This window comes from Corvus hawaiiensis, chromosome 31, assembly GCF_020740725.1.
Source record: "Corvus hawaiiensis isolate bCorHaw1 chromosome 31, bCorHaw1.pri.cur, whole genome shotgun sequence".
Taxonomy (NCBI): Eukaryota; Metazoa; Chordata; class Aves; order Passeriformes; family Corvidae; genus Corvus; species Corvus hawaiiensis.
In genome coordinates, this window is record NC_063243.1 from 2,204,500 (window position 1) to 2,272,314 (window position 67,815).

General features: G+C 54.0%; 2 pseudogenes; both read right to left on the reverse strand.

The window, feature by feature from the left end:
- Positions 1 to 11,073: 11,073 nt before the first annotated feature.
- On the reverse strand, positions 11,074 to 12,927 carry LOC125318805 (annotated as a pseudogene).
- A 13,478-nt stretch (positions 12,928 to 26,405) lies between these two features.
- Positions 26,406 to 59,637, reverse strand: LOC125318741 (annotated as a pseudogene).
- Between the last annotated feature and the right edge of the window lie 8,178 nt (positions 59,638 to 67,815).

A 67,815-nucleotide genomic window follows, 5' to 3' on the forward strand; every position in this document is an offset into this window, starting at 1 on the left:
GGTGTCTGCCGGCATCCAGGCAGGGCCAGCTCAGCCCCCGAGGGTTATGAGGGGGTTGTGGGGGTCCCCCATTTTCGGGACACTCCCGCTGGAGGAGGGTGTCCCCCCTTGCTGCAGCCCCAGCCCTCAGGCAGCGCTCAGCCAAGCAGGGAACACCCTCAGCTGGGGCCTCATTTTTGGGCACAGCTGAGCCCCTGGACATCTCCATCCCCATTTTGGGGTGCAGCTGAGCTCCTGCATACCTGGGTTCCCAGTTTTGGGGCTCTATTTGGCTTGCACAGCCTGGTTTGGGTAGCAGGGTTGGTTCAGAGATGGCTTCTGAGAGAAGGATCTGGAAGCTTCCTGATGTCTGGCGGCTCCAAAGATGGAGGTGCCGGATGCAGAGATGCCCCCACAGCCCCTGGGAAGGAGGGAGGGGTGGGGGGAGGGTGTTTTTAAGGGTCTTTTTTTCCTTCTCATTCTCCTGCTCTTATTTTTTCGGTGTCATCAATTTAATTGATATCTCTAATTAGAGCCTGTTGTGCCTGTTCCGGTGTTTGCTGAGGGATCTCTCCCAGTCCTTATCCCCACCCGGGAAGCCTCGGTTCCATTTTCTCTCCCCTGTGCGGCTGCGGGGGGCAGGGACAGAGTGGCTTTGGTGGGTGCCTGGCACCGGGCCAGCGTCATCCCAGGCCATGGGCACCCCTGAGATCCCGCGTCCCTGGGGACACATTTCTGGGCACAGCTGAGCTCCCACCTGCCCAGCACCTCGAGGCTCCCCCTCCAAAAATCCCCACTGCAGGGCCCTCAGCCAATCAAAATCATGGCCAGCGCTGGCCACGGGGCGAGTGGTGGCAGCTGGGGCCGTACTGGTGGCACTGGTGGTGCTGGGAGCCCCCCAGCTGCGGGCACGAAGCTCTCAGGTGAGCGGGGGGGGCGTGACATGATGGGAAAGGGGGGGAGAAGGGGAAGAAGGGGTGATGGGACCCCTAAAATGAGTGAGAGATGGAGGGGACCCTCAGAGGAAGAGCAGGAGGGGGCTGAAGAGTGGGGGAGAAACGGCTGGGAGGGGGTGGGAAAGTGGGGAAAAGTGGAGGATGGGACCCTAAAAGTGAGCGGGAGTGGGCTGGGGATTGGGGGATTGTGGGGGAAAGGGTGGAAAGGGTGAAAAGGGGGGAATGGGACTCCAAAACTCCTCTGGGGAGCGGCTGGAAATGGCGGGAGAGGGGATGTGAAATAGGGAGAAGGGTGGAAAAGAGGAAGTGGGAGCACGGGCAGGAGGGTCCCATGGCGGCCGTGGGGCACAGGGGGTGCGGAGCGGGGATCCGGGGTGGCTCCCGGAGCTCTGGGCGTGCTGGGGGCTGCAGGGGGGCACCCCCTGAGCTGTGTCCCGCACACACAGGGGTGTTCCAGGGGATGATGAAGTCCGAGTGTCACTTCATGAAGGGCAGCGAGCGGGTGAGGTTGGTGCAGAGGAGCATCTGACACCGGGAGCAGCAACTGCACTCGCCAGCGATGTGGGGCTGTTGGTGGGGGACACCCCGTGTGGGGAGAAACAGGCGCAGTGCTGGAACAGCCATGCAGCAAGAGTGGGGTACAAAGGGGCTCTGGCGGACAGGCTCTGCCGGCACAACCGCGAGATCGTTGCCCCGTTGCTGGCGGAGCGCAGAGGTGCAGAACGTCGGGCAGAGCGAGTCCCCTCGGGCCCTGCCCTGGGGATGAGCCTGGAGCCCCTCAGCCCCCCTGGAGCCCATCCCCGGGGCCTCTTGTCCTTCCAGGTTCCCCTGAGCTCTCCCAGTCTCTCCCAGTCCCTCCCAGTCCATCCCAGTGTCTCCCAGTGCCCCCGCGCGTGTCCATCGCAGCCCTGCGTGGCGCTGGCGCCCCTCAGCCAATCAGAGCGCGTCTCTCTGATGACTCATCAGTTGCCAGGCAGACCCGCAGCGCCGACTGCCCCGTGCTGGACTCGGCCTCCCAGTGCCGCGCGCTCCGTTCCCAGTCGCTCCCAGTGCCCTCCCAGTGCCTCCCCAGTGCCCTCAATCCACTCCCCTCTCACGAGGGCAGCTCACTTCTCTCAGAACACTGCAACCCAAAGCTGTCTATGCTTCTAGGCCGATCTCTTGTCCTGTTTCTCGGTGTTGAGCATTCCATCAAGAGCCACCCTTCTTTTTAGCCTTGGCAAAGCTGCTGGGAGAGGGTTTGGGGGATCCTCGGAAGGCAGGGAGCAACTGGGATGGGGTTTTTGGAGTCCTGGAGGAGATGAGAGTAGGTTTGGCATGTGCTGGAAGGTTTAATGGCGTTCTGGACAGATTGGGGAAAAAAAAAAGAGGGGTTTGGCGGGTCCTGATGGCTCTCTGGGGGGTTTTATTAGGCGGTCCTGACCCCTGCAGAACCCCCAGAGATGCCAGCGGACACTGCCCACAGCAAGATTCTGACGGGGATCGGGGACGTCGTGTTGGGCTTCATCTTCCTGGCGCTGCGGCTCGGCTTTCACTTGCTCGAGGAGGTGACAGGGGGTCCCGGGGATCGCATCCCCCCTCCCCCAGAGCGTGTGTGCCCCCCCGGGCCCCCCAGCCCGGTGTCACCCCCTTTGCTCTGCCCACAGAGCTCCTGAGCCGCCGGCGGCCGCAGCCCCTCCCCGTGGCCTCGGGCCCGGCCGGGAGCCCCCGCTCCATCCCCGCGCTGATTTTGGGGGGGTCGTGTGTCCCCCCAGCCCCGCTGTCACTCTGCCCCTGCCCAGCTGCTCCTAGTGCTCCCAGTAAAGCTTCCCAGTTCACCCCAGTGCCGTTTATTGGAGGACACTGGGGAGGGACTGGGGAACCCCGCGGGGGGAGCCGAGATTGGGGGGCAAAACCAGCCCTGGGATGGATCAGGAATGGGGACCCCCGTGTGTCCCCCCCGTGTCACCCCGCTCTGGGTGCTGGGAGCCCCCGGCTGCGGGTGAGGAGCTCTTGGGTGAGTGGGGAGGGGCGCGGGGACGACGGGAAAGGTGTCTGAGAGGGGGATAAGGGCCGGGGGGACAGCGGGAAAGGATTTCTCATGGGAGTCCCTTCGTGTCCCCATCACTTGATCTCTTGAGCATTTCCCTGGGGCTCTCGGGGGGGCAGAACCTCACGGGGAGCTCCCCAAACCCCTGTCCCTCCCTGGGGGTCTCATGGGGGGTTCCTCCCCACCCAGCAGCTGGTGCTGAGGCGGCCGTGGGGCAGAGAGAGGTGGGAAAGGGGTGTCCAGGGGGGTCCCTTGAGCTCCCAACCTGCTGTGGGGTGCTGGGGGCTGCTGGAGGGGGGCACTCCCTGACCTGTCTCGCACACAGGTGTGTTCCATTCCTGGGGAAAAGCCCACTGGCACTTCCTTGATGACAACAACTGGGTGAAGTTCATGGACAGGAACATCTACAACTGGGAGCAATTTGGGCACAGAGGATACCCCAAAATTTGGAGGTGGGATGGAGTTGTCTTGAGGTGGAATTGAGCTGTTTGCAGTGGGATGGAGACAAGGCTTGTCTGCCTGGGAATGACTGGGTTCATACTGAAAGTGACTGGGGCCCTACCTTACTCTACTGGGAGGGACTGAGAGTGAAAGGAACCATACAGGGCATGACTGGGAACAACTGGGACCATGTTGGGGGCAACTAGGATCTTACTGGGAATGACTGGGAGCATAAAAGCTTGAGTGGAATTTTTATCCCGTGGCATTCCCGGGGAGCAGCGGCAGCTCCGCGCCCCCAGCCCGGGGGGTGGGAGCAGGGGAACCACTGGCAGCACCTTCGGGGCACAGCCGAGGGCTGGGGGGCTCCTCCCCCACTTCATTTTCTCTGCCCAGTTCAAATCATCCCCTCCCATTCAAATCCCCTCCGTTCACATTTTCGCCCCACCATTAAAGTTTCCTTGCCCCAATTCAACTTTTCTCCCCAATTAAGCCCTGAGGCCCCTCCCCGCCCCCGGCTCCTCCCGGCAGGACCCGGCCGGGACCTTCTGGAAACAGCAGCAGAAAGAGTTCAAAAATTCCTCATTACTTCCATCGATTTCCTTGGTTTCCGGGGCATTTTCCTGCGGCTGCTCCGGGCCATGGCTGAGGGGTCCCCTCGGGCTCCAGCCCCTTTCCAGCCCCTTTTTCCAGCTCTTTTCCTCAGCTGACCCAAAGCTGCGGATTTTGGGGGGTGGGAAGAGTCGCTCTGCTCGGGGGTCCCCGCGGTGCCCCAGGGAGGCCCCGAGGCCGCAGCGCGGTTCCCTCCGGCCCCTTGGAGCGTTTGGAATCTCCAACTCTCAGCAATCGCTGTCCGTGGCATTCAATCCCCCCTGCAGGGTTTTCGCCCAGACCGGCTTTCTTTCCAGAGGGTTTTGTGGTTTCGCTTCGAGCCGGGGCCTGAGGGCACCGGAGCGGCCGCGGGTGCCGGGGCAGGAAGGGCTGAGGGACAGCACTGCCCCACAAACCTCCGGGAGGGGGACAAGGGCTGGAGGGGGCAAAGAGAGAATAAACACGAGATTTTAGAAAAAGAAAAAAACCCAGTAAAATATAGATGATATGTAAAATATAATAAAAGAGAACTCTGAAAAAAGAAAGTAACAACAGAGCTGCTTCTCCTGGGACTTTGGGTTTCTTGTCCAAGCTCCGAGCTGGGTGTGAGCCAGAAACCAGTGGCTGGGAGAGACATTGCTGCTGAAGGGCTTCCTATGGCCAGGACTAAAATGTCGAGTATCAAGGAACAGCTTGAGGTTACAGAAGCGCCAGCGCTCCCGTTGGATTCCCTCGTTGGAAGCTGAAAGCGGAGCTCCGTCTGGGACTCTGCTTTGTAAGGATTGAATGTAAAACTCCAGCGCAATCCCCGTTTCCCTCCCTCCTGTGGCCAGCGGCGCACGGAGAAGGGATGGGAGTTTCGGTGAGTTCGTGCTTCCCCCTGAGGGACAGGAATCCTTGCCGTGTCCAGCGGGGGTCCCTCCCCAGCCGTGCGGTCACTCCCCGGCCCGGCCCTGAGGCGCGGGGCAGTCGCGGGGCAGCCGCGCTCTGGCCCCGTCAGCGGCACCGCCGCTTCGTGCCGGGCAGGAGCGGCAGAAGGAGCCGGGCGGCGGCGGGGGCTGAATCCCGGCAGGAGGAGGAGGAGGAAGAAGAAGAGGAGGAAGAGGAAGAAGGGGCCGGGTCGGCCTGCGGTGTCCGATGGCCGGGGAGCAGCGGGGAGGCCTCGGGGAGCGGCGGCGGGCGGGGCTCTGCTGGAGCCGCCCCGAGGGGTTTGTGCCGCCCGGGTCCCTGAAGGAGCCGCTCCGCGGGACGGGCGAGCTGGGAACGAAAGGAAATACAGAGAAGAGAATAAAATACAATCAAAGAGCCGCAGCGAGAGGCGTCTGCCCCGCCCGCGTCTGAAGGAGCTGCACCGAGGGACGGGCGGAGGGTGAGTAGAATAAAATCCAGAGAATGGAGTAAAATAGAATAAAAAACTGCACTGGGATGTCCGCGGCGCCCGGTGTCACTGAAGAGCCGCACGGCGGGACGGGCGCTGTCGGGTGTGGCCAGAAGGGCAGCGCCGAGGAGGGAGAGAGGTGTGAATAGAAAAACAAAAAACCAGAAAGAATAGAATAAAATGCAATAAAAGAGCCTCACCCGGGAATCTCCGCATCCCCGCGTCACTGAAGGAGCCGCAGCGAGGGACGGGCGGGGCGCGGCCCGGATCGAGCCCCTCCAGCTGCGCCTCGAGCGGCGACCCCGCGGGACCGCGCCGGGGCCGGGCGGCGGCGGCAGCCGGAGCCGGGAAAGCGGCTTGGAGCGGCGGAGACGAGCGGGGTGTTCCCGACCAGCTCCGCTCAGCCCTCGGGCACCGGGGCGTTCCGGGGGTTGTTCTCGACCTGCTCCGCTCAGCCCTCGGGCACCGCGCTGGGGTCGCCGCGCACTTTTCACCCCCGGCCGCCCCCACGGGCCGGGCCCCGCGGCTCCCGCTGCCGCCGCCTCGGCCTTATGAACTCCCCTCCCCTCAGACCCTCCCGGGCACCGCCGGGCATTAGCGCAGCTCCCGGGGCCGTGTCCCGGCCACACTTGGGTATTAAATCCGACAGATTTGAGGAGCGGGCACAGCCCTAGAAACCAGGGCTTTGCCCTCGGCAGCTTGGAGCTGCACGAGGGGGATAAAGGATCCCCTGCACTCACCGATGCTCCCAGAAGCAGCTCTGCCCCCTAAGAATGGGGCTGTATTTGGGAGAGGGAGGATGGCTGGGATGGGGTCTGGAAGGAAACAGACACATGTTGGGATGAAGAGGTTTGGATGATCTGGTTCCTGAGGAGGTTTTGGGGCACCCTCCAATCCTGAGGGATGTGTTACTGGGAGGGGGGACACACCTGGCTCTTGCACTTGGAGTGCGGCCCACAGGGAAGGACATGGGGAGCCCATTTTAGGGTAGGTCCTGCTGCTTTCCACCAGTTTTGGGGGAGTTATAAACGGATTTGGGAGAATCCCCAGTCATTTTCAGAGGCGGAGGTGACGCCTTTTCTGGGAGGATCCTGATGCTTTCCACCAGTTTGGGGGGTTCTAAATGGCTTGTGGTGGAACCACTTTCGTGGGTTCTGACGCTGCCCACCCGTGCTCTGCACTGGTCCGGACTGGTGCTCCCAGTGCCGCGTGGGGCAGGGCCCTGGGGACCCCTCCACGGCACAGCGCGGCTGCTTTGGGGCTGGTGACACTTGCCCGGCACTGGCCATGGGGCGTGTGCTGGCAGCTGGGCTGTACTGGTGGTACTGGTGGTGCTGGGAGCTCCCGTGTCTGGGGGCAGTGGGACTCAGGTGAATGTGGGCACCTCAGGGGTGTGGTGGGGATGACGGGAAAATATTGAGAGAGGTGGGAAAAAGGGAGGAAGAGAGCAGAAAATGGGAGCTGGAATGCCCAGACCAGGAGTCCAGACCAGGGGTCTCCGGCCTGACTCCCCCCCAGCAAGTGGCTCCCACAACGCCACACCCTGTCCCCAAAATCCCTTGGCATCCCACACCCATCTCTGTGTTCCCCCTCCAAAATCCCCAGGCTCTTGCAGTGAGACAAAAGGGGTCCAAGTCCCCAGCTAGTGTGACCACAAGCCCCAAACTTTTTTCTCCACACAACAATCTTCCCTCTTTTCCCATTCCTGGCTTCCCCCACAGCAGCTGGGAGCAGCCAAGAGCCCAGCGCTGCCCCAGCCCGACCGGCCCCAGTTCCATCCCTGCTCCGCCCATGGGATGCGGTGGGTTTGGGGGGAGGGGGCCAAGGGTGGGCGCTGGGCCTGGGGGGAGGAGGAGCAGGGGTGGAGGAGGAGGGATGAAGGAGAAGGGGGAGAACGGACAGGAGGAGGAGCAGAAGGAGGAAGTGCAGGAGGAGTGGGAGGAAGAGGAGGGATAGAGGAGGAGCGGGAGCAGAACAGGAGGAGGAAGAGGAGGCAGCACGTGTGTCCATCGCTCCCCGTATCTGCAGCCCCCCGCCCCGGGAGCATCACCCCCCCGCATTCTGCAGGGAACCGGGGAGGGGAAGCTCACCCCAAATACCTTGTGTGGACCCTGGGAGGGTTTTTTGGGTGGTTTCCACTGGCAGCTCACAGCAGAGCCCCGGCTGTGGGTGGGGGGATGCGGGGTCTCCCCCCATATGTGGGTTGGTCTCCCTGGGCCAGGCTCTGGTACCACGTGGCAATCGCCCGGTGCCGGTGCAGCGTGAGGGGGACACCAGTTTCAGGGACACTGGTTTTGGGGACACCGGTTTCGGGGACTGCCTGGGAGATCCAGGTTTAGGGGAAGCCTGAGAGCCACGGAGTGGGAAGAGCGGAGAGGGGCGATCCCGGAGCTGGGGGACCCCTGGCAGCCTGAAGGGAGGGGGAAGATGGAGAGCAGGGGAACCGGGGACCCCCTGGACACCGAAGTGGGGAGCCCGGAAAGGGGGGACCCCTGGGATTCCCCGGACCCCTGATAGCCCAGAGAAGGCAGGAACCCCGCATAGGGGGGAACCTCAAAATACACAGGACCCCAGAAGCCAGGAGAGGGAAAATGACCCAGAGCCCAAAGTGGCGAAAACAGAGAGGGAACTCTGGGGAGGGTATTTTTTGCTGAATCTCAGAGTTTTTGGTTTGAATCAGCATTATTTGGGCTGAACCTTGAGTTTTGGAGGGGAGGAGTGAACCTTGGTGTTTCTGAGGTTAGTTGAGCTAAATGTTGGTGGTTTGGTTATTGTGGGGTGTAGAATCTTCATATTTTGGAAGGGCTTTTTCCTGGATATTGAGATTTTTGGAGTTTTGTGGCCTTGTCTTTGTGTTTGGGGTTTTTTTCTGCTGGATTTTAGTATCTTGGAGATTTTCATTGACACAAGATGCCCAGAGACTTCTGGAGATGGATTTGGGCAGAAGGAACCCCCAAGCCACTGCACTCACCCCTTGTTTCTCCCCCCAAACCAGGTTTTGTCATTCCCAAGGCATGGCCGGATGGAGGAGGAGGAAAAGCTCCGGAGATGCTGCACAAGGAGGGGCTGCAAACGCAGCCCAGAGAGATCCAAGGAGGAAAGAGCCCCCCTGTGCCGGGAAGGCGGCCGGAGATCCAGGCAGAGCTCGGAGCTGGGGGAGAAGCCTCAGGGCGGGGAGAAGCCCCACAAGTGCTTGGAATGTGGGAAGGGCTTCAGGTGGAGCTCCAGCCTGAGGGAACACCAGGGGATCCACCCTGGGGAAAAGCCCTATGAGTGTGGGGAATGTGGGAAGAGCTTTGGGCAGAGCTCCCACCTGATCCGGCACCAGATGATCCACACCAGGGAACGGCCCTACGAGTGCTTGGAATGTGGGAAGAGCTTCAGCTGGAGCTCTGCCCTGAGAAAGCACCAGCGAACCCACACCGGGGAGAGGCCCTATGAGTGTGGGGAGTGTGGAAAGAGGTTCCAGACCACCTTCAATCTCCTCGTACATCAGTGGATTCACACAAAAGAGAGGCCCTTCTGCTGCCCCGACTGCGGGAAGGGCTTCAAGCAAAATTGCACCCTCATCACCCACCAGTGCATCCACACTGGGGAGAGGCCCTACGAGTGTCCCCAGTGTGGGAAGAGCTTCTCCAGGAGCTCTGCCTTGACCCAACACCAACGGAGGCACCGCTAAGGGAAGCCCTGCGAGTGCCCCGAGTGCGGGAAGAGCTTCGTGCGCTGCTCCAGCTCCATCCCCCATGGGAGGATCGGCGTTGGATGATCCCCAGTGACCCCCGTGGGGCAGAGCCCTGGTGACCCCCGTTCCGGGTGATCCCCGCTGGGGGGGGGGAAGGTGTTGGAGAGATTTCTTTGCCTTCTCCTTGTGCTGCTGGGATTTGGTTGGGAATAAATTCCTTCCTCGTGCCCAGGCTGAGTCTGTTGTGCCCGTGCTGGTGTTTGCTGAGGGATCTCTCCCAGTCTTATCCCATCCCAAGAACCCTTGGATAAATTTTCTCTCCTCTGTGCGGCTGCAGGGGGCAGGGACAGAGTGGCTTTGGTGGGTACCTGGCATTGTTCCAGCATCCCCCCAGGCCATGGACATCCCTGGGATCCCAGTGTGCTGGTGCATTCCCCTCTCCTCCTTTCCAGGCTGCACTGTGATCTGAGAAACGCTTGTTAGGCCTTGGCTTTGAAAACAGCACCTGGGCTCAGCTCTTTCCGAGCTTGTCACAAATACTGTCTGCTCCCAGGAACTGCTGAGGAGCTCCTGCTTTCCTTATGACCAGCCCTGGAAAAGGTTCCTCTTGCCTGAATGGCATAGCATTCCTGCTCTCCCACTTTCAGAGAAAGTGCCAACCCAAACTGTGGCTGGGATGAAACATCGTTATGGCTGAAGCCCACTCTCTTGGGACCCTCTCAACAGCGGCCCAAAAGGAGACCCTTTGAGCTCTCCTGGGCTGCCGTGGGCTCTGACCAGCAATCTCCCTCTGAGGGGGCCTCTCAGAGCCAGCAAACCTTCAGGTTTGCTATACCTGGAGATCGCCAAACCACGATGTGTCCTGGGCCAATATTCTCACTGCTCGAGGCCTGATTGTGTGCCCAGAAGGAGAGGAAAAAGCTTCCAAAGTGAGGATTTCACTGACCTCTGAGGGCAATTTTTCACAGGAACCTTGCTTGCACTGACTGTTTCTGTCTGCGTGTGTGCCCCTGCGCATATGCTATAGCAAACCTGAGAGAAATACTGCTTTCTTAGGTGTTTAAGTGAGTCAAGGTTCTGAAAAGTTAAAATTTTAGCTTAGAAGAAATTTGTATTGATTAAGACACAAAGTAGAAAAACAAAAGATAAGTTAATGCTTAGTAGATGCCTAAGCTAGAGCTAAGTGATGTATTATTTGCCATTATATTTTTAAGTTTTGTTTATAGAAGGAACCAAAATGAATGAACTGTCATCAAAAGATATTTAAACTAATAGAACCAAGAACAGCACCTGGGTTTCGTAATAATTAATCAAAAGTAGGAGATCTTGGGCTGCGCCAAGAGGTCACGAAGGCCTGTCAACAGCAAGGAGGTAAAAAGGTCACTGTGAGGAAGACATTCCTGACTTCCTCTTTCAGGACCACTGACCCAATTCGAGACCACCAACCCAATTCAAGAGAGAAACTGCGCATGCGTGAAAGACCAATGATCTCATTTTAATACAAAGCGGAGGATGGGAGGTGCTGGGGTCATACATATGCAGAAGATGTAAAACTTTGAGTAATAAATAGAGAACGAGAAACCTTGTACTTGGCTGGCATGTCTTTAGGAGGCTACTCCCATGCCCCCCCGCTGGTGCCTGAATAAACATACCACTTTCTAACTTTAATTAGTTAGAGGGTCTTTGTCCATGGATATCGAGATTTAATGAATCACCAGGAACCCTCAACTCCCTTGAAGCCAGCATCCCCCATATCCCCTGGAAGATCCCCCCAGGTCCCCATCCATGTCTTAGTTCAACATCTTTATTTTTACCCCGGGTTTGGGTGTTTTGAAAGGACAAATGAAAAGAAAATCAAGGCCACGGGGAGCCAGGAAGAGGCGGAGCCCCCCAGCCTGGTGTCCTCCCACACAGATCACCAGCACCACGGAGCTCTGGGGCTCTGCGCAACGGGGGTCACTGGGGATCATCCAACGCCAATCCTCCCACGGGGGATGGAGCTGGAGCAGCACACGAAGCTCTTCCCGCACTCGGGACACTCGCAGGGCTTCCCTTAGTGGTGCCTCCGTTGGTGTTGGGTCAAGTTAGAGCTCTGTGAGAAGCTCTTCCTACACTGGGGACACTCGTAGGGCCTCTCCCCGGTGTGGATGCGCCGGTGGATGATGAGGGTGGAGTTGCGCTGGAAGCCCTTCCCACAGTCGGGGCAGCGGAAGGGCCTCTCATCCGTGTGACTCTGCTCATGTTTGAGGAGACTGCAGCTCCTTGGAAACCTCTTCCCACACTCCCCACACTCGTAGGGCCTCTCCCCTGTGTGGCTTCTCTGGTGGACAATCAGGTTAAAGCTCTGGCTGAAGCTCTGCCCACACTCTCCACACTCGTAGGGCCTCTCCCCTGTGTGGATTTTCCAGTGGCAGATCAGACTGGAGCTGTCTCTGAAGCTCTTCCCACACTCCCCACACTCGTAGGGCCTCTCTCCGGTGTGGATTCTCTGGTGGACAATCAGTCTGGACTTCCACCTGAAGCCCTTCCCACATTTTGAGCACTTGTGGGGCTTCTCCCCACTGTGAAGCTGTTCATGGACCCCCAGCTCCAAGCTCTGGCTGGATCTCCGGCCGCCTTCCTCCTTGGACCTCCTTGGGCTGTGTTTGCAGCCCCTCCTTGTGCAGCATCTCTGGGGCTCTTCCTCCCCCTTAGATTCCTGCCCCGTGGAGCCACTCAAAACGGCCTCTCCCACCAGCTTCTGCCACGGGGATTTGTTCTCTCTGCGCTCCGTGCTCAGCTCCCTGTCTGGGGAGGAAGGACAAGCACAGGATGGCATTTGCCTCCGTGCCACAGGGAAGGGGAAGGAGATCCCCCCAGTCCGTCCCCGGCAGGACGGCGTCGGCAGCGGGGTTGTCCTGCAGCCGGGGGCGATGCTGGGCTGGGAGATGGAGCAGGAGAGAAGGGAAAGGGGCACTGACTTCCTCCTCACCTGCCTGGGGCTCCCGGGGCATCTTCCTCTTCTTCGCGGCCTCCTCCTCCTCCATCCGGCCACGGCTTGGCAATGGGAAATCCTGCTCTGGGGGAAAACAAGGCCTGAGCGCCTTGGGTTTGGTGGTTCCGCTGCCCGAGCCCAGCTCGAGAAGTCGCCGCTCCTTTCAGTGTCGAGGGGCCCGGACCCCACTCATCTCCAGCCTCCCCCACCCCTCCAGGCTGCAGGGGGTCCCCCGGCTCCGGAATCGCCCCCCTCCGCTCTCCCTACTCCGGGGCTCTCGCGTTCCCCCCCGGCTCTCCCGGGGATCCCCAAAACCGATATCGCCCCCACACCCCCTCCCAAGGGCCATTTGCGGCTCAGCTTTGGGCTCCTGCAAGCTCCGAACATCGCCTGCCCCGCAAAAAACCCTCCCGGAGACCCCCGATGGATTTGGGGCGAGCTCCCCCTCCCCGCTCACCTCGAGATGCGGGGGGGCGATGCTGCCGGAGCCGGGGGAGCTGCGGCCTCAGCGGGCGGGCGGGGGAACCGCGCGCTTCTGCTGCTGCTCCTCCTCTTCCTCCTCCTCCTTTTCCTGCTCCTCCTCTTCCTCCTCTTCCTCCTCCTCCTCTCTCCCTCCTCTTCCTCCCGCTGCTCCTCCGCTCCCGCCCCGGCCCGGGCAGGTTCCGACACCCCAAAGCAGCCGCGCTGTGCCCTGGGGGGGTTCCCAAAGCGGCCCCGCCCCGCGCGGCACTGGGACCGATACTGAGAGCACCGGGAAGGAACTGGGAGCACGATCCCTCCCAGTACGGCACTTACTGGGAGCACTGGGAGGCAACAGCGACTGGCGGCGGCTGCAGCCGGTGCTGGGCGTGGCCAGGATGAGGGCGGGGTTATGCAAAATGCAAGGGGAATACCGCGGTGTGATTGGTGGGCGTGGGTGGGCGTGGTTATGGAAATAGCGGAACGTTTCCCGCCGTGCGTTTGCAGGCGATGGGCGTGGTTATGTAAAATAGGTGGGCCCTGCTCGGTGTGGCGTGTGGGCTTGTGGGCGTGGTCATGCAAATTACGCTGGTATTGCCCAGTGGTTTGTCGGTCTGGTGGGCGGGGTTATGCAAATAAGAAGGCCCGTCCGCATTTAGGTGTTGGACGTGGTGTCCGGTGTCCGGTCCCGGAGCGCGGAGCCCGGTCCAGGGAGTGTCCGGTGTCCGGTCCCGGAGCGCGGAGCCCGGTCCAGGGAGTGTCCGGTCCCGGAGCGCAGAGCTCGCTCTGGCCACTCGAGGAGGGGAAGTTTTGGGGTCCCCAGCGTCCCCTGGGGTGGGGAGAGGGGGATTTAGGGTCCCCAGGAGAGGGGGCCGCCCCCCGAGCTCCCCCCCCACTTTGTGCTGTCTCCAAGAGTGTCCCCAGATCTCCCCCCGTCCCGGGGGCGCGGACCCCCATCCTAATCCCGGTCCCGATCCCGATTCCGATCCCGGGAGTGGCTGACCCCGATCCCGATTCCGGGGGCGGCTGATCCCGATCCTGACCACGGTTCGGACCCCAATCCTGACCTCAATCCCGATCCCGGGGGTGGCTGACCCCGATCCCGGGGGTGGCTGACCCTGATCCTGACCCCGATCCCGATCCTGATCCCGGTCCCGGTGCCACGTGAGCGCCTTTGCCCGGGGTGGGGGGGTGACAGCCATGGCCGCCCCCCCGGCGCGCACTGTCCCTGTCACCGCTGCTCCTCGGGCATCGGCCGGGACGTGGCCGTGCGGCTACCTGGGTGACGGGGGTGTCCCCAAATGTCCCCAAGGCGGGAGGGGACACGGGATGCACCGGGAGGGGATGGGGGGGACACCCCCGGATTGTCCCCAGCACGGGAGGGGGACAAGGGACAAACCGGGAGGGGATGGGGGGACACCCCAGGACTGTCCCCAACACGGGAGGGGGTCCCCGACAGGATTTTGGGGTGTCCCTGATGGGATTTTGGGGTCCGCAGTTCTGGCCACCACGCAGAACCTGTCGCAGCCAGGTTTTGGGGTTCCTGGGGTGTTCCTGAGGGCTTTATGGGACCCCCTGATGAATTTTTGGGGGTTTTTGGGGTTGCATGCGGGACCTGTGCCAGGGGATCCCTGATGGGGTTTTTAGGATCCCTTTCAGGATTTTGGGGTCTGCAGTCCTGGCCACCATGCGAGACATGTCCCAGCAGGTTTGGGGGTGTTCCTGATGGGGTTTTTGGGATCCCTGACAGGATTTTGGAGATTTTGGGATCCCTGGCAGCTTTTTGGGATCCTGAATCACCCAAACTGGACCAAGAGGCACTTCAGAGACAGTCAGAGAAGTGGGTATTTGCTTTATTCAGCGCCGGATACGTGGGGGATCTCTCCTCCAAAAACACACACACACACACACACACACACACACACACACGGCACTTCCTACAACACAATATTATGGGCAAAATTCATGAATATTCATCACATTCTTTGGGATAGGGGTGGTTATACAAATCAGTTCTTGGAAGTCATTAATATCATTAGCATATGTGTCGCACATGAGTGGTGTGTCCTGGTGGTCGCACTGAGGAAGGCTCCTCTTCTTCCTCTCGGGTCTTTCCAATGAAGATCCGTACTCTTCATCACAATGCACTTTTCACCTTTCTTTCTGGAGCACGGGCAGTCCTTTGTGGGGTGACTCAGCAGTTTCTGTGCTGGTTTCAAACAGATTCTTGTTCCTCTTATCTTGACAAGATTAGGGCGAATCCTGCTTCTCCGGTTTTGTGATTAACATTTGCTGTCTCCCAATAGTTAACTGTGCTTACACGAATTAAGAACTGATCACCCGTTTCTCAATCCCCCCTTTTTCTTTGGTCATTTGTAATTCTTTACAAATCTCGCATGTCTTGAAAGTAAGTACCCTTTTCTGCCTTGCTTCTGGGTTTGTGCTTTTGCCACTGAGCATAAGCACGGCGATTCCAAGTACATAACTGTCGCTGCTGGAGCTGCCCGGTCACTCGCAGTGACGGGTCTGATGCGCTCCGAAGACCAAGATGAAGCTGGTCTCGCCGCAAGAGGCAAAGCTCTCAGGGTGCTGAATGGTTTGCACTCGCAGGCAGAGGCAAGAAGGAAGGAGGGGACTCCAGTAGAGTATCCAGGGCTTTGTTGTCCTCAGGGGGACCAGGGACCGAAGACCCCAGAAAAGGGGTTGCACAGCTTTTTAAAGGAGGGTTGGACAAAGGGCAGCAACAATCTCAGGACCAGTGGGGAAGGAGAAGGGGAGGGTTCACAGGTGGAGTGACATACAATTAGCCAATGAGGGAAAACAAGGGGAGGGGAGAAATTCAAAGAGACCAAGGGGGTATCGAGGGGGGGAAGAACTTTCTAGAAGGGGGAGGGGAAAGGGGTGGTGTACATCAAGGATTGGCAGCTAAGGCAAGGTGTATACAATGCAGCAAGGGGAGGGGAAACTACAAACTGATTGAAAATTAAATGATCAGGGACAGACCAAGTACGGGGGGGAAGGTGCACAGCAACATCTCCCCCGTTTTTGTTTAAAAAAATAAAGGAAAATTAAACCTTAAACTGGGGGGCTTTGGGTATCATCCCAGCAAGATGCTTCTCTGGTAGCCACGGCTACGGCTGCCTGGGTAGATCTTGTACCACTGGTACTCTTTAACGAGAAGGTTTTCTCTACTGCTGTCAGTAGGAGTCTTTTGATGCACCCAAAGAGTAAGAATAGAAGAAAGATGTTGTTAAGACCTGGAAGACTTTGAGGTTTATAAATATAAGGGGGAGTAATTGCAAGGCGCTGTACTGTATTTATATTGGTGCTTTAATAAATAATAAGTCATTTAATAAGTAATAAAGTGATAGAATTACAGATGGACCATGACAGGAAAATAATTTGCTGCAGGAAAAATTCCTCAGGACAGCTGGTTATTCCCAATATCTGCTGTAATTGAGTAAGGAGAAATGGACAACAAGCCATGTCTGATTACCAACATGCCGATGTTGTGCTCTCTTCCCCAGTCTGCTCTCCAAAGATCTGGGACTGACAAAGATGAAGGAATTTGAAGAGCTATTCTGGTTATTTCAGAGAAAGTTTAAAATGGAGAAGGGATTGGGGTAATTAGGAGGCTCTCATTACCCATCATTTTCAGTGCTGCCTTTTGTAGCAAAAGTGACAAATGTGCCCTGTTGGTGTTGTGTTGGTGTTTAGATTTTCTGAGTCCCTCAGCCCTGAGCTGGGTTCCCATCCTGGTGGAACTGTCCTGCCTGGTGCTTGCAGGATGCCCTGGAACAAACCCTCTGCCCCATCATCCACAACGAGCAGAAGGGCATGAGGACAGTGCTGCGAGGATGGGCAAGGAGGGGCACTTTGCTTGGGGAGAGTGGGGCAGGAGAGGCCTTCAATGGCCTGGCAGAGATACTCCGAGTTTTTGTTGGTTTCCATACAACAAAAGGTTTCCCCTTCCCTCAGAGATACGGAGTGATGCTCTTGGCCGGGTCCTCCTTTCTCTCCTGCCTTCCTTTGCCTGCTCTTTTTCCCTCCCAGTGTCTCCCTTTGCCCAGGGCAGCTCCCAGCCAAAGACCCTCCCCTGATGGTTTTTTTTCCCCAATCCAGGAGCTAAAGCAGCCCTGGATGAAGTTATGGAGGCTGGCAGTGAAATGTCACTGTAAGATCTTGCTCCACTTGGGTTTCAGCCCCTTCAGAGCTTTGCCTTGAAGGGCAGGAACATCTTTTCCTCACTGGGAACTGGAATTCCAGCTCATTGCAGTGTGTGCCATGGATCCCAGAGGGGCATTCCCAAGGCTCCCATGCTGCTGGTCCTGCCGTGCCTCCCAAGGGAGCTGTGCAGGGCCAGGGGACAAGGTCCAGCAGCTGGGAGGGCTCCCAGAGCAGACAGCAAAGGCTGCTTTGCTGCACATTTTCCAGCTGGAAGCAGAGGGAAGAAGGGAAGGGAGTCCCTGACAGAATCCTGGCATGCTTGTGGCTGGAAGGGACCCTGCCCATGGGTTAGGATGCCAAGAGGGAGAGACGCCTGTGCCCCAGGGAAGGTGCAAGTGAGACCATATGAGGACAACAAACGGATTTTATTGGACATGCATTTTATTGTAACAACAAATGGGAGGGATGGGATTCTAGAGGATGTGTGGATGTGTATTTTAATTTGATATTCTTCTTATTATTATTACTATTTCCTTCTTCTTCATCTAAGTCTTCTTCTTCTTTGCCTTCTTCTTTTTAATTACTTCTACTACTCCTGCTTCTTCTTCTTTTTTGTCTTACTCTTATTCTTCTTATTCCTATTTTAATTTTTCTTCTTATTTACTACTACTGTTTTTTCTTCATCATATTCTTCCTATTCTAATTAATCTTATTCACTTGTTATGCTTATTCTTTTCTTTTTCATATTCTTATTGCTTACTACTATTTCTTCTTCCTCTTCTTCTTCTTATTCCTATGCTCTTCTTATTCTTATTCAACTTACTATTTTTATTAATATTCTATTCCTTTTTCTTCTTCCTCCTATTTACTACTGCTATTTCTTCATCATCACAATATTCCTATTCCTATTCCTATTCCTATTCCTATTCCTATTCTTTTTTCCTGTATGAGGAGGGTTTTTTTAATTTCTGGGGTTTTTTTTTAAACTATTACTATTTCTTAAAGTCAGCTTCCACTTGTTGAGTCAAAGTCCTGCAGTCATGTCCGTGGCCTTTGATGCCACCAGGGGAGGTTCAGATTCAAGATCTGAAGCAGTTTTTCCTTGGCAGAGGCGTGAGGCACTGGAAGAAGTTGCCCAGGGCAGTGGTGGAGTCCTTGTCTCTGCAGCGTTCAGGAGCTGTGCAGATGTGGCCCTTGGGGACGTGGTTTCGGGGCGACGCTGGCGCTGCCCGGGTGCCAGTGGCACCGGGTGCCCGGCAGGGTCTCTGGGCACCTCGGTGACTCTCTGGGCTTCCCCGCCGAGCGCGCCGGCACCGAGCGCGCTCCACGGGCGCTGTTTGGGGCCGGCCACGCCGGTGACTTTGGGCGTCGGGGAGACGCCCCCGGCACGGCCCAAAGCAGCCGGGGCAGCTCAGGCTGCGGGGCCCGGCCAGGCCGAGGCCGCCCGTGCGGCTCCCGGGGGCCCGCGCAGGCCCCGGCCCGGCCGCCATCGGCAGCCCCGGGCCGGGCGGGCGCTACTCCCGCGTCCGCGGCGCCAGGCAGCGGCAGCGGAACAGCGCCCGCAGCGCCCGCAGCGCCCGCCTGAGGCGGCCGGGCCGCTTGCTGGGGGCAGCCGGCTGGGCAGCCGAGGGGCCGCGGGGGCTGTGCGGGGCAGGCCCCGGCTCCTGCCAGGCCAGCACAGGAGAAGCTGCGGGTCCCGTGGCGGCTCGGCCTCGCACGGGGGGAAGCGAGGCCCAGAGCGGCTCCCGTGCCGGGCGCTCGGCCCAGGCCTCCCGAGGGACGGGCGCCGGGAGCCCGTCTGCCGCAAGAGCTGCCAGGCTTCGGCGCCCGCCTTCTTCGCGCAGCTCGAGGACGCTGAGTCCGTCCCAGGCGGCGTCCTTCGGCAGCGAGGGCGGGACCCCGAAGCTGAAGATGCACGTGTATTGCCAGGTGCTCTGTGTGAGGTCTCTGTCGCTGCCATCTTCCTCTATGCAAACCTCTCGGTAGATGTACTCTTCCCCCTCATTGAGCTCTGCGTGGCACGGCTCTGGCTCGATGCCGTTATCCCCGTCAGAGGGGTCTTGGGAGCTGCTGACCTCTCCTTGGGACAGCTCTGGCTTTGCCGCACCTTGGCACTCTTGGGACAGCTCAAGCTGGGTGTGGTATTGGCAGTCTTCATTGTCTCCAGCTGAGGTGCCCTCCTCGCTCCCTTTCTCTGCCAGGAGTGACCCCCTGTCTGCCTCCTGGCCCCTCACCCTTCCTTCGCCCTGCTGGGACAGCTTTGGGTCATTCCCCTCTTCTTCCCCTTGAGGCAGCTCCTGGACTTTCACTCTTTGTTCCCTCTGGTAGAGCTGTTGCTGTGCCCCGTCTCCCCACTGCACACTCACACCCATCTTCCACGGGTTCAGCCCTTGGTGACTCCACACTCCGCACAGGGACACTTCCTGCACTGGCACTGCTGGTACCCACTGGGACAACTCACGGCCTGTTGCCTCTTCCCACAGGCGAATCTCTTGGGGCCGAGTGTCTCTCCCCTGGCAAGGCTCCTCATCCATGCCAGGTTTCCTCTCTGCCTCCTTGATGACAAAGGGCCCCTGCTCCTCTTCAGTGTCTGTCTGTGGCCTGACTGAGGCACTCTCTGCCCCCACCAAGTGCCAGCTGAGGGTCTGGTCTTGCAGCTCGCTGGGCACAGGGGTGGGTGTCTGGGAGGAGCTGGGGTTTGCCTTGTCCTCTTCCATCTCTGAGGTCCTGTAGCACAGAAGGATTGCGGGAGCTGCTTCCTTCTGCGACAGTGGCTCTCAGCAGACGGGGCACTCCAAGGTTCTGCGCCCCTTAGATACCCTCGGCCAGGGCGGGGCTCTCTGATGTCACAAGGGTCTCTGGGCACCCCCATGTTCCGCATGGCCAAGGGCCCTGACACCACGCGCCTGTGTCACAAAGGGCCGTAGCCGGTGCCCCTTCAGCAGCCGAGCCTGCTGGAAGTAGCACTGAGCAGGCCCTGGACTTGGGCACTTGTAGCCCTTGGCCTCTGTGAGGCTTTGGCCACAGTCCCGCTCAACAGCCCAATCTCCACACACTGGCTTTGGCGGGTGGGCTACTCAGGGCACGAGCCATTGGCCAGATGGCCGCAGCCAGGGACTTGGGGGCATTGGCTCCATGTGCAGCTGCAGGCCGGGGACGAGGGGTGTCCCTCAGGGCTCTGCCTTGGCCCTGGGGCTCTTTAGTGGCGTCCCCAATGACACAGGCAGGGGCTCGAGCTCCCCCTCAGCACGTTTGCAGGGGATGGGCAGCTGAGCGTGGCAGGGGCACCATGGCAGGATTTGGCTGTGCACAGGGACCTGGGCAAGCTTGAGAAGTGGCACAACGAGAACCTTACGAGGCCTCACAAGGCCAAGTGCCAGGTGCTGCACCTGGCCCGGGGTGATCCCCGAGTCCCGGATTCATCCAGGCCGGAAGAGACCTTCCTATCCCTCAGTTTGGGGCTGCCTCCCTGGCCGCTCCCAGCACCTCCAGAAGCAGCACTGGCTGGGCCTTGGGGTTTCTGGTGCCCTTGCCCACTTCCAGCAGAGCTGGTGGAGTGGGTTGACCCTGAGTTGATGGACAGTCTTTTAGACTAATGATGCTTCTCACAATTTACACATTTAAACCACACGGAAACGCAGGAATTCCTTTCGTACCAGCTCTCCTGCCGGAAGGTGGGGCGGCCTTGGATCCTCCAGGCCCCGCCGGGCCAGGGCCCCTGCACCCCCTCCTTTCCCAACGCCGCGGCACAGAGCCTGTGTCACTGCTGGGGGGGAACTGTCCCAGAGCCGCAGGCAGCTAAAGCCAGCCATGGACTGCTCACAGCTAAACCCATCCGGCGCGGCTCCCTGGGACCGGCGGGTCCCTCTCCTCTCCACGCGGAGCCGGCGGAGCCAGCGGGAGCCGGCGGAGCCTCCTGTCTGCAGCCAGCACACTCCGCGCTGAACTGAAGAGGACACCACGCAGCCAGCAGCACAAAGGGAGCGAGGCTTTCTCCACCGTAAAGCCCGAACAAGAACACTCTTCAACGTGGCGGCTTCGGAGTCAGAGAGAAGAGAAAGTGAGTCCTGTGGGACGGAGCTGGAAATGGCGACGGGAGAAAAGAGGGCGGTGCCACGATTCTCGCGCGCAGCTGAAAAACCTTCCTGCAGGCCGTGGTAAGAAACTGTAATATCACAAACTGTTTGTCTCTTTGATCCATTTGGAGTACATGGCGGGATGGAGAATTCACGCGTGGCCCGTGAAAATCGTGAAGAGGGGCCATGCCAGAAGTGAGAGGCTTTTAGAGACTTGTGGTGAAGAAAGCCTTTGTGTTCAGGCCAGAGTAACTCATCCTTAAAAAGCTTAATAACCCCATGTGATGGCCCATGTCTGGCAGTGTGAAGGAACTGTGAGATTTTTCAGGGCAGAGATGTTTTACACCACAGCAGATTGTTTCTTTCTGGGTGGGTCTGCTGTTGGTGGCACTTTGGGAACCACGTGATGCAGAAGAAAACCCTTTTTTCCTTAAGCATAACAAAGAGACTTTTCAAGAACTGCAACACTGACCGAAATCCCATGTTCTGCTTCCTTTGTGCGAGTTGGGTAAAAGGAGGGAAGTGCTGGAAGAGAGGGGAGGTTTGCTTGAATTTCTTGTTATTTCTTTTTACTTTTAATTCTGTTAGTAATAAACTTTTTCTTTGTACAGCAACTGTTTAAGTTTGAACCTGTTTTGCCTCGCAGCTCTCTAGTTTTCCTCAATATTTTCTTATTTTCCCCTTATGAAAAATAACAGATTTCGTGTGCTTGACGCTCAGCTGCGTCAAACCACGACAGGCAGAGCCCTGGTGCCCCCCGTCTGAGTGATCCATGTTTGGATCCAGTGTCCTGGGTTTGCATGGTCAGGCTTCGGAAATAGGGGGCCTCCAGGGGTGGCTTCCTTGAGCAGCTTCCAGAAGCTTCCCCCGTGTCCGGCTCCTGTTCCGCCCCGCCCCTGAAGGCGAGGGTAACCCAGGGTCTGGTTCATGGCTCCCTGGGGCAGATTAGAGTGAAACAACAGTGAAAGATCTGTGTTTATAAATATATCTCTGTAGGGTTTATTTCAGAACAGTTTGGTTGCTGTGTTTGGGGGGGGGTTGGAGCCCTTTTGGTTACCATCTCCAGTAATATTAAAAGCATAAAAGTAACACTCAGGAAATGTATAAGGGCAAAGGAAGTACGAGAGTAGAAGGATACAGAGTCAGCAGCCCTGGATCAGCAACAAAACTTTTGGTTTGGGTTGTTCCAACGTCCCTGTCCTTGGTGTAAGTGATGGTCCCAGGCTGGATCCCGTGGGGGCTGGGGAAGCCCCGGAAACTCCAAGTTCCGTGGGTTAACACAGGTTCAGGTTTGGGTGAACACCCAGGCACCTCCCCCGGGGGAGTTTTGCAGTGTCCGATGTCACACTGTGGATCCCGGGGCACTTTGGGGGCTCTGATGGTTTATGGCCCCTTCTAAGACATGGCCCTGCCCCTCCCGGCAGCGCAGCTGAGCCGGGCATGGCCCATGCGAAGGGATGGAAACCTCCAGCCCTCTGTGTGCATGTCCCGGGCCTGCCCCGGGCGGGTTCCCAGAGCTGGGCCAGCTGTGTAAGGGAGGGCGCTGCCCTGCTCCAAAGCCCTGTCCCACCTGGCCGGATCTGCTTCCCATCGGCCTCTGCCCTTCCCTGGCTCCAGGCCCGGCTCGTCCCCTCCGGGCTGGGTGTTCCCCCCTGTGCCCCCGGGCGCTCCCTGTGCCCACGGCCAGCAAAGGCCCCACTGCTGTTGCTGGTGGCCAATGGTTTGAGCCACTAACCCGGAACATTTCAGTCCCTCACAGCTCTGCACCCCAAAAGCCGAGAGGGATCAAAGGCGCCTCAAAGCGACTCCATCCCACTGCAAACAGCTCAATTCCACCTCAAAACAACTCCATCCCACCTCCAAATTTTGGGGTATCCTCTGTGCCCAAATTGCTCCCAGTTGTAGATGTTCCTGTCCATGAACTTCACCCAGTTGTTGTCATCAAGGAAGTGCCAGTGGGCTTTTCCCCAGGAATGGAACACACCTGTGTGCGAGACAGGTCAGGGGGTGCCCCCCTCCAGCAGCCCCCAGCACCCCACAGCAGGTTGGGAGCTCAAGGGCCCCCCCTGGACACCCCTTTCCCACCCCTCTCTGCCCCACGGCTGCCTCAGCACCAGCTGCTGGGTGGGGAGGAACCCCCCATGAGACCCCCAGGGAGGGACAGGGGTTTGGGGACCCCCCCTGTGAGATTCTGCTCCCCCGAGAGCCCCAGGGAAATGCTCAAGAGATCAAGTGATGGGGACACGAAGGGACTCTCATGGGAAGCCCTTTCCCGCTGTCCCCCCGGCCCTTATCCCCCTCTCAGACACCTTTCCCATCGTCCCCGCGCCCCTCCCCACTCACCCAAGAGCTCCTCACCCGCAGCCGGGGGCTCCCAGCAGCCAGAGCGGGGTGACACGGGGGGGACACACGGGGGTCCCCATTCCTGATCCATCCCAGGGCCGGTTTTGCCCCCCAATCTCGCCCCCCCGCGGGGTTCCCCAGAGTCGCTCCCACTGCCCCCAGTAAACGGGACTGGGGTGAACTGGGAAGCCTTCCTGGGAACGCTGGGAGCAGCCGGGTGGGGGCAGAGTGACAGCGGGGCTGGGGGGGACACACGACCCCCCCAAAATCAGCGCGGGGACGGAGCGGGGGGTCCCGGCCGGGCCCGAGGCCACGGGGGAGGGGCTGCGGCCGCCGGCGGCTCAGGAGCTCTGTGGGCAGAGCAAAGGGGGTGACACCGGGCTGGGGGCCCGGGGGGGCACACACGCTCTGGGGGAGGGGGGATGCGATCCCCAGGACCCCCCGTCACCTCCTCGAGCAAGTGAAAGCCGAGCCCCAGCGCCAGGAAGATGAAGCCCAACACGACGTCCCCGATCCCCGTCAGAATCTTGCTGCGGGCAGTGTCCGCTGGCATCTCTGGGGGGTCCGCAGGGGTCAGGACCGCCTAATAAAACCCCCCAGAGAGCCATCAGGACCCGCCAAACCCCTCTTTTTTTCGTCCCAAATCTGTCCAGAACACTGTTAAACCTTTCAGCACATGCCAAACCCACTCTCATCTCCTCCAGGACTCCACACACCCCATCCCAGTTGCTCTCTGCCTTCCGAGGATCCCCCAAACCCTCTCTCAGCTCCTTTGCCCAGGCTAAAAAGAAGGGTGGCTCTTGATGGAATGCCCAACACCGAGAAACAGGACAAGAGATCGGCCTAGAAGCATAGACAGCTTTGGGTTGGAGTGTTCTGAGAGAAGTGAGCTGCCCTCGTGAGAGGGGAGTGGATTGAGGGCACTGGGGAGGCACTGGGAGGGCACTGGGAGCGACTGGGAACGGAGCGCGCGGCACTGGGAGGCCGAGTCCAGCACGGGGCAGTCGGCGCTGCGGGTCTGCCTGGCAACTGATGAGTCATCAGAGAGACGCGCTCTGATTGGCTGAGGGGCGCCAGCGCCACGCACGGCTGGGATGGACACGCGCGGGAGCACTGGGAGACACTGGGAAGGACTGGGAGGGACTGGGAGAGACTGGGAGATCTCAGGGGAACCTGGGAGGACAAGAGGCCCCGGGGATGGGCTCCAGGGGGGCTGAGGGGCTCCAGGCTCATCCCCAGGGCAGGGCCCGAGGGGACTCGCTCTGCCCGACGTTCTGCACCTCTGCGCTCCGCCAGCAACGGGGCAACGATCTCGCGGTTGTGCCGGCAGAGCCTGTCCGCCAGAGCCCCTTTGTACCCCACTCTTGCTGCATGGCTGTTCCAGCACTGCGCCTGTTTCTCCCCACACGGGGTGTCCCCCACCAACAGCCCCACATCGCTGGCGAGTGCAGTTGCTGCTCCCGGTGTCAGATGCTCCTCTGCACCAACCTCACCCGCTCGCTGCCCTTCATGAAGTGACACTCGGACTTCATCATCCCCTGGAACACCCCTGTGTGTGCGGGACACAGCTCAGGGGGTGCCCCCCTGCAGCCCCCAGCACGCCCAGAGCTCCGGGAGCCACCCCGGATCCCCGCTCCGCACCCCCTGTGCCCCACGGCCGCCATGGGACCCTCCTGCCCGTGCTCCCACTTCCTCTTTTCCACCCTTCTCCCTATTTCACATCCCCTCCCCCGCCATTTCCAGCCGCTCCCCAGAGGAGTTTTGGAGTCCCATTCCCCCCTTTTCACCCTTTCCACCCTTTCCCCCACAATCCCCCAATCCCCAGCCCACTCCCGCTCACTTTTAGGGTCCCATCCTCCACTTTTCCCCACCTTCCCACCCCCTCCCACCCATTTCTCCCCCACTCTTCAGCCCCCTCCTGCTCTTCCTTTGAGGGTCCCCTCCACCTCTCACTCATTTTAGGGGTCCCATCACCCCTTCTTCCCCTTCTCCCCCCCTTTCCCATCACGTCCCGCCCCCCCCCCCGCTCACCCGAGAGCTCCGTGCCCGCAGCCAGGGGGGCTCCCAGCACCACCAGTGCCACCAGTACGGCCCCAGCTGCCACCACTCGCCCCATGGCCAGTGCTGGCCATGATTTTGATTGGCTGAGGGGCTTTAGGGACGCTGCAGCCTCGCGGTGGAGTTTTTTGGAGGGGGAACCTCGAGGTGCTGGGCAGGTGGGAGCTCAGCTGTGCCCAGAAATGTGTCCCCAGGGACGCGGGATCTCAGGGGTGCCCATGGCCTGGGGTGACGCTGGCCCCGTGCCAGGCACCCACCAAAGCCACTCTGTCCCTGCCCCCCGCAGCCGCACAGGGGAGAGAAAATGGAACCGAGGGTTCCTGGGTGGGGATAAGGACCGGGAGAGATCCATCAGCAAACACCAGCACGGGCACAACAGGCTCTAATTAGAGATATCAATTAAATTGATGACACCGAAAAAATAAGAGCAAGAGAATGAGAAGGAAAAGAAGACCCTTAAAAACACCCTCCCCCCACCCCTCCCTCCTTCCCAGGGGCTGTGGGGGCATCTCTGCATCCGGCACCTCCATCTCTGGAGCCGCCAGGGATTGGCTCTGCCAGACATGGAGGAAGCTTCCAGATCCTTCTCTCAGAAGCCACCTCTGAACCAACCCCGCTACCAAAAACCAGGCTGTGCAAGCCAAATACAGCCCCAAAACTGAGCTCCTGGAAGGTATCCAGGAGCTCAGCTGCACCCCAAAATGGGGATGGAGATGTCCAGGGCCTCAGGTGTGCCCAAAAACGAGGCCCCAGCTGAGGGTGTTCTCTGCTTGGCTGAGCGCTGCCTGAGGGCTGGGGCTGCAGCAAGGGGGGACACCCTCCTCCAGCGGGGATGTCCCAAAAACAGGGGACCCCCACAAGCCCCTCACAACCCCCGGGGCTGGGCTGGCCCTGCCTGGATGCCGGGAGACACCAAAACCGCTCTGTCCCTGCCCTCTGCTACTGCACAGGAAAGGCCCAGGAGCTGAGAGAAGGAGCGGGAGAGATCCCGCCCCGAGCACCGGCACGGGCACAACAGAGCCAGCCTTGGCACTGGGAGGGAATTTATTACCAACCAAATCACAGCAGCACAAGGAGAAGGCAAAGAAATCTCTCCAACACCTTCCCCCCACCCAGCGGGGATCACCCGGAACGGGGGTCACCAGGGCTCTGCCCAACGGGGGTCACTGGGGATCATCCAACGCCGATCCTCCCACGGGGGATGGAGCTGGAGCAGCGCACGAAGCTCTTCCCGCACTCGGGGCACTCGCAGGGCTTCCCTTAGCGGTGCCTCCGTTAGTGTCGGGTCAAGTGAGAGCTGCTGGAGAAGCTCTTCCCACACTCAGGACACTCGTAGGGCCTCTCCCCGGTGTGGATGCGCCGGTGCTTGGTAAGGCTGGAGTTGCATTTGAAGCCCTTCCCGCAGTCGGGGCAGCGGAAGGGCCTCTCATCCGTGTGAATGCGCTGATGTACGAGGAGGTGGGAGCTCCTCTGAAACCTCTTCCCACACTCAGAACACTCGTAGGGCCTCTCCCCAGTGTGGGTGCACTGGTGTACCTTCAGTTCGGAGCTCTGGCCGAAGCTCTTCCAGCAATTCAAGCACTCATAGGGCCGTTCCCTGGTGTGGACCACCTGGTGCCGGATCAGGTGGGAGCTGCTGGCAAAGCCCTTCCCACATTCCCCACACTCATAGGGCCTCTCCCCAGTGTGGATCCTCTGGTGTTTAATCAGGCTGGAGCTCCACCTGAAGCCCTTCCCACATTCCAAGCACTTGTGGGGCTTCTCCCCGCCCTGAGGCTTCTCCCCCAGCTCCGAGCTCCCCCTGGATCTCCGGCCGCCTTCCCGGCACAGGGGGGCTCTTTCCTCCTTGGATCTCTCTGGGCTGCGTTTGCAGCCCCTCCTCGTGCGGCATCTCCGGGGCTTTTCCTCCTCCTCCATCCGGCCACACCTTGGGAATGACAAATCCTGGTTTGGGGGGAGAAACAAGGGGTGAGCGCCTTCGGCTTGTGGTTTCTCCTGCCCAAGGCCATCACCAGGCATCTTGTGTCTGTTAAAAACTCCAAAACACCAAGATTCAGCCCAAAAGTACCACAAACATCAAGACACAGACCCAAAACTCCCAAAACATCAAGATTCAGACAAAACCCCCTCCAAAATATAAACATTCAGCCCCCACAAAAAAACCAAACCACCAACATGGAGCCCAAGAAACCTCAGAAACACCAATATTCACCCACGGGAAAATCGTGGATCCCCCTCCCTGATCACCTGCTGGATAGGGGGGGCAATGCTCCTGGGGCTGGGGGAGGCTGCAGATACAGCGAGTGCTGGAACCTTGCGGTGCCTCCTCTTCCTGCTCCTCCTCCTCCTCCTCCTGTGTCCCTACTCTTCCTCACACTCCTCTTCCTCACACAACTCCTTCTCCTGCTGAATCCCACCTGCTGCTCCCACGTGCATCCTTTCACCATTCTGGTCTCCAGCCCTGCTCCTCCAGCCTTTCTCCTCCTCCCCCCAGGCCCAGCACCCACCCCTGGCTCGCTCTGCCCCCCAGAGCTCTCGCATCCCACAGCACCAGCAGGGATGCAGCTGCGGCAGCTCGGGCTGCGGCAGCGCTGGGCTCTCGGCCGCTCCTGCCCGCACTCGGCCCCCGCCGCAGCCACTTCTGCCAGCACAGCACGGGCCGGCCCGGCCTTGGCGCTCCCCCCCTCCCACCTCCCCAAATTCCCCTCGCGGGGGGCGCCAAGGCCGGGCCACACGGGGGCTCCAGCTGGGGAGCGCCGGGCGCTGCGGCTCTGCCTGGCAACTGCTGACTCACCAGCGCCGCGCCTTCTGATTGGCTGAGCGCTGCCTGAGGGCCGCGCCTGCACCAAGGGGGGACACCCTGCTCCAGGGGGGATGGCCCGAAAACCGGGCACCCCCAGCCAAGGAACAACAGCAACGCCTCCCTACAAACACATGCTCTCAATCTGCTCGGACACAGCCACACCGACTTGGACACAAGCAAGTGACACCAGAAACCATCAGCTCCACAAAATGGCACTGATTGACACACACTGCTGCTCAGCCAAGCTCCTGCTCAATTCCTCAACTTCCAGAACAACAACAAAGCCTCAACACAACCATGGACATCGTGTCCTATACAAAAGGGGACAATGTGGAGGCAGTTTGCACATTCTCCCAGAGGTAATTAAGGACATGGACACCCAGCATGGGTAAAAAGTGAAGTCGAGAAGGGGTCTCAGCAACAGGGGACGGATGGTGTTGGTGTGCTGGGAAAGGATTGGTTGAAGGGAGTGTGCAGGAATATGGTTAAGGCAAACAGCAGCAGGAGGAATCTATGTGGTAAGAAAGGAAAAGGAAGATGGAAAAGAGGAGGAAGAGAAAAAAGTGAAGAATGGGATGTTTTTCAGCACCATCTTATCCTCAGAATTTGCCAGCTGATCCAGATCTTTTGTATCCCCGCGTTCCAGGACTGGGAAACAAAAAGGTTCAGGATTTCAGGGTGTTTCTCTGTGGTGGGGAGCAGCAGGACAGGGCAGCACGGGCTGGGGGCCTGTGGGGAGCTGCGGGGCCGGGCCGGGGCTGTGGGGCAGCCGGGGCTCAGCGCCGGGCACTGCCTGACCCCAACACCCCCCGGGCAGGGCCGGCACTGGCCCCCGGCCCCCAGGAGGCTGCGGGATGTGGAAGGATCAGGATTTTCTTTCATCGATCTTGTTTGGGTCACTGGAGAAACGAATGATTGTGCAGAAAGCTCAGCAGCTGTCAGAGGATGAGCACCCACAGGCACTGAGGGGGCTGCAGGAGAGGCACAAGAAGCCCCTGCAGCACTTGGCCAGAAAGGCTCAGCAGGGGAATGCAAGAAGGGATGAGCAAAAGGCCAAGGTGAAGGCAAAGGCCATGGCAGAGTTTCTACAGCCCCCCAGGGATGAACCGCAGGGCCCAAGGGGGCCCCAGCACCCAGGGGACGGCGGCGGCCACAAGCACCTGGCACAGGCATTGCCCTCCTCGGCACGGCAGAGCCCACCCAAACAGCCCCTGCCAAGGAATCAGGGCTCCAGCTGCAGGCCACAAGGACACTGCAAGCACAGACAGCAGCACCCTCAGCACCAGCAAGTCCACCCCTGATGGACATGGATTGTCAGGGCTCTCAGAGCTCCCAGCACACCAGGGACCCACCGCACCAGAGCCCTTGAGAACATTCAGGGCGCCTCTGGATCGAGACGAGGCCGCTCCTGATGGACACAGGGGCCTCTCGATCCACTCCGAATCTGAGACCTAAGGGGGGAAATTGTCAAGAAGTTCCTTGATTATTCAGGCAATAAGTGGGAAAGATGAGCAGGTGTGTTTTATTCAACCACTATTAGTAGATGTGGGAGATGGGTTTGAAATGCATCAATTTCTGTTTGTTGCTATTTGTGATTGTAATTTACTGGGAAGGGATTTGGTGGCTGAAGTGGGAATGCAAATTCATATTGTCAAAGGAGATACAGAGGCTAATGCTGCTGGACCTTTGTGTCAAATGTCTGCCAAGGCCTCTGCTGAAGGGAACCCAGAAGTGTGGGCAGCCCCAGGGAAATAGGGAAAATCAGATATGGAGCCTCTCCAAATTCCTTTGAAGCATCCAGGACAAGTGGTGTCTAAAAGCAATACCCTGTTCCAAGGGAGGCAAGGAAGGGGTTACAGCCTCTTACTGAGTCCCTGCTAAAGGCAGCGCTTCTGGAGCCAGGCATCTCTCCCTACAACACTCCTCTCCTGCCAGCCAAGAAACCCCATCATGGACACCAGAAGGAAAGCACAAGTTTCAAGGCTTCAAAAGCAGATTAACTGAGCCTCCTGCCCTGGCCCTCCCAGAAAATAGACTCAGACAGGGGAACTCATTTTACAGGAAAGATCCTTCAGGCCGTTCTGGCTGCTTTAGGAACACAGTGGCACCTCCAAACACCCTGGCAACCCCAGAGCTCAGGTCGGGTGGAAAGAATGAATGGGGAAATAAAGAAACACCTTCTGAAGCTGCTGAGAGAAACCAAGATGCCACGGGTACGGCTGCTGCCATTGGCTTTGGCAAGAAGAAGAGCCAGACCCAGGGCAGATAATCAATTATCTCCCCTGGAATTGAGGTTTCCATTCCTCACCCTGGGAATTCCCGACCTACTCGGGGGTGGAGATCAGGGATGTCTGTTTCAAGCAGTCTGTGGCCACAATCCTGTCTCTTGTGAAATCTCTTCCACAGGAAGCTCGGCTGGCACAGACCCTGCCTTGGCACTTTGCTGCCCACAACATCCAACCAGGACATCGGGTCCTGCCTGAGGAGCGCAAAGAAGCACCACTGGTGGCCAAGGGCGTGGCCCATTCCAAGTGTCCCCGAGCACAGAAACAGCCGCCAGCACAGCTGAACACGGGGGGACCCCTCACCCTCGCCTCAAGCTCTCTGAAGCCCCGCGGATTTGCACTCCCCGGCTGCAGGAGGACCATGCGAGGCCGCCACTGACCCTGCACAGAAGGGGCTGCAGCAGCAGCCAGGGCTCCACAGCGGGGGAAGCCCCGGGGGCTGCCCACAGATCCTCTGCTGAAATAGTCTGGCTGGGCACCTCCTCTGGCATCTCCAGGCACTGGGGGCCAATCCTCACTGGCACCGGGCGACCTTCAGAGCTTTCTGTGCCTGCACTCGCCACAGCTGCTGCGCGAGACAGCGGGAGAATTCCACTCTGGCTCTCAGTTACACTCACACTCTGGGCTGGGCGGGATTCGATTGCTGGAAAATATACCAAGTTCAGAATTGCTTTAAAATTTTATCTCTCTACTCAGGCTTGGTTTGCCTCTGCCTTGGGGAAAGGAATTTGAAAGTGTTTGTTAAGGGATGTTACACCACTCAGCAGAGATGAGCTTAACATCTCAACAGACTGGGAACAGCCCAAAAGATACCCAAAAGATAACGACCATCAACAAAACATCAACGCCCATCAGCAAACATCAAGGAACAGCTACCCCAGACACTGCCCCCGGCACAGCTGGAGACCCCTGCTCTGGAAAAGGCTGAGAAGGAAATCAAGGAGTGTGCACCTAATTAACATCAGAGGCCAAGCAATCCGGGGCCAATAGGAAACCAAATACTAAGAACTACCCAACTTGGAACCAATGAACATTAAACCTATGGATTTCTATGGGTTTAGACTGCATAAAGTTGAGGAAAAATTGAGTAAAACTCGTGTGCCATGGAATGATTTTCTCTGCACACCCGGGCTCTGTGTGCATGAAATGATTTCTGTTGCACATCCTGGCCAGAATAAAGTAATGCCTTGACCCTTAACACTAAAAAGGTCACTGGAGAGTTTTTGTTCTTCCCACAGTTTCAGTGACAAGACTACACAATTAAAATGTTTTTTTTCATAATCCTACTGTGACATTGTCAGCTGGGTTTGGGCCAGGGGTGTGTGAACTAAAAATTGTTTTAGCCTTAGGGGAAGAAGTAGAAAAATCTTTATTGCTTTGGGGTTTTTTTGTGTATGTGTGTGCGTGGCTGTTAGTGATGGCAGAATTTTAGAATGGGTTTTTCGAGGTTCACATTTAGGTTGCGTTTTGCAAAACTGGAAGAGTTTTAAAGGTGACCCTTTAACTCATTAACAGTTAATGAAACACGATTTTAAAAAAGGGGGAAAAAAAAAAAGGGCGCGGAGGGAGGTGGGGCCAATGCAACTCCTGGGATGGCTGCCCTGGAGGAAAAGCCCTGGAGATGCCACATGAGGAGGGGCTGCAAACGCAGCCCAGAGAGATCCAAGGAGGAAAGAGCCCCCCTATGCCAGGAAGGCGGCCAGAGATCCAGGCGGAGCTTTGAGCTGGGGGAGAAGCCTCAGGGCGGGGAGAAGCCCCACAAGTGCTTGGAATGTGGGAAGGGCTTCAGGTGGAGCTCCAGCCTGATCCGGCACCAGAGGATCCACACTGGGGAAAAGCCTTATGAGTGTGGGGAATGTGGGATGAGCTTCAGTCAGAGCTACAGCCTGAGGGTACACCAGCGCACCCACACTGGGGAGAGGCCCTACGAGTGTTCTGAGTGTGGGAAGAGGTTTCAGAGGAGCTCCCACCTCCTCGAACATCAGCGCATTCACACGGATGAGAGGCCCTTCCGCTGCCCCGACTGCAAGATGGGCTTCAAACGCAACTCCCACCTCACCCTTCACTGGCGCACCCACACTGGGGAGAGGCCCTACGAGTGTCCTGAGTGTGGGAAGAGCTTCTCACAGAGCTCTAACTTGACCCAACACCAATGGAGGTTCCACTAAGGGAAGTCCTGCGAGTTCCCCGAGTGCGGGAAGAGCTTCGTGCGCTGCTCCAGCTCCATCCCCCGTGGGAGGATCGGCGTTGGATGATCCCCAGGGACCCCCGTTGGGCAGAGCCCTGGTGACCCCCGTTCCGGGTGATCCCCACTGGGTGGGGGGAAGGTGTTGGAGAGATTTCTTTGCCTTCTCCTTGTCCTGCTGTGATTTTGTTGGTAATAAATTCCCTCCCTGTGCCCAGGCTGGCTCTGTTGTGCCTGTTCCAGTTGAAAGGGTGAAAATCATTGTACATGTGTAATGCAGTCTTGGTGCTCGAGGCACGAGCTCTGGCGTGCCCCAGGTCAAAGAGAGTCCAGCACAAGCAACTCAGGCATGAGGAAGAGAGCTGCTGGCTGAGCTAGGCTAGCTGGCTTCTTTGCAGAGGGAACACGGCAGGAGCTGAAGGGATCGGCTCACGTTAGCTCGGAGACAAAGGAAGAGAGAGGCTGTTCTGGTCTGACTCCTAACAGGTTTACTGTCAGAAGTTTCACAACCCAAACAAGCTCGGAAGGGATGGATGCCATGGGATGTGATGGGATGCCCCCCTCAGGCTTTTCCTCAGTTTTACAGGCAATTTGAAAACCCCGGTGAAAGGGGAAACAACCAATGAGTTACAAGCCAGGGGGAGGATACAATGGAACAAGAACCACTGTGGTAAACCGAGAGGCGGGAGTTATAACAGAACCAATGAACGACTGAGTAACCGAGAATTTTCCCGAACCGGGGGAGGTGGCTTGGACCCGGGCACCGCCCAGGGGGTGCGGCTTAGGCTTCTGAGCCGCCCATTGACCTCTGAGTCGGCCTCTTCGGGGAACCCGATCCAGGGGAGGGGCTGGGATTGATTGGCATCTCACTGCCCCAGCCCTGCAGTGGGCTGGGTCACACCAACATCTCCCCCTTGTTTATTACTTTGAAATGAGGGGGAAGGCTTAAGAGATTTCAAAACCAAACACTTTAAAATGGGAAGGGCTAATAAAATTAACAACACTATAAACAAAACCCCATACAATGTCCTTGATAATGGAAGGAATCTGCCTGCTGGAGCTCCCGGTGCAGAGGAGGAGCTGCAGCAGCAGGTGGGACAGCAGCAGGTAGGATGTCATCATGCTGTCGAGGGAGGTAACTTTAGGAACAGTGTAACACAAAAAAAAATTAATACAAATACAATTAACTTAAATAACAATGGCTCCCTTGGACTCCCCCTCTTTCAAAACGAAACTGAGGGGTCATATTGGGAAAGGAGACACATTTTAAGGAGACTGGGAGATGGAGGGTTTGTTTTTCAGGCCTGGAGGAGGAGTCTTTTTTAGGTGGTTTGGTTTTTCTTCTTTTCCAGGCTGTGGCAGCTTCTTTCCTTTGTTTGGCATCCGCAGGTGGTCTCAAAAAGTGTTTGATCCACTTCCCAGGGATTCATCTTGGACTTTCTGGGGTGGAAACACACCCGTAGCCTCTACCCCGGGTGACTAGGGGGTACGGGCCACGTATTTGTAAAGTATCAGGGTCTTTTATTAGGACCCCAGGTCTCTCAGTCAGTTTATGTTTGGCAGAGTTGGTGAAATATCTCATTATGGGAGGATCAGGTTCCTCATAGGAACAGTTTAAAAAGTTCAAAGTGAACAACGCTTTGGACAGTCTTATGATGGGGGCAGTGATCTCATTGCCACCTTTTTGTTGTTCTAGCTGTCTTTTTAGTGTTTGATGCTTTCTTTCTATGATGGCTTGGCCTGTGGGCGAATGAGGGATGCCAGTGATGTGATCCACACCTCACTCACTCATGAATGTTTTTAACTCTGCAGAGGTGTATGCTGGGCCATTGTCAGTTTTTATTTTATTTGGTGTGCCCAACACAGCAAAGGCCTGTACCAGGTGGTTGATGACATCTTTGGCTTTCTCCCCACGGTGGGCTGAGGCAAAGGTTGCACCAGAAAAGGTATCCACAGAAACATGAATATATTTCTGGCGGCCAAACCGGGGGAAGTGGGTGACATCTGTTTGCCATACCTCACAACTGCCCAGGCCTTGGGGGTTAACCCCCTGACCTAATGATGGAAGCTGATGTTTTTGGCAGCTAGGGCATGTCGCCACAATGGCTTTTGCCTGGTCTCTAGTGAGGTGGAACATTTGAATGAGAGCTGGAGCATTTTGATGGAACATTGCATGGCTCAGCTGGGCTTGCTGGAATCTGTTAGGCAGATTCGCTAACTCGATGGGCATAGCTATGGCATCTGCTCTCCTGTTCCCTTTGGCAATAAATCCTGGTAGGTCAGCGTGTGATTTCACGTGCATGACATAGAATGGGTGCTTTCAGTGGGAGATCAGTTGAATCAGTGTCGAAAGCAAGTTATGAATTTTTGGGTTTGTGACCTCCTTTAGTAAGGCTCTCTCTGCCCTGGAAACTACACCTGCTACATAGGCCGAATCACTTATCAAATTGAATGGTTCACTGAACCGCTCAAATGCCCTGACCACAGCTGCAAGTTCTGTCACTTGTGGGGATCCTTCAACTACCTGCACATCAGAGTCCCACTTCTGAGTGTGAGGATCCCTCCAAGTGATGACAGACTTGTGGGAACATCCAGAGCCATCTGAAAAGACGGTCAGGGCATTTAATGGTTTTCTGCTTTGAATTTCTTTTGGAATCAGTTTGAAGACAGAAGGAAACAGTCTGTGTTTTGGATGGTATATAGAAATTTGGCCTGTGTAGCTGTCTAGGGTGAACTGGAGGTGCTCACTGTTTTGAAGGAGGTTATTAAGTGAATCAGTTGCCAGTGGTAGGTAGATGCATGTAAAGTCACACCCTGCAAGGGTGCGGAGGCGGGATCTAGATTTCATCACCAACTGAGCCATGAGTTCCTGTGCCGTTGTTGCCGATACTTTTGGACAGCTGGTGCGAGAGGAAAACACACTCGATGATCAACAGGGGATCACTCTGCACCTCGTCCTATTGAAATATCAGCCCGTGAAGGTATGGCATTTCCCCTAACACAATAAATTGAAAAGGCAGACCTGGGGCACAGCAGTGTGCCTGCCAGGACAACAGCACTTCCTGTACCTTACAGATGGACTGTCTTGCCTCCTCTGTCAGATGCCTGGGTGATATGAGGTCATCTTTCCCTCGCAGGAGGTTGAATAGAGGAGCGAGATCTTCTGTCGTCAGCCCTAGGAGCGGCCTCACCCATTTATGGACCCGCAGAGCTGATGGAGTTCCTGCAAGGTCTTAGGGTGATCATTAATTTTGACTTGTTGGGGAACCACAGTCTGTTCATGGATTTTCAGTCCAAGGTATTTAAATGGAGAGGTTTTCTGGACCTTTTCAGCCTGGATTTCAAATCCATTTGCCTCTAAGGCCTCGATTACCTTCCCCAATATCCAGTCTAAATAGGATTGGTTAGGAGCACACACCAAAACATCGTCCATATAGTGGAGCACTATTGCCTTTGCTGCTAACTTTCTGATGGGGGACAGAATGCGAGCTACATACCACTGGCAGATGGTGGGTAAGTTTTTCATGCCTTGTGGCAGAACTCACCACTGGTAGCGCTGCATGGGAGCCTTTCAGTTGATGGAAGGTACCGAGAAGGCAAACCTAGGAGCATCGTCTGGGTGCAGAGGGATCTGGAAGAAACAGTCTTTAATATCAATGACTGCTATCTTCCACTGCCTGGGGAGCATGGAGGGTGAAAGCATTCCGGGCTGCAGGGGTCCCATGTCCTCAATGACTGTGTTTATTTTATGCAAGTCCTGTAGGAGGCGCCACTGGTCTTTCCCCAGCTTTTTGATTACAAATACCGGGGAGTTCCAAGGCCTGTTAGATGGTTCGATATTTCCTTTTTTCAATTGCTCCTCCACAAGTGTGGTTAGTGCCTTTAATTTGTCATTTTTCAAAGGCCACTGATCAATCCAGATATGTTCGTCAGAGATCCAATTTAATTTCTGGAAGGGGCGCTCCACAGTGGCCTTTACCAAAAATTCTGGGGTTGGGATGGAATTTCGACTCGAGCCCACCACTGGGACATGAGATCCCTGCCCCACAATGTAAATCCAGAGTCAATTACAAAAGGACGGACTGATGCTATCTGTCCCTCTGGACCCTCAATTTGGACAACTGCCTTGCTTCTCTGGGCAGATATAGATCCCCCCAGACCTGTCACAATACCTTCTGCCAGCTGCAGCTCCCAGTGTGCAGCTCCCAGTGTGACGGGAAGAAATGACTGTCACCTCTGCTCCTGTGTCCATCATTCCTACCAGGCTGATGTCCGAGCCTTGGCAAGACAGTTTGCAATTAAACATGGGTTTGTCATTCCCAACTACCTCAGCCCAGAAGACAGAGGGGTTGTAGTCCTGTGGCGGACTACTGGGCATGGGAATAGCTTGGGCCACAACCTGGTTAGCAGCAAGAGAATAGGGAGGGTTAACACACTGGGTATTGACAGTAAACAACCCTTGTGGCCCCACTTGAACAATTTCTGGGGTAACACAAATGTCACCAGGTGTGTTGTACAACATCTTTTAAAACAAACAGTATACAGTCTCTCAGATTCTCGCAACTCACAACAATTGCCTGGGGTGTCACAACAATTCTCTGGGTTGTCACCGAGTCCATCTGAGTTGCAGTGGTCATGGTGACCATTTTCCTGGTGGCAGTTTCTTGATTCATTCCCCTGCGTGGCCCTGCCATTCCACGCGGTCCTGTCAGTTTTTTGGCTGCATCCCATTGGCGGCAGGCGATGTCATTTGCCTTGGGGAGACAGCTCGGGAACCCTGATTAATTGGAGCCAGAGTGCTGCAGTTTCGGGCCAAGTGCCCTGGTTTGCCACACCTGTGACAGACCCAATTAGCATTTCTATTGCCCTGAGATGCTGTTGCATCAGCATCGGCTGCCGTTCCTATAAAGTTTTCCACCGTTTTTAAATTTGGCTGATGAATTGGCACCAATGTTGTGCAAGCACGAATCATTTGACTTAAGGTTGGTGGAGCTTCAAATGGAAGACCCAAAATCACTCTTTTACAAGCATCACTGGCATTAGTCTTTGCAATTTGGGTTATAATATGCTCTCTTGTTTTTGGATCTTCCACTTGTCTTTCCACTACAAGCCTCAGTTTATCCCCAAAATCAATAAATGGCTCATTTTGCAGTTGCCGAATCTCAGTATAATTCAATTGAGGTGCTAATTTAGGGGGCATCATTAAGAACACTTGCTGTACTGCCTGCTTTACAGCATTCAGGACCAGCTCTGGTGTATTTTGAGCCTGGTTCTGGGGCTTGGCTAATAACCCCTCACCGGTAAGGTGATCCATAAAAATCCCAGCGTTGTTTGGATTCTGCAGTAAAATTGGGAGGACCTCTTCCAGTTGCTTTCTCCAACCTTCTTCCCACATTTGAAACTCAGATGGGGAAAGCAAGCAAGAGAAAATGCTTTTGAGGTCGTGTGGCACAATCACTGTACTGGTGAGAGTTATCTGCAGAAGGTTCTTAAAATACTGACTCTCCCTCCCAAATTCTTTCTGGGCTTTGCAAAGCTCTTTCAGCCCTGCAGGATTAAAAGGTTTCCATGTGGGATTATTGCCAGTTCGATCATACGTTACAGGAGCAGCAAAGGGGAGGAGGGGGCTGAGGGGACTCCTGGACCCTATTTCAAGATGGCATCGGTTCCAGTTTCTACTCTGTGGGAACCGGAAGAGGGGACGTGGGAACCAGGAAGTCTTCCACAGGGGGCGGGGTTGGAGGACCAGGAGGAGCGGTCACAGGATGGGCAGGGATTCCTGATGCAGGGGGTGGTACCTGATGTGTGGGAGGAGCCCGAAGGCATCATGTCTGGGGGCGGGGATAGGAAAGAGTTGGGGGTAGGAGGGTGAAAAGGATTGTGGGAAGAAGAAGAGGGGGGAGGGGTGGACTGTGCCATGCGGTTGGCGCCATTGTTCAGACACGTGGAGTGGGGGGGGGGACAATGGCAAACGGCATTTAGAACAGTTTTCTGGGCTTACAACTGGGGAAGAGGGCGAGGGATACAGGGTTTGGGAAGAGGCAGCCTGGCCAGGGCTATCCTGACAGGGTGGCTGAAAAGACCAAGAGGGGTCAGAGAGAAGGTAGCAACTCTGTGCCTCTGGGCATATCAGCTCATTCGGATTTTTCGATGAAGGGGAAGTGGGATGAGGAGCAGGAGGGAAGGAAGGAAGGGTACGGGAAGAACTGTGAGGGGATTTGTGCTTTTCTTTTACTTTCTGATCCATTTTATGCAAGTCCCGAAGGACTAGAACAAGGGGAAAAAAAATTTCTCCAGGAGTCCCCTTTTCGCTTTAAATAAGTAATCTTATCCCCCACAGCCTGCCAGAATGCAGGAATTTTAAATTTGCAGGAGACACTTGAGGAAGGTAAAAGAAAAGCCAGAGAACAAACTGTTTTAACAGACCCTTTGAAAATTTAAACCCACTAACTTGAAGGAATTTCGCAACTGGGAGAAAAAGCTCACTTTGGGGCTGAGAGAGTTTTGATCCCATCTCTCTCTCAGCACTTCTTCCACCCACCACCCACAAAATGAAAAAAGAAACAAAATATCAGGGACCGGGGATACTCACACAAGTTTCAGAAATCAGTTAAAAGGCGTCTGGTCCCAAATTAAAAGGCACAGGTGGGGGGTTCTCCGAGGCACGGCTGCTCTCCAAAGTCAGTTCAGTGCAGAATCAGTGGGAGTTAGCAGCCTTCTCTCAGGGCACCGCTCCTAAAACAGAGCAGACTGCACCGAGAGGCGTCAGCAGGTCCAAAGTCGCTTCTTCTCGCTGTCCACCAACAGCCACGATGTTGCAGGGATCCACTCGTGTGAGCCCCACGCTTGGTGCTCCAACCTAACGTGTTGGGTCAAGTGAGAGCTCTGTGAGAAGCTCTTCCCACACTGGCGACACTCGCAGGGCCTCTCTCCAGTGCGGATGTACTGGCAGGTGATGAGCTGGGAGCTCTGGCTGAAGCTCTTCCCACATTCCAAGCACTTGAAGGCCATTCTCCAGTGCGGATCTTGTGGTCCTTGCGGAGGTGGGAGTTCTTGCTGAAGCTCTGCCCACATTCCAAGAACTTGTAGTGCTGTTCCCTGGCGTCGATCCTGCGATGGGTGACCAGGTCAGACTTCCACAGGAAGCTCTTCCCACATTCCAAGCATTAGGAGGGATGTTCCTTAGTTTGGATCTCCTGCTGCTGGATCAGGTGGCAGCTCTGCCTGAAGCTCATTCCACGTTCCAAGCACGTGTAGGGTGTCTCCGTTTGAGAGACGATTTAAAAGAGGACACTCTGGAGTGAGTGTCGCCTCCTCTACAGGGTTCCAATAATCCCTTTCCACCAATAGGAAATGGGTATTAATAGATGAAAGCGAAGAAAACTCCAGTGATTTGTTAACAAACAGAATGCCCTCAAGGCAAGAAAAACCAGTAAATAACTGCTAGATATTAAATTGTCAGCCCTTACCCCCACACACCCCCTGGGACAAAAGACCCAAAACGCCAGAGAAATCCCCGCTCTCCACACGCGGTACAGGACGGCGCCGGCTTCTCCCTCGGGGGAAAAACCAGCCCGGGGCTGTCCCGAAGGCGGTGAAAGCCCGGGGCTCGGCCGGCGCTGAGCTCCTGCCCAGGGCGGCTCCGCGGGCACGGGCCCGGCAGGCGAAGCAGCGGCGCTGAAGCCCCGGGCTGTTTTCTCTCCCGGCTCGGCCCGGCTCGCTGGGGCTTTGGGCTGCAGCGGCGCCGCTCCGCTCCCGCCGGCGCGGAGCCCCCTCGTGGGCACCCCGAGGCTCGCCGCTGCAGCGTCTCCGAACCGCGGCAAGGAAAAAAATCCTCTCTGCGCCTGGGCCAAAAAAGCTTTTCAGCCAAGCAAAAAGCCTCGGTGGACAGAGAGCGCCGGAAATCCTGGGCAGCGAGGCTTCAAAACGCCCGCGCAGCGAACAAGGAGCCTCTCCCCGCCCTGGCCCCACACACGGCCCGTCCCGGGCTCCGGGGACTCAAAGCTTGTGGCCAATATTTGCTAACTTTTACCCTGTACCTTATACTTGCACAGGTACAATGATTTGAACCCTTTCAACCGGCACGGGCACAACAGAGCCAGCCTGGGCACAGGGAGGGAATTTATTACCAACCAAATCCCAGCAGCACAAGGAGAAGGCAAAGAAATCTCTCCAACACCTTCCCCCCACCCAGCGCGGATCACCCGGAACAGGGGTCACCAGGGCTCTGCCCAACGGGGGTCACTGGGGATCATCCAACGCCGATCCTCCCACGGGGGATGGAGCTGGAGCAGCGCACAAAGCTCTTCCCGCACTCGGGGCACTCACAGGGCTTCCCTTAGCGGTGCCTCTGTTGGTGTCGGGTCAAGTTAGAGCTGCTGGAGAAGCTCTTCCCACACTGGGGACACTCGTAGGGCCTCTCCCCGGTGTGTGTGGGTGGATGATGAGGCTGTAGCTCCACCTGAAGCCCTTCCCACATTCCAAGCACTTGTGGGGCTTCTCCCCGCCCTGAGGCTTCTCCCCCAGCTTCGAGCTCCCCCTGAATCTCCGGCCGCCTTCCTGGCACAGGGGGGCTCTTTCCTCCTTGGATCTCTCTGGGCTGCGTTTGCAGCCCCTCCTCGTGCGGCATCTCCGGGGCTTTTCCTCCTCCTCCATCCGGCCACACCTTGGGAATGACAAATCCTGGTTTGGGGGGAAAAACAAGGGGTGAGCACCGTGGGCTGGGGGTTCCTCCTGCCCAGGTCAATCACCAGGCATCTTGTGTCTGAAGTCATGTCATTCATTCAACTGAAGATACGCAACTACACATATTGCTGGTCTTTCACTTCCAAACTAATCTCCCCATTTAAAATATTATTTTCATCTCCAGCTGCTCTAGCAGGTCTCTGCCCAAAAGTGCAGATGGAGCATTAGGCATTGTCATAGGTTAGCAAGCATAGTCCCGGAAGGGATGTCCTTGCTAAGGGGTGCTTACAGCTTCTGGGACCTGATAGAACCTATCAGCTGGCCAGTTTGAATATGGACAATTCTTTAAGCGACTTGAAGTTGTGACCGCCTCTGTGATCCACACTTAAGAATAGACAACCCCTCCCAGCTCTCTGTCTCTCGTTTCCGGTGCTGGGACAGGTGGCTGCGGGCCCCGTGTGGGGGCCAGCGGGCCCAGCCCAGGCCCTGCTTGGGCCAGGCAGGGCCGGGCCACGGCCATCCTGGAGCCGATGGGCCCTGTTCCATCCGTGGAACCCCCCTCACAGCCCTGCTGTGGGCAGCCGGAGTGGCTCGGCTCTCCCCCCTCTCCACTGCAATAAGCCACATTCCAGCTGCAAGGCCGAGGTGAGATTAACCCTTTTATTGCTGTGACGAGCTGAAAACCTGAGGGAAGAGAAAGAGGAGATGCTTAAAGCTGAAATTCTGTTGTGAAGCTATGATATATCAGAGTATCCCGTTGTAATTCCATGAAGATATGGGGGGTGGAGTGTTCAACTCGTAAGCAAAAGCACCTGCACTGAGATAGGCAGATGCTGACGCAGCTGTAATTTCATGAGAAGTTTGGACAGGGAGAGATGGACGCGATGAGGACTTTTGCTCCAAATGGGAAAGGAGAAAACCTCAGTTCCTAGAGATGCTCCCAGAGATAGTCCTAAAGATGAAGCTGAAGAAGACCCTTTGCTCCCAGGAAAGGAGAAGGGCCTCTGTTCTTAGAGATGAAATGCTCCCAGAGATGGGTGAAGAGAACTTTTGTTTCTGAATGGCTCAACCTTAAAATTGTACCCCAAAAAACTTCAAGAGTGGACCCTCGAAAGCAGTTGTGGGAAAAGCTGCAAGTCGAGGGAAGGGACTCACATACGAGCAGAGAGGCCTCCTCCTAAATGGACTGAACAATATTTGGAAGTGGGCGGCTGTCTCGTTGTGATAATGTTTTCATAGCACGAGCAAGAAGAGACTTCTCTTTCTAAACGGACTGAACAAGGTTATTATGGAAGTGGTAACAGACTGAACATCTTAAGGGTTGTGTTTTTACATTGTCAGTGGGAGAAGGGAGGAAGGTGGGGAGAGGAGGAGAGTTCTGAAGGTGTGGTATAATTTTTTTTCCCCCTCTTTTAGGTCTGTTAATAAACTTCTTTATATTCTTTCAAGTTTGGTGCCTGCTTTGCGTTTCTCCTAATTCTTATCTCACAGAAGATAAACAGTAATGAGTATTTTGGACCAAACCACTACAGGCATATATAAAAATCGATGAATTCCCCAGTTTTCCCAATTTATATTTCAGTAGTTTACAAAAGTATGCCCTTTCAGATTGACCAGTTGCTCCTGTTCTTACAACATAATTACTTGATATAGGTATGTCTCGGTTTTGAAAGACAGGTGTCTGCTAAGGAAGGCAGAGGCCCCCCTTGAAGTGGCAGATATAACCCCTTTTCCCTCCAAGTTATTATATTTTGAAATCAAGGGCCTTTAGGCAAAGATGTGGGAAATAGGAATAACAGTTCTTTACTCTATATATATATGTATATAACCAGTCAAACAAAACAACAACAACTATGGCAGTAACAGCAAACACAAACCCAGTGCCAGCCTTCTCGGCTGTCAGGCTATTTCCCCTCGGGTGCAGTTCCGCTCGCAGCCGGCAGGGGCGCTGGCGGCTCCCGGTGAGCAGGGCAGGTGCGATGGTTCCCCCGCGGCTGCAGGGGGCGCTCCGGAGCGAGCTCGGGACACACGCGGCTCTGGTGCCCTGGGATCCCGGGAAGGATGGAACAAAGGCTTCACAAACCGCTGGGCAGCCGATCCCGGACTCTCAGGAACAGCAGGCTGGAATGGCAGGGACGAACGCAAATCCCGGGTGGCAGACGAGATGTATCCAGATGGGAAAAAAACCACGGAGGCCCAGGCAGGCAGGGTGAGCAGGGCTGCAGCGTAGCGAAAGCTCGAAGCAGCAGCGGAGCAGGACAGCCACAGCTCGGTCTCCAGCAGGGCAGGGAAAAGCGGCTTTTGGGGTCCCGGCGTTGCTTCCAGCAGGAAGAAAGAACGGCCAAAAAGAAAGCAGCAGCAGCTCCTTTCTCTGCAGCTTCTCTCTCCGGACGCTCAGAGCGAACTGTCCCCACACCCAGGTGTAGACAAAAGAGTAGCCAGGCCCGCCCCACTCCCCTTTTTGTCTTTCTTAAGTACAGCTATTTGTCCCCTAGCAACATGCATATGGGAGAAAATTCCTTTAACAGGAAAACCTAAGACTAAACTAAAACCCCAACATTATCCACCCCGAATTTTTTCCCATACTAACATGTTACATGAAACTTAACTTTTTTTTTAACCATATAAATCTATGCATTACCCAAATTATATACAAATATACATGCTGATACTGATACAAGTACAGAGCCATGGGTAGTTCACCCTAAAACAAGGTCCTCTTGAGGTAAGCATCGGGTCTCTCCATCTTTTTGCATCACCCACCAGGTGCAACCTGGTCCCTGAGCAAAAACAACCCCACGGATGGGTTTGTCTTTGCTCAAGGCAGACTTTACCCAAACAGTTTTTCCAAGCATACCTCTCATGTGCACCACTGGAACCTTATCTCCATCTGTTGTTTGTAGGGGTTCAGATTGGGCAGGGCCTGCTCGGCTGGTGGAACCTCGAGTGTTAACTAACCAGGTGGCTCTTGCTAAATGCATCTCCCAGTTTTTGAAAGTCCCCCCACCCAGTGCCTTCAAGGTGGTTTTAAGCAGTCCATTACACCGCTCAACCTTCCCAGCTGCTGGTGCATGGTAAGGGATGTGGTACACCCACTCAGTGCCATGTTCTCTAGCCCAGGTGTTTATAAGGCTGTTCTTGAAATGAGTCCCATTGTCAGACTCGATTCTCTCAGGGGTGCCATGCCTCCAAAGGACTTGCTTTTCCAGGCCCAGGATGGTGTTCCGGGCAGTAGCATGAGGCACAGGGTAGGTCTCCAGCCACCCAGTGGTGGCTTCTACCATTGTGAGCACATAGCGCTTGCCTTGGCGGGTTTGAGGCAGTGTGATGTAATCAATCTGCCAGGCCTCCCCATACTTGTATTTGGACCATCGCCCGCCATACCACAGAGGCTTCACCCGCTTGGCCTGCTTGATCGCAGCGCATGTCTCACAGTCATGGATAACCTGGGAGATACTGTCCATGGTTAGATCCACCCCTCGGTCTCGTGCCCACTTACAGGTGGCATCTCTGCCCTGATGGCCTGAGGCATCATGGGCCCATCGAGCTAGGAACAGTTCTCCTTTATGTTGCCAATCCAAGTCTATCTGGGACACCTCTATTTTCGCAGCCTGATCTACCTGTTTGTTGTTACGATGTTCTTCATTAGCCCGGCTCCTGGGGATGTGAGCATCTACATGACGGACCTTCACGGATAGCTTCTCTACCCAAGTGGCAATGTCTTTCCACTCTTCAGCAGCCCAGATTGGTTTTCCTCTGCGCTGCCAGTTTGCCTTATTCCACCTTTCCAGCCAACCCCACAGAGCATTGGCTACCATCCATGAATCAGTGTAGAGGTAGAGCTTTGGCCACTTCTCTCTTTCAGCTATGTCCAGAGCTAATTGGACAGCTTTGAGCTCAGCAAATTGGCTCGATCCACCTTCTCCTTCAGTGGCCTGTGCAACTTGTCGTGTGGGGCTCCATACAGCGGCTTTCCATTTCCGGCTAGCGCCTACAATTCGGCAGGAAGCATCAGTGAAGAGGGCGTATTGTCTTTCACTCTCTGGTAGCTCGTTATATGGTGGAGCTTCTTCGGCACGTGTCACCTGCTCCTCTTCTTCTTCAGAAGATAACCCAAAAGTCTCACCTTCCGGCCAGTTCGTAATTATTTCCAAGATCCCAGGGCGACTTGGGTTTCCAATTCGGGCGCGCTGCGTGATGAGGGCAATCCATTTGCTCCAAGTAGCGTCGGTGGCGTGATGCGTGGAGGGAACCTTTCCTTTGAACATCCACCCCAGCACCGGTAGTCGGGGTGCCAGGAGGAGTTGTGCCTCTGTGCCGATTACTTCTGAGGCAGCCTGGACTCCTTCATAAGCTGCCAGGATTTCCTTCTCTGTGGGAGTGTAGTTGGCTTCAGACCCTCTGTAGCTTCGGCTCCAGAATCCCAGTGGTCGGCCCCGAGTCTCACCAGGCACCTTCTGCCAGAGGCTCCAGGACAGACCATTGTTCCCGGCTGCAGAGTAGAGCACGTTCTTCACCTCTGGTCCTGTCCTGACTGGGCCAAGGGCTACGGCGTGAGCAATTTCCTGTTTGATCTGGGCGAAGGCTTGCTGCTGTTCAGGGCCCCAGTGGAAATCATTCTTCTTGCGGGTAACCAGGTAGAGAGGACTCACGATCTGGCTGTACTCGGGAATGTGCATCCTCCAGAAACCTATAGCACCTAGGAAAGCTTGTGTTTCCTTCTTGTTGGTCGGCGGAGACATTGCTGTGATCTTATTGATGACCTCAGTGGGACTCTGACGTCGTCCATCTTGCCACTTTACTCCCAGGAACTGGATCTCTCGGGCAGGTCCCTTGACCTTGCTCTTCTTGATGGCAAAACCAGCTTGCAGGAGAATTTGAATTATTCTCTCTCCTTTCTCAAACACTTCGGTTGCGGTGTTCCCCCACACAATGATGTCATCAATGTACTGCAGATGTTCTGGAGCCTCACTCTTTTCTAGTGCAGTCTGGATCAGTCCATGACAGATGGTGGGACTGTGCTTCCACCCCTGGGGCAGTCGGTTCCAGGTGTACTGCACACCCCTCCAGGTGAAAGCAAACTGAGGCCTGCACTCTGCTGCCAGAGGAATGGAGAAGAATGCATTGGCAATGTCAATAGTGGCGTACCACTTCGCTGCTTTGGACTCCAGCTCGTACTGGAGCTCCAACATGTCTGGCACGGCAGCGCTCAACGGTGGAGTCACTTCATTCAGGGCACGATAGTCCACAGTCAATCTCCATTCCCCGTCAGACTTGCGCACAGGCCAGATGGGGCTGTTGAAGGGTGAGTGGGTCTTGTTGACCACCCCTTGACTCTCCAGCTCGCGGATCATCTTGTGGATGGGGATCACAGCATCTCGATTTGTCCGATACTGCCGGCGGTGCACTGTCGAGGTGGCAATTGGCACTCGTTGCTCTTCCACTTTCAGGAGCCCAACTGCAGAAGGATTCTCAGATAGTCCAGGCAGGGTGTTCAATTGCCTAATGCCCTCTGCCTCCACAGCAGCAATCCCAAATACCCACCTGGGTCCTTTTGGGTCTTTGTAGTAGCCATTCCGGAGGAAGTCTATGCCCAGAATACACGGGGCCTCTGGGCCGGTCACAATCGGATGCTTTTGCCACTCCTTCCCAGTCAGGCTCACCTCAGCTTCCAAAAGGGTCAACTGCTGTGATCCCCCGGTCACCCCAGCGATGGATACAGGTTCTGCCCCCACATGTCCCGATGGCATTAAAGTACATTGTGCCCCAGTATCAACCAATGCATCATATTTTTGTGGCTCTGATGTGCCAGGCCATCGGATCCACACCGTCCAGAAAACTCGGTTCTCCCGTGCCTCTTCCTGGCTAGAGGCAGGGCCCCTCTAGCCCTGGTTATCATTCTTTCCCTGGGCATACATGCTCGAGGTACCTTCAAGGGGATCCGACATATCATCCTCCCTTCTGTAATGCCTGGCAGCTCGGTCACGGGAGGCTGAGGCTACCTTCACCTTAACGGAACCCCCTCGGTTAGTGCCTCCCTCCTTGAGTTCACGCACCCGCGCTGCCAGGGCAGAGGTGGGTTTCCCATCCCACCTTCTCATGTCTTCCCCATGCTCACACAGGAAAAACCACAGCTCAGCTCGTGGGGTGTACCCTCTCTCTCTAGCAGGGGGACGACGGGCTCTGACTTGGGGGCCTGTGACTCGCACTGGTGCCACACTGACCCTCCTCATCTCCTCCCTCATCTCCTCCATCTTCTCCTTCATCTCCTCTTTGAGGTCCTGGACCACAGCAGAGACATGAGCTTTCAGCGGGCCATTGATCATGCTGTCATAATGCCTGAGCCTGTTGGCAACAGAGCCCACTGTTTCTCGGGTATTGTCAGCATCAATCGTTGCAATGAAGGTGGTGTATTGCGATGGCCCTAGCCTTGCCAGGTTCCACATCATCTGTCCTGTGCACCTGACCTTATCGGGGTCATTATCATGCTGTCCATCCTTCCCAAAGAGTACCTCTAATATTGCCACCTCTCTTAGCTGTTGGATCCCTTGCTCGAGTGTCTTCCACTGCATTCTATGATGATACTCCTGCATTCTTTCTTTGTGAATGAACCTTTCTCTCACACTCATTAAGAGCCGCTCCCAGAGAGAGAGAGGCCCTGGCTCCCTCACAAATATCTGGTCCACACCTGGGTCCTGGGTCAACGATCCCAGATACCTTGCCTCACCACTATCCAGTTGCACACTTGTGCCCATAAGGTCCCAAACCCGAAGCAGCCAGGTGGTATAAGGCTCACGCCCCCTTCGCACAATGTCGTTTCGCATAGCACGGAGACTGTCGTGCGACAGGGACTCAGTAATGATTTCTGGCTCTGGCTCTCCTGCTGGTTGTGAGGGCCCTGGTTGCCCATCATCATTAACTGGTCGTACTGATTTGGTCTTATACTTCCTCCTTTGCACAGGGGCGACTGCTGCTGGCTGTGGTTGTCCTTGTGGTTCAGCTGAAGCCTGGACGGTTGTAACATCCGTGGGTTCCACTGCTGCACCATCGGACTCACCCTCTTTGGGGCAGGGAGAGGGTTTTTCACTAGCTGAGGAGGTGTATTCCCTTAGCAATTGGCATATCTCCTGGCGCACCTGGCCCATCTCCTGGCACATCTCCTTGCGCACCTGACCCATCTCCTGGCATATCCCCTGGCGCACCTGACCCATCTCCTGGCACATCTCCTGCATCCCTTTTGCCAGTACCCCCACCCAATTTGGGTAGTCCATTTCTGAGGTGGACTGTTGGGCAGTATCAGTCTGTGGGGCAGGATCTCTAGTGTCTGGGGCTGTGGCAGGCTCTGGCTCTGGGGTAAGATCTCTAGTGTCTGGGGCCGTGTCAGGCTCTGGGGCAGGATCAGGCTCTGGGGTAGGAACTCTACTCTCTGGGGCCATGTCAGGTTCTGGGGCAGGATCTCTAGTCTCTGGGGCTGGTGTCCGGGTAGATATCCAAGCCAATCTCAACTTATCCTTGAATGCTAAATAGAGTAGGCCTATCAGCAGCAGATGGTTAGTATTCAGAGGGAATTTAAACCCTTCGAAAATTGATGGGGTGGGCCCAAAGAACTGGTTGAGGGGTTGGGAGAAAACTTCCCCTGGTGTCATTTCCTCACAGAAGGTACCATTGTTAACATAACCCCAAAAACATGTGCTCAGTGTGTGATAGCTGTTTATCCATGTGCCCACATTCCGGAGGAAGTTAAAAACCCATGAATTCCTCACCTTCTCGACCCATAACGCAAGCTGGATAACAGCAATGGTAGCCTTAGTCAGAGGACCCATATTCAAGTAAGGAGCTGCAAAGGGGAAGAATATAGCCACGGCTACATGCCACCCAAACCAGGGTAAACTAGACCACATAGTGCTGCCTAACAAGGTTCCAATATCCAGCACACAAAATAAAGTTATCGAGGAACTGTTATTCCTTTTTCACCTCTATCTCTTAATGCCCTCAGGCCCCACGTTGGGCGCCAAGATCTGTCTCGGTTTTGAAAGACAGGTGTCTGCTAAGGAAGGCAGAGGCCCCCCTTGAAGTGGCAGATATAACCCCTTTTCCCTCCAAGTTATTATATTTTGAAATCAAGGGCCTTTAGGCAAAGATGTGGGAAATAGGAATAACAGTTCTTTACTCTATATATATATGTATATAACCAGTCAAACAAAACAACAACAACTATGGCAGTAACAGCAAACACAAACCCAGTGCCAGCCTTCTCGGCTGTCAGGCTATTTCCCCTCGGGTGCAGTTCCGCTCGCAGCCGGCAGGGGCGCTGGCGGCTCCCGGTGAGCAGGGCAGGTGCGATGGTTCCCCCGCGGCTGCAGGGGGCGCTCCGGAGCGAGCTCGGGAAACCCGCGGCTCTGGTGCCCTGGGATCCCGGGAAGGATGGAACAAAGGCTTCACAAACCGCTGGGCAGCCGATCCCGGACTCTCAGGAACAGCAGGCTGGAATGGCAGGGACGAACGCAAATCCCGGGTGGCAGACGAGATGTATCCAGATGGGAAAAAAACCACGGAGGCCCAGGCAGGCAGGGTGAGCAGGGCTGCAGCGTAGCGAAAGCTCGAAGCAGCAGCGGAGCAGGACAGCCACAGCTCGGTCTCCAGCAGGGCAGGGAAAAGCGGCTTTTGGGGTCCCGGCGTTGCTTCCAGCAGGAAGAAAGAACGGCCAAAAAGAAAGCAGCAGCAGCTCCTTTCTCTGCAGCTTCTCTCTCCGGACGCTCAGAGCGAACTGTCCCCACACCCAGGTGTAGACAAAAGAGTAGCCAGGCCCGCCCCACTCCCCTTTTTGTCTTTCTTAAGTACAGCTATTTGTCCCCTAGCAACATGCATATGGGAGAAAATTCCTTTAACAGGAAAACCTAAGACTAAACTAAAACCCCAGCAAGGTATCAAAGCTTTATTCAACACTGAATATGTTGCCCCTATTTGTATCCCTCTTCCCGATTGCTATAAACTCTCCATGCTACATCAAGCAAAGTCTCTAAATTACAGCTCATTGGACCTTGAATCTTCTGGAGCTTCCGCCTGATGTCTCCTGTGGAATGTCCTAAAAATAAGTTTACCAATTACTGCACTCCTTCTTCCGATCCAGGATCCAAGGTGGTATAGTGGTGCATCCCATCTTGCAAGTTGTCTAAAAATTCAGAAGGTGTTTGAGAGGGACCCGGCTTAATAGCATACAGGGCTGAGCAGTCTATGGCTTTAGGGATTGCTCTTTCTAGCCCTTTTATTATGAATCCCCAGTACCTTTTTAACTGTGCCATTTCATCTGGCTCATTAGGGCCCCACTCTGGATCCTGAAGAGGAAGTACCTTTTTAACATCCTCCTGTGTTATCCTGCAATCATCCTCAGCCATATTCACAGCTGTCTTTATAACTAATTGCTTTTCTGATTCAGTTGGAGCATCAAGCAGTAACTGAGTATCAGCCCAATCAGGATTGTGTTGCTTTACCATAAATTTAAATTTCTTAGCAACCCCTATTGGGTCACTCTGGTAATTTCTGGCCACTTTTTCCCAGGCCTCTGTATCTATAATAGAAAAGGGGATTTTAACTAATATAGGAATCCCTTCATGATTTACTGTTTCCCTTAAAGGTGCTTGTACGTTTCTTTCAGTTCGCCCCCGGGTCCTTAATGTTATAGGACCCTGTGGGGAGGGTGATTCATCCTCTTCGCTGCCACTGCTTGGTAAAGGTGGGTAGAGGTTAGTTATCGATTTCCCTGAGGGAGATGAACTAGAAAGTGGAGCGGGGTTTGGGGATGGAGATGATGGTAACTCTGATTCTGTATCATTTGCTACCCCTCCCCCATCTCCCTTTTTAGGGGGTGAGTTAAGCAGATCTGCCACTTCTTGTTCTTGGGCTTCTACCTGATATACCTTGTCAGGATGGGTACATCTCTGGTTTATTGAACATGCACCACAACATTGCTTAGGTTTTTCATTATTAACTTTGTTATCCTTTTCAAAAGCCAATACTAAGGAATCCGAGGGTGGTCTGATCCCACACTCTTTTTGTCACTGAGGTTGATTTCAAAGAGTGAAAAATAATCCAGCATAAACAACCTCTGGCCATTTTTGCTCACATCTAAGAAAAAGCATTAATTGCAGTAATGTTTCATAATCCAGTGTACCAAAAGGCGGCCACTTCATACCCCCTTCCAGTTTATAAAGTGGCCACATAATAAGTGCATAACTTAGTAAGCTCCCTCGTGGTCTCTGCACCACTATGATTCACCATCTTTTTCCAGTGTGTCAAAACACATCCCAAGGGGCTACTCTTAGGAACCTCTTTGCTTTCGCTTGCCCCCATTTTTAAAATTCTTTTTTTTTCTAACGCTTTTAAACTTTATCCCAGTTCCAAAGTTTCACTTCAGGAAAGTCTTCTGGTACAAAATTATACTGGGCACACTCAGCTTTAATAATCTCTATTTCTGTAAAAGCCTGGAAATCCTGTTATCCAGTGTATCAAGTAAGCTATCACTACCATATCTTTCTTTACCAGTTGCTAACAAAATCTCTACAGCTATCACAGTTGCCTTTTGTTCTTTTGTATAACAAAGATAAAAAGTTCCCCTCCTAGGTACCTTCCACCCGAATACTCGTGGAACCCACAGTTCTTGACAAATTACACAACGAAACACTACCCATGGGCTACAGCCGCAGCTATCCCTTGGGCAGGGGAGCTCCTTTAAAGCGGGCTTTTGCCTTCCACGTCTCCTATTTCTAGGCATATAACTTCACTACTTAAAAAAAGGCTTGTTAGTTTCAAAAGTCTCTGAAAAAAAGCAGGCTTGTTAATCAAAAATAGCAAAAAAAACTTATTAGTCATTAGAGGAAAGGGAAAAACCCAGCTTGTTAAGCTTTAAAATCTCCAGAAAGGAAAAACAAACTTACTAGTTTTAAAATAGCAATTAAGTCTATAAGTTTAAGGGTTCACTAAAAAACCTAATAAAATTCATAACACACTCCCACACTCCACCACTTTAAAAAGCCCTCCTTTTTATTCAAATCTAAAAAATTCACACAGCACACAAAAACACAACACATTCAAATGCTTCAAACAATTCACTCAAAACTCTTATACCAACAATTTCAAACTTACAAAGCCCACTGCCAGCCTTTCGCAACCCTGAGCAAATATTCTGCTGGGGTTTCGCAAGGCTCCGCTAAAATCTGGCGAGCTAGCGAGTTCCAGCTTGTGCTGCCGCCTCACTCACTCTGCCGAGCGAGGGGGGTTTAGCTTGTGCTGCTGAGCGAGTGGGGGGGTTTAGTCTTGAGCCCACGCTACATGCTACGCCGCTCCGCCTCGCCGCTAAGGTTAAAATTATTAGCCCTTTGTCTGGATGTTACCCCGCACCAAACTACCAAATTTAAACTCACTTACAATCAAACTTTTCAAAATATACTAAAAACTTACAAAACAAAAATCCAAAGCTACAAACTCAAATCACCCCGACTGGTCGCCAAAGTGACGCTGGGCATAGTTTCAAACTAACTCTGCTCACTCCTTTAAACACAAATTTAACAACTTTTAAATGCATAATTACCACTTTTATTCACTAATACCTTAATCCAAATCTCACCACCACCATTCACACAACTCAAAGCTCATGCACACTATTAATTCCTTTCTTACAGCACACTCCAAACACAAAAAAAATCCCTCCACTCTCTTGAGCACAGAAATCCTTCCACTAACTCAACAAACACAAACTTTTTAAAACCTTTTTTTTTTTTTTTTTACACAAATATGTGGCTAATCCGCTCCAAATACACACAAATCAAAACACATACAATACAAACTCTTGCAAACTAAAACTCACACGCAACGCGTTGCTAATTCACAGTTCAAGTACACCCTTTTGGCACAACCCACCGTACCACTACAGCACTTGTGCAGCCCAGGGAGTCTGTACTCTTTGACCCAAAGAGGCCCCTGTAGACCTGCAGCGCTTCCCTAATGCATGTGCACAGCACTCCAAGATGGAGTCAGTCTTTCTCTCTGTTTGCCGCTTGTATCCAAAACTACAAGCCAATGCTGCTTTTAAGCCACGGACCAGACCGGAGCCGACAGCGCTACCGCCCGTACTCCTCTGGTGTGCAACCGCGCGGTCCTCGCCCCCCTCTACGAGAACGAACCAAGCCGGAGTTCTTGCAGCCGCTTGAACTCTGCAGCCACACGCGCTGCACGGCCACCCACACTGCGCGGCCAGCTCTCCTCCACGAGACACCACAGGCAGCACCCCTGTACCTCATTTCCCACCCCAGGAAACAGAGGCAATTCTACTCCACTTACAGGAGATGAACCTTTGGAGCCATTACCAGCTCCGCTAAAATTACTATACTTTCTGCGGACACTTACAACCAAACTCTCCCAGGCTTCCGCTTCGCACAGGGCGTCCTGCTGTGTCTTACAAGCTGCCTTCTTTGAGGTACCCTTTATTTTTATAAACATACCTCTTTGTCCGTGGTTCTGGCAGGTCCTGGTCTCTCCCCAGGGTGTCAGAGGATCAAGGAGCCCCCTCTCCCCAAAATGCAGGGCGGGCACCCGAGGGGGGTCCCCAGACCCTTGGCCCCATGGCCAGATAGAGCAGACTCCTGGCTGGCTCACCAGAATGATTTACCAAAATATGAATATTGATCTGTCTTGCTTTGAAAGACAGGTGTCTGCCTAAGGAAGGCAGGAGCCTCCCTTGGAATGGAAGATGCAACCCCCCTTCCCTCCAAATTATTGTAATTTTGAAATCAAGGGGCTTTCAGGCAAAGATACGGGAAACAGGAATAAGAGTTCTTTACTTATATATATATAAACACATATATATAACAAGGCAGGAAAGAACCCCAACTGATTTAAACTGACAGAGTCAGATATGACCTGACCCTGTTAGTCAGGGTAGCAGTAGCAGCCTGATAAGGTGGTGGCTGCAGTCCTCCTGAAGTGAACGGATATGGTTCTGTTGAAGCAGTGATCCTACGTAGAAAGATCTGGTCTTCCTCAGAAGGTCCAGTGGTAGGTATGTAGCTCTTGTCCTCTGGAAATCCAGTGGGAAAGGCTGCCTGCAGTCTTCAAAAATCGAAGTTTAATCCAGGATGGGATGCTTGGTTTCTCCATCTGGATAGAGCATCTCACAATGGAATGATGAGTCATGAGACAAGGCACTGATTGGCCATTAACAGGACATAGTCTTGAGGGAGGAGGCAGGGAGCACTGCCCCACCTGGTTTTACCAGCTCATGAAGATGGTGACAGAATACATGCTTGTGGGCACATCTTACATTGTAACCTAGGACATAATCCACCCCGTATTCTATTACCATCTACATCATACCCAAATCAATACCCTCTTACAGATATCTATACATATATATACAATAACATCTTACACACAGTTCGCACTTAAAATTAGGTCTCCTTGTGGTACACAATGGGTTTTCCTCATCCTTTTGCATCACCCACCAGGTGCAACCTGGTCTCTGAGCGAAGACAACCCCACAGATGGGTTTGTCTTTGCTCGAGGCAGAACTAACCCAAACAGTTTTTCCAAGCATACCTCTCATGTGCACCACTGGAACCTTATCCCCATCTGTTGTTTGTAGGGGTTCGGATTGGGCAGGGCCTGCTCGGCTGGTGGAGCCTCGGGTGTTAACTAACCAGGTGGCTCTTGCTAAATGCACCTCCCAGTTTTTGAAAGTCCCTCCACCCAGTGCCTTCAAGGTGGTTTTAAGCAATCCATTACACTGCTCAACCTTCCCAGCTGCTGGTGCATGGTAAGGGATGTGGTACACCCACTCAATGCCATGTTCTCTAGCTCAGGTGTTTATAAGGCTGCTCTTGAAATGAGTCCCATTATCAGACTCGATTCTCTCAGGGGTACCATGCCTCCAAAGGACTTGCTTTTCAAGGCCCAGGATGGTGTTCCGGGCAGTAGCGTGAGGCACAGGGTAGGTCTCCAGCCATCCAGTGGTGGCTTCTACCATTGTGAGCACATAGCGCTTGCCTTGGTGGGTTTGAGGCAGTGTGATGTAATCAATCTGCCAGGCCTCCCCATACTTGTATTTGGACCATCACCCACTGTGCCACAGGGGCTTCACTCGCTTGGCCTGCTTGATCGCAGCGCATGTCTCACAATCATGGATCACCTGGGAGATACTGTCCATGGTTAGATCCACCCCTCAGTCTCATGCCCACTTATAGGTGGCATCTCTGCCCTGATGGCCTGAGGCATCATGGGCCCATCGAGCTAGGAACAACTCTCCTTTATGTTGCTAATCCAAGTCTATCTGGGACACCTCTATTTTTGCAGCCTGATCTACCTGTTTGTTGTTACGATGTTCTTCATTAGCCCGGTTCTTGGGGATGTGAGCATCTACATGGAAGACTTTCACAGATAGCTTCTCTACCCAAGTGGCAATGCCTTTCCACTCCTCAGCAGCCCAGATTGGTTTTCCTCTGTGCTGCCAGTTTGCCTTCTTCCGCCTTTCCAGCCAACCCCACAGAGCATTGGCTACCATTCCATGAATCAGTGTAGAGGTAGAGCTTTGGCCACTTCACCACTTCTCTTTAGCTATGTCCAGAGCTAATTGGACAGCTCTGAGTTCAGCAAATTGGCTCGATCCACCTTCTCCTTCAGTAGCTTGTGCAACTCGTTATGTGGGGCTCCATACAGCAGCTTTCCATTTCCGGCCAGCACCTCCAATTTGGCAGGAAGCATCAGTGAAGAGGGCATATTGTCTTTCACTCTCTGGTAGCTCATTATACGGTGGGGCTTCTTTGGCACGCATCACCTGCTCTTCTTCTTCAGAAAATAACCCAAAAGTTTCACCTTCCGGCCAGTTCGTAATTATTTCCAAGATCCCAGGGCGACTTGGGTTTCCAATTCGGGCGCGCTGCGTGATGAGGGCAATCCATTTGCTCCAAGTAGCGTCAGTGGCACGATGCGTGGAAGGAACCTTTCTTATGAACATCCAACCCAGCACCGGTAGTCGGGGTGCCAGGAGGAGTTGTGCCTCTGTGCCAATTACTTCTGAGGCAGCCTGGACTCCTTCATAAGCTGCCAAGATTTCCTTCTCTGTGGGAGTATAGTTGGCTTCAGACCCTCTGTAGCTTCGGCTCCAGAATCCCAGTGGTCGGCCACGAGTCTCCCCAGGCACCTTCTGCCAGAGGCTCCAGGACAGACCATTGCTCCTGGCTGCAGAGTAGAGCACGTTCTTCACCTCTAGTCCTGTCCTGACTGAGCCAAGGGCTACGGCGTGAGCGATTTCCTGCTTGATCTGGGCAAAGGCTTGCTGCTTTTCAGGGCCCCAGTGGAAATCGTTCTTCTTTCGGGTAACCAGGTAGAGAGGGCTCATGATCTGGCTGTACTCGGGAATGTGCATTCTCCAGAAACCTATGGCACCTAGGAAAGCTTGTGTTTCCTTCTTGTTGGTTGGTGGAGACATTGCTGTGATCTTACTGATGACCTCAGTGGGAATCCGACGTCGTCCATCTTGCCCAGGAACTGGATCTCTCGGGCAGGTCCCTTGACTTTGCTTTTCTTGATGGCAAAACTGGCTTCCAGGAGAATTTGGATGATCTTCTCTTCTTTCTCAAATACCTCTGAGGCTGTGTTCCCACACACAGTGATGTCATCAATGTACTGCAGATGTTCTGGGGCCTCACCCTCTTCCAGTGCAGCCTGGATCAGTCCATGACAGATGGTGGGACTGTGCTTCCACCCCTGGGGCAGTCGGTTCCAGGTGTACTGCACGCCCCTCCAGGTGAAGGCAAATTGAGGCCTGCACTCTGCTGCCAGAGGAATGGAGAAAAAAGCATTAGCAATGTCAATAGTGGCGTACCACTTCGCTGCTTTGGACTCCAGCTCGTACTGGAGCTCCAACATGTCCGGCACAGCAGCGATCAATGGTGGAGTCACTTCATTCAAGGCACAATAGTCCACAGTCAATCTCCATTCCCTGTCAGACTTGTGCACAGGCCAGATGGGGCTGTTGAAGGGTGAGTGGGTCTTGCTGACCACCCCTTGGCTCTCCAGCTCACGGATCATTTAGTGGATGGGAATCACAGCATCTCGAGTTGTCCAGTACTATGGTTCTGTTTGCTGTTACTGCCATAGTTATTGCTGTTTGTTTGCCTTGTTATACACATATAGATATATAATAGTAAAGAATTGTTACTCTTATTTCCCATATCTTTGCCTGAAAGCCCCTTAATTTCAAAATTATAATAATTCGGAGGGAAGGGGGTTGTAATTTTTTTTTCTTTCATTTCAATGGAGACTTCTGCCTTCCTTGGCAGACACCTGTCTTTCAAACCAAGACACCCCCAAAACCCTCGAATCATCCCTCAGCTGGACCCTGGAGAGGAGGGAACCCCAGGAGCCATGGGACCCTGATGAGCCCAGGGAAAGGAGAACTCAGAGCCCCAGAACCCCAAACTGGAGAGATCAGAGAAGGAGAACTGCTGGGAGGGTTTTTTGTGCTGACTCATGGTGGTTTGGGGTTTTACGGACACAAAAGCCCTGGAGACTTCCAGACACCACTCACCCTTGGCTGTGTCCCCACAACGTTTCCATCCATGTCATTGTCCCCCATGTCTCGATCCATGCCCGTGTCTCCCAATGTCCCCACGAATGGCCACGTCCGCGTCCATGTCCACATGTCCCCGTGTCACTCTCCATGCCTATGTCCCATCCATGTCCATGTCCTGCAATGTCCCCACCCAAATCTCAGTTCAATTTCTTTATTTTTACTCCAATTTTGGGGGTTTTTAGAAGATGAAGAGAAATGAAAAGAAAACCAATGCCAAAAGAAAAGGATTTCTGTGTTCGTGCTGGCTGTGGATCCACACGCTTGGGTAGGAGGGAAGAACCTTTTTTGGAGGGGTTTCCATCCCACTGTCTCCATAATCTTGGTCTTTGCCTCAGTCCATCACCATTTGGCCGTGGAAGACACCCTTGGGCCAGAGAAAATTGGAATCGTGTAATCATTGATTGGAAAAGATCTCCACGACCATCCAGTATTCCTGGATGACACAGGAAGAAAAGATTGAACGGAAAAGATTATTTGGGGTTGAAAGTCAACAAATCTGCTTTCCCCAATGAATTCCCGATGTCAGTCTGCATCCCGAGGGATGTTCCTGCCCCTGGGTCCATCCAGGTGCCCACGGGGAGCCAGGAAGATGTGGAGACCTCAGCCAGGTGTCTTCCCAACATGGATCACCAGGAAAACAGATCACCAGGGCTCTGCCCAACGGGGGTCACTGGGGATCATCCAACGCCGATCCTCCCACGGGGGATGGAGCTGGAGCAACGCACGAAGCTCTTCCCGCACTCGGGGAACTCGCAAGGCTTCCCTTAGTGGTGGCTCCGTTGGTGTCGGGTCAGGTGAGAGCTCTGTGAGAAGCTCTTCCCACATTTGGGACACTCATAGGGCCTCTCCCCAGTGTGGATGCGCTGATGCTTCACAAGGTGGGAGTTGTGTTTGAAGCCCTTCCTGCAGTTGGGGCAGCGGAAGGGCCTCTCATCCGTGTGAATGCGCTCATGTTTGAGGAGATCGGAGCTGGTTTGAAACCTCTTCCCACACTCAGAACACTCGTAGGGCCTCTCCCCGGTGTGGGTTCTCTGGTGTGCCCTCAGGTCAGAGCTCAGTCCAAAGCTCTTCCCACATTCCAAGCACCCATAGGGCCGTTCCCCGGTGTGAACCACCTGGTGCTGGATCAGCTGGGAGCTGCTGGTGAAGCCCTTCCCACATTGCCCACACTCATAGGGCCTCTCTCCAGTGTGGATCCTCTGGTGCTGGATCAGGCCAGAGCACTGCCGGAAGCTCTTCCCACATTCCAAGCACTCATACGGCTTTTCCCCAGTGTGGATCCTCTGGTGATGGATCAGGCTGGAGCTCTGGCTGAAGCTCTTCCCACACTCCCCACACACATAGGGCCTCTCCCCAGTGTGGATCCTCTGGTGCTGGATCAGGTGGGAGCTCCGGCTGAAGTCCTTCCCACATTGCCCACACTCGTAGGGCTTTTCCCCAGTGTGGATTCTCTGGTGTTCCCTCAGCTTGCAGCTCCACCTGAAGCCCTTCCCACATTCCAAGCACTTGTGGGGCTTCTCCCCACCCTGAGGCTCCTCCACCAGCTCCGAGCTCCCCCTGGATCTCCGGCTGCCTTCCCGGATCAGGGGGGCTCTTTCCTCCTTGGATCTCTCTGGGCTGCGTTTGCAGCCCCTCCTCATGTGGCATCTCCGGGACTTTTCCTCCTCCTCCATCTGGCCACAGCTTGGGAATGACAAATCCTGGTTTGGAAGGAGAAACAAGGGGTGAGCGCCTTGGGCTGTAGGTTCCTCCAGCCAGAGTCTATCACCAGGCATCTTGTGTCTGTAAAAACATCCAAAACACCAAGATTCACTCCAGATGTTCCCCAAACATCAAGACACAGACCCAAAACTCCCAAAACATCAAGATTCAGACAAAACCCCCTCCAAATTATAAACATTCAGCCCCCACAAAAAAACAAAGCAACAACATGGAGACCAAGAAACCTCAGAAACACCAAGATCCACCCACGGGAAAATCATGGATCCCCCTCCCTGATCACCGGCTGGATGGGGGGGGGGGCAACGCTCCTGGGGCTGGGGGGAGGCTGCAGATACAGCGAGTGCTGGAACCTTGCGGTGCCTCCTCTTCCTGCTCCTCCTCCTCCTCCTCCTCCTGTATCCCTACTCTTCCTCACACTCCTCTTCCTCACACTACTCCTTCTCCTGCTGAATCCCACCTGCTGCTCCCACGTGCATCCTTTCACCATTCTGGTCTCCAGCCCTGCTCCTCCAGCCTTTCTCCTCCTCCCCCCAGGCCCAGCACCCACCCCTGGCTCGCTCTGCCCCCCAGAGCTCTCGCATCCCACAGCACCAGCAGGGATGCAGCTGCGGCAGCTCGGGCTGCGGCAGCGCTGGGCTCTCGGCCGCTCCTGCCCGCACTCGGCCCCCGCCGCAGCCACTTCTGCCAGCACAGCACGGGCCGGCCCGGCCTTGGCGCTCCCCCCCTCCCACCTCCCCAAATTCCCCTCGCGGGGGGCGCCAAGGCCGGGCCACACGGGGGCTCCAGCTGGGGAGCGCCGGGCGCTGCGGCTCTGCCTGGCAACTGCTGACTCACCAGCGCCGCGCCTTCTGATTGGCTGAGCGCTGCCTGAGGGCCGCGCCTGCACCAAGGGGGGACACCCTGCTCCAGGGGGGATGGCCCGAAAACCGGGCACCCCCAGCCAAGGAACAACAGCAACGCCTCCCTACAAACACATGCTCTCAATCTGCTCGGACACAGCCACACCGACTTGGACACAAGCAAGTGACACCAGAAACCATCAGCTCCACAAAATGGCACTGATTGACACACACTGCTGCTCAGCCAAGCTCCTGCTCAATTCCTCAACTTCCAGAACAACAACAAAGCCTCAACACAACCATGGACATCGTTTCCTATACAAAAGGGGACAATGTTGAGGTAGTTTGCACATTCTCCCAGAGGTAATTAAGGACATGGACACCCAGCGGGGGTAAAAAGGGAAGTCGAGAAGGAGTGTCAGCAACAGGGGACGGATGGTGTTGGTGTGCTGGGAAAGGATTGGTTGAAGGGAGTGTGCAGGAATATGGTTAAGGCAAACAGCAGCAGGAGGAATGTGTGTGATAAGAAAGGAAAAGGAAGATGGAAAAGAGGAGGAAGAGAAAATAGTGAGGACTGGGATGTTTTTCAGCACCATCTTATCCTCAAATTTTGCCAGCTGATTGAGATCTTTTGTATCCCCAGTTTCCAGGACAGGGATAGAAAGAAGTTCATGATTTCAGGGCATTTCTCTGTGGTTGGAAGTGTCAGGACTGGACACAGAGGTGCAGGACAGGGCAGCACGGGCTGGGGGTCTGTGGGGAGCTGCGGGGCCGGGCCGGGGCTGTGGGGCAGCCGGGGCTCAGCGCCGGGCACTGCCCGACCCTAACACCCCCCGGGCAGGGCCGGCAGTGGCCCCCGGCCCCCAGGAGGCTGCGGGAAGGGGGTTGCAAGTTTTTTTCCCCCTCCATTTCAAGGGAGACTCTTGCCTTCTTGGCAGATACCTGTCTTTCAAACCAAGACACTGTCTCTTGTGAAATCTCTTCAACAGGAAGCTCGGCTGGCACAGACCCTGCCTTGGGACTTTACTGTCCACAACTTCCAACCAGGACTTTGGGTCCTGCCTAAGGAGTGCAAAGGAGCACCAATGGCAGTGAGAAATGGTTGATCAATACTTAACTCATGCAAGCACAGTTAACTGTTAAGAGACAGCAAATGTTAATCACAAAACCTAAGCAGCAGGATTCACCTTAATCTTGTCAAGATAAGAGGAACAAGAATCTGTTTGAAACCAGCCCAGAGACCGCTGAATCATCCAGTGAAGAACTGCGCATGCGCCAGAAAGAAAGGTGAAAAGTGCATTGTGATGAAGAGTACTGATCTTCATCAGAAAAACCCCCGAGGAAGAAGAGGAGCCTTCCCCAGTGCGACCAACAGGGTACACAGCACATGTGTGGCACGTATGCTAATGATATTTGTCATACATGAACTCCCTAATTAGCTTGGCCTTTGCATGTTAAGTGTTTTGATTAGTTAATTTTGGGTTACACAACTTTAATTGAGTGTTAATGTTCACAACTTTAATTGAGTGTTAATGTTCACCCATCAGTCCAGGTACAAATATCAAGTTCTGCTATTACGGTTTTCACTTGTTCAAAGCAGTTTATCTGCACCAGTTCCAGTTAAAATCCCCTAGTTAAAAGTGTCCCAGTTAAAATTCCCTTTCCAACTTTAAAAAGAGTTGTTTTTCTCATGTTCTCTGTATACTTTTGCAAATGTTTTAAGATGTGTTGGATGTATTTTAATATTTATTTTAAGGGTTTCTACTTTCCTCAGAACCAGCTCCAAACCCCAGTTTCTAACAGCCAACAGCCAGTTTTAGACCTTTAGCCGTTGGTCTGTAAGTAAGCTCCATGGCAACCTGAATCTTAATAAGGACATGTTACCACTCTTACTCCAGCTGCTACTACCCCCCTGACAACGACGAGCTATTGGTAGACAGAGATAATCTGTCAAAAGGGAAGCACCAATCACTTAGGACCAAAGGGGTGTGCCATGGGCGGTCCGTGGGCGGACTGGGGTGGAGCAAGGGTACTATAAAATAGTGAGTCAGCCTCAGAGCAGGGGCAGACCACTGCAGATTTAGCTATAGTGGGCGCCAGTGCTGGGCACTTAAGCCTTACTCCTATTTAGGAGCCTTCAGTAATTTTTCTCTGACTTTTGGGCTAGCTAAAAGTCAGCCCAGCACTGCAAGTTTTCCACCGGCGGTCCAGTGCTGTCTAAGCCCAAAGATCTCTAATCCCTGCGTTCCCGGAAATACCTCTTGAGCCACTAGGATCCCAAATTTTGATATTTTCCTGATTTTTATAATTTTTCAATTTTTCTGTTTTAATAAATTATTTTAATTTTTCTAAAGAGTTGTCTCGTTCCTCACAATATTAATGACTTCATAGAAGTCATTTGTATAACCACTCCTATCCCAAGGAATGTGATGAATACTCATGCATTTCACCCATAATACTGGACTGTATGGAGTGCTGGGTGTGTGTGTTAGGAGGGGAGATCCTCCATGCACTCAGTGCTGAATAAAGAAAAAATCTGCTTCTTTGCCTCTGAAGTGTCTCCTGGCCTCATTTGGGGCGATCCACCTGGCACCCCGAGATGGGACCCTCTCTGCCCAGCTGCCGGATCCAGGGGTAAGCGGACCTCCCAGTCATGACCCTGAATTTTCAGGGGGAGCTCAGCTGTCCTTTGGCTCACAGCAGGAGCAGACAAGGACCATCTGCACCAAATTAAGGTATTCGCTATTTTTAAAAAAAAAAGCAGAAATACACACGGGTCCCTGATTTGAGTCCCCAAGGGTGGGTTGAAAACCCCAAGGAGACTACGTCTCCCAGAATTAGTCCCGGAGAAAAGAAATGGTACCTTTAATGGGTTGGAGGCCCCAGGGGTCAGACCCCACAGACGTGCCATGTTGCTATTTTTTTTTTTTACTATGTCATTATGGGTTTTATTATGGAAATTAGTGGGAGAATGAGGAGTATAAATGAATGAGTATAAATCTTTTGTGCTTGGTGTTTTGTATGGAGCTGTAAGGCTCCTGTTATGTGGTGCTTGTGCGGAGCTGAAAGTTTCCTGGCTGGAGGGGTCCCTGTGCCTCTTGTGTTTTGTTGTGAAATGCCAAAATTGGCAGGTTTCAGTCCTGAAGCCAATTCTGCAGCTCCTATCCTGTGGGGAACCCCCCCCACCAGTCTGTGGTTTATTGTGGAGAACTGGAACTGGCAGGTTCTAATCCTGAGGCCAGTTCTGCAGCTGCTGCCTTGTGGGGATGGTGGTGTCCCTATGCAGGCCCAGGTATTTATCATGCACCCTTGTCTGTGGAGGCTGTAAGAAAACTTCAGGGGATAATGTCCGTCCCGGGTGACCAGTGCAAAGAAAATGTTTTGTTGTCCTTCCTTGGTTCATTTGTTAGTCACCTCTCTACTCCTTCGGAGGATTTGATACAAGACAAAAAAAAAAAAAAAAAGGCAACTCAAATGCCTGATTCACAGACTGCAAGTCTTGCAAAACTTTTAAAAGCAGTCTCACTCCCTCTGCTGAGCAATCAATTGGAGGAAACCCCACTGAAAACCTGTGGGAAACAACAAAAGTGGTGCAATAAGCACTTCATAGAATAAAAACTAAAACTCCACCTGAATAAATTAGTGCAATTAACAACTTGTTTCACTAAGACTTTTTTTTTTTCAGGGAGGTTTGTTTTCTTTTCTCTTTTGTAGGAATGTCAAACATCCCTGCATCTAAGATAAAGAAAGCGGTTTGAGAGCAGAGAAACTGCAAGCAGCAAAATCACACCTAAATGTGATAATCATTGCTTCACTGTCACTTTGTATTAGCCCCAAAAAGTTTTACTTCTTTTTAATAATCGGTCTAGAGGCCCAAATTTTCACTTCTCTTTTACAGGAATCTACCACCACCTGGGATGGAGCTGCATGAAAACCAATGAAATGTAAAGTGACCATAATTGCTCGCTTTGTCAGTTGGTTAATGTTTGTAATTTGTGTTTTCATTACAAGTGATTTGGTGAAAGATCAAATAGAAGTTAAAGCATTCTACATATTCTTGAGTTTGATTTTTCTCTAACTTGTTTTGTCTTTTTACTGAAAAAATGCTGTAGCTAAGCTCTTATGAATGTATAATTTGTCTCAACCAGTTTTATCCTGAGAGTTGGTATAAGAATTGATACATATTTGAAATCATACAAATATGTTCTAACCTCCCCCGTTCTGTCTCAGAAGACTTCAAAATTATTATAATTTGGCTACATTTTTTTGATTTACTAACTAGTGAATTAAAGAATCTCAACAGAACACAAGCAAATGCTACATGTTTGACTGAATCCCCCTTCCTAAGCCAGGAGGGGTAGCCATGGGCTGCAGATAGGACATGAATAAAATACAGAAAAGCCTTCTACCAGCTCTCACACTAAAGTGCTGTTCGATCTCATGCCATATGTCTTAAGAAGGTATTTTATCTTTGCCTCACTCCACCTATTTATAGCACATTCTGCAATCTCAGACGGGGGTGCAGAATGTGATGAAGGCAATTTATTCACTAAAATGATAATAATAAAAAAAGGCTACTTGAGGTAATAAAACTAAGTTTGAAAAATAATTGATTTCATTTTTAATCCCACCAACAGTAAAGCCCCAGTTTCTAGTTTGTGTCAAGATTACATTACAACAGTGCTATAAGCTGTGTCCTGGAAAACAGAGCATAGCCCTGATGTAAAGATATGTTTGCATGAGAACATTTTGTATGGAAATGTTTTGTGTCTTAGTTTGTATCATAAAAACTAATCCTTCATAATGTATAAAATTATCCAGCAGAGTAAGAATATTATTATAACAAAAACTGTAAAAAGAAGCTACAGCCAAAGAAGCCTCCCCAAAGACACCTGACTAGGACTTTAAACTGCAAGTTAAACCACTAAGATTAGATAAAGGGAAAGCCATTCTTTGATCATCTCAGGCCTAGGGAAAAAAACAGACAAACAAGACAGAAAGAAGAGAAATACCCATAGATAGTGAAATAACAGATCAAGTGATCCCACCAGTATGGGATGTCGGAATTCCAGAGAAATCAAAACAGGCTCCCCCAGTGATTACTGAACTACTCAAAGGGGCACAACCAGTGTCAGTCAAACAGTATCTGCTAAGGCATGAAGCACGAGTGGGTATAAAACCAATAATTACTAAATTTATTGATCAAAGGTTGTTGAGAGAGTATAGGTTTCCCTACAATGCCCCAATTCTACCAGTACAAAAGCCAAACGGACCTGAGGGCAATAAATACAGTATCAAAAACACTGCACCCCATAGTGGCCAATCCTTTCACTCTACTTACAAAATTACAAAGTGACTGGGTGTGGTTCTCAGTTTTAGATTTATAGGATGTTCTCTTTTGCCTGCCATTAGCTAAAAAGTCAGGAAATTTTTGCCTTTGAATGGGAAAACCCCAAAGCAGCGAGAAAAAGCCAACTTACACGAACTGTATTGCCACAAGGATTCCAAAACAGCCCGCCAATATTTGGAGGTCAATTATCCCAAGAACTGGAAGCCTGGACAAGGCCATGTCTTGGTTTGAAAGACAGGTGTCTGCTAAGGAAGGCAGGAGCCCCCCTTGGAATGGCAAATGTAACCCCCCTTTCCCTCCGAGTTATTATAATTTTGAAATCAAGGGGCTTTTAGGCAAAGATATGGAAAATAGGAATAACAGTTCTTTACTATTATATATATATATAACCAGTCAAACAAACAGCAGTAACTCTGGCAGTAACAGCAAACAATCACAAACCCAGTCCCAGCCTTCTCAGCTGTCAGGCCCTTTCCCCTCGGGTGCAGTTCCGCTCGCAGCCGGCAGGGGCGCTGGCGGCTCCCGGTGAGCAGGGCAGGTGCGATGGTTCCCCCGCGGCTGCAGGGGGCGCTCCGGAGCGAGCTCGGGGAGCACGCGGCACTGGCGGCCTGGGATCCCAGGACAGGATGGAGCAAAAAAGCTTCACAAACCCCTGGGCAGCCAGACCCTTGGCAATGGCAGGCTGGAACGGCAGGGATGAGCACAAATCCCTGGTAGCAGATGAAATGTATCCAAACAGGGAACCGCCCAGAGGTCTGGGCAGGCAGGGTGAGCAGGGCTACAACGTAGTGAAGGCTCAAAGCAATGGCAGGGGCAGGGTGGCCACAGCCCGGCTCCTAGCGGGGCAGGGAAGGTGGGCTTTGGGATCCCAGGGCTTCTCCAGCAGAAGGAAAAAAAGCAGCCAAAGAAAACAGCCTCCCTCTCTGTCCAAATGCTGAGACCGACTACCCCCAACACACTCAGGTGAAAATGAAAGAGTAGCCAGATGCGCCCCACCCTGTAGCCAGCTCTTTTGTTTTTCTTAAGTACCCAGCCATTTGTCCCTCTAGCAACGTGTATGTGTAAAATTCCTTTAACAGAAGAAAAACCAGGAGAGCTCCTAAAACCCCAACAGGCCACTTGGGGAAGGTACTCTCCTGCAGTATGTTAATGACCTACTGATAGCAACGAGGACCCATGAAGACTGCAAGAACTGGACTGTAAGTCTTTTAAATTTTCTGGGACTAAGTGGATCTAGAGTCTCTCCTGAAAAGGCTCAGCTAGTCCTCCAGAAAGTTACGTATCTGGGGTACGAACTGGCAGGAGGGGAGAGAGCACTGCGCAGATGTCACTAAACCTTTTCTGTTGTTTTCACATGAGAGACAAGGACTGGCACTGGGACTTTTGGCACAGAAGCTGGGACCGTACAGAAGGCCAGTGGCTTATTTCTCTGAGCAGCTGGACATGGTCAGCCAAGGATGGCCCCCTGCCTGTGTGCAGTGGCAGCTGTGGTCCTGAACATAGAGTGTTATAAATGAAATTGGTAATTTGTGCTTGTGTATATAAATGTATATATTAATTGTACAAATAAAAATGCCTAAGCCCAAACCCCAGGCCTGGGATGGAGAAAATTTCACAAGCCTTGGCAGCAGCAGAGAAAACAATTCGGCCAGGAACTAATCAGCATACGAAAAAGTCTATCTCCAGGTGGAGGTAGACCTTATCTGGAGCCATTAACACCACACCTGGGCCATAATCTGGACGATGATGAAACTGATTAACATCTCAGTGTCGTTAAAGGAGTATCCCATTCCGGGAACTAAGAATAACTGTTCCAGGAATCGGAGATGGAGCATTCATCATCCAAGATGGACAACTCATCAGACCCAGAAAATGCTTTGTGCAGTCCAACTTTAGGACAAGAGAACATCATGAATATGCTAAATTGCAAGAAGAATAGAATTAATTCAGACTCTACCCAAGAACTGTATAAGAAGGAAACAGCTGAAGTGACATTCATGAACTTGGGGATGTGACGCGATAGAGGTCAGATGTGTGTTCACCCAGCACCGACCCCGGGCTCAGGGCTGACCTTTTTCCAATCGTGGCTTTCTGTGTAACCGACCTTTCGGCCGTGGAATAAAATCTATTTCTTTATTAAATTTAATTTGGCGGAATTTCTTTACTTCAAATGGTGACCCCGATGTGATCCG